The sequence below is a fragment of the Limanda limanda genome, chromosome 21, assembly GCF_963576545.1.
Source record: "Limanda limanda chromosome 21, fLimLim1.1, whole genome shotgun sequence".
Taxonomy (NCBI): domain Eukaryota; kingdom Metazoa; phylum Chordata; class Actinopteri; order Pleuronectiformes; family Pleuronectidae; genus Limanda; species Limanda limanda.
The window spans coordinates 6,203,676-6,274,772 of record NC_083656.1 but is presented as its reverse complement, the minus strand read 5'-3'; the positions used below and the strand labels follow the sequence as shown (position 1 = coordinate 6,274,772).

The 71,097-nt window shown below is 43.0% G+C and overlaps 4 protein-coding genes across 4 annotated transcripts; 3 read left to right on the top strand and 1 right to left on the bottom strand.

Annotated features, from left to right (window-relative positions):
* Positions 1-3,891: 3,891 nt before the first annotated feature.
* Positions 3,892-12,430, bottom strand: LOC133027884 (G protein-activated inward rectifier potassium channel 1-like). Its single transcript, XM_061095031.1, has 3 exons — positions 11,762-12,430; positions 4,903-5,119; positions 3,892-4,559 (listed from the first exon to the last, which is right to left on the bottom strand). The coding sequence occupies exons 1-3, from the start codon at positions 12,428-12,430 to the stop codon at positions 3,892-3,894; spliced, it is 1,554 nt and encodes a 517-aa protein (XP_060951014.1).
* A 2,897-nt stretch (positions 12,431-15,327) lies between these two features.
* Positions 15,328-22,629, top strand: znf281b (zinc finger protein 281b). Its single transcript, XM_061094985.1, has 7 exons — positions 15,328-15,394; positions 17,426-17,950; positions 18,135-18,248; positions 18,454-18,577; positions 19,401-19,484; positions 19,622-19,740; positions 20,020-22,629. The coding sequence occupies exons 2-7, from the start codon at positions 17,498-17,500 to the stop codon at positions 21,628-21,630; spliced, it is 2,505 nt and encodes an 834-aa protein (XP_060950968.1). The 5' UTR covers positions 15,328-15,394; positions 17,426-17,497; the 3' UTR covers positions 21,631-22,629.
* Positions 22,630-29,409: 6,780 nt separating this feature from the next.
* muc13b (mucin 13b, cell surface associated) lies at positions 29,410-35,120 on the top strand. The gene is made up of 13 exons (XM_061095405.1): positions 29,410-29,464; positions 30,014-30,032; positions 30,601-30,938; positions 31,109-31,231; positions 31,463-31,572; positions 31,990-32,048; positions 32,192-32,361; positions 32,932-33,060; positions 33,164-33,209; positions 33,410-33,445; positions 34,041-34,130; positions 34,436-34,703; positions 34,926-35,120. The coding sequence occupies exons 1-13, from the start codon at positions 29,410-29,412 to the stop codon at positions 35,118-35,120; spliced, it is 1,638 nt and encodes a 545-aa protein (XP_060951388.1).
* Positions 35,121-37,768: 2,648 nt separating this feature from the next.
* Positions 37,769-70,536, top strand: lrp2b (low density lipoprotein receptor-related protein 2b). The gene is made up of 81 exons (XM_061095404.1): positions 37,769-37,835; positions 38,613-38,723; positions 38,868-38,990; positions 39,447-39,563; positions 39,676-39,786; positions 40,148-40,264; positions 40,850-40,966; positions 41,227-41,370; positions 41,827-41,943; positions 42,147-42,275; positions 42,520-42,689; positions 42,860-43,083; positions 43,240-43,446; positions 43,555-43,757; positions 43,838-43,978; positions 44,160-44,369; positions 44,498-44,690; positions 44,803-44,928; positions 45,056-45,186; positions 45,485-45,622; positions 45,882-46,160; positions 46,255-46,494; positions 46,611-46,733; positions 46,846-46,962; positions 47,253-47,630; positions 47,962-48,207; positions 48,346-48,554; positions 48,640-48,824; positions 48,910-49,138; positions 49,393-49,570; positions 49,746-49,874; positions 50,031-50,197; positions 50,286-50,429; positions 50,649-50,758; positions 50,919-51,096; positions 51,234-51,447; positions 52,084-52,320; positions 52,420-52,611; positions 52,767-53,239; positions 53,410-53,857; positions 53,975-54,140; positions 54,229-54,387; positions 54,476-54,765; positions 55,064-55,267; positions 55,360-55,602; positions 55,932-56,057; positions 56,162-56,281; positions 56,671-56,802; positions 56,994-57,195; positions 57,280-57,575; positions 57,784-58,300; positions 58,408-58,563; positions 58,726-58,896; positions 58,983-59,206; positions 59,290-59,467; positions 60,183-60,379; positions 60,484-60,729; positions 61,135-61,263; positions 61,450-61,569; positions 62,207-62,323; positions 62,427-62,543; positions 63,181-63,318; positions 63,544-63,666; positions 64,667-64,795; positions 65,425-65,556; positions 65,739-65,864; positions 66,206-66,349; positions 66,441-66,606; positions 66,772-66,900; positions 67,160-67,380; positions 67,546-67,728; positions 67,875-67,994; positions 68,220-68,307; positions 68,388-68,452; positions 68,546-68,744; positions 68,988-69,057; positions 69,143-69,268; positions 69,390-69,479; positions 69,836-69,943; positions 70,023-70,076; positions 70,504-70,536. The coding sequence occupies exons 1-81, from the start codon at positions 37,769-37,771 to the stop codon at positions 70,534-70,536; spliced, it is 13,926 nt and encodes a 4,641-aa protein (XP_060951387.1).
* The last annotated feature ends 561 nt before the right edge of the window (positions 70,537-71,097 follow it).

Genomic DNA, 71,097 nt, shown 5'->3' with positions numbered 1-71,097 from the left:
CAGTCTTTTTTTTGCAAAATATTCACAGTTTACATAAAGAGAATATATTTAAACTAAAATATTATTTTTTAACCGTTTAGTTTGCAAAATACACTCATAACATTTACCTCCACTGTTAGGATTATGGAGTAGATTTACACAGCAGCTGAAATCATTTGAACTTTGTCAAATGAAAGAGAAAGACAAACTTGTATTATTCAGGTTTATCTCAAACAATTCTTTTAAAAAACATGGCTCTTGATGAACAGATTTCAAAGGGAGAATGTTTATTATTAAATTGAGTCACCAGAACTGATTCTTCCAGTCCTCAGTCCGAAATTTTTGCCGAGAGAGCTTTTGAACTGATTAAAGGTGAGTCATGGAAAAGAAAAAGGAAAGCGAAGCAATTGAGATTCTGCAGAGGAAACACTATTTACCTCGGCTGCCCAAGGCGAGCCTGTGGGAGCCAGAGGGCTGACGTCCTGGAGAATGATGCTCTCAAAAGGAAATTTACAAATCTGGTTTGTTCTCTCAGGAACATTTGGACACTTTCTGTTTAATAAAATATCACCTGGTGGTGGAAGATCTTCTCTTCAACGTTTTAACCCATAACAGATTTGTGGTAGCAGTCCTACATCTGGTATTTATGTGTCTGATTTTGCTCCTGCTTGACTTTCGAAGGAGAGAAAGTGTCCATTGTGCAGCGAGGGAGGAAAACTCCCACTCCAACTTGTTCGATGGTCTCTTCATCTGTGAAAGAAACTATTTTCACTGATATTGTCTCATAGATACAGATTTATTCACAGCTGGCTGTTTCTGTAAATGACTGCATTGGAGTCAACAGGTCAGAATTCAGCAGCACTCAATCTCCACGTCCTAGATGGTTTCTAATTCCACGGGTTTGTCCATCTCACAGAGCTAATGGCACCGTGCTTCAGAGCAGCAACAATTGTTATTCTCATTGACTATGGATGAGCATCTGGTTCATATGGATGTGCGATGTGATCGCTCATCTCCTTCCTGAGAGCGTCTCGCTGTGTTTCTCTATGCACACGGATAAACACGCAGATACACAGAGTCACGCCCCACACCCACAGCTGCCTCCGCACGAAGGCAACTTTGTACACGACAACGGATTCGGCTTTGGTGATCGTGAGCATAAACACAAGCAACTGGAAAATGGACTTGTGAAGAGGCTGCTTACTCAGAGTTACAAACAGTCAGAACTTTTCATGGAGGCTGCTTTAACTGGATGAAAAATACTAATTCAACAATATCACTGGATGCTGGAGTATCTGATCGGCATGTTATAATATAGATATATAGCGATTTTCATGGGATACAGCTGCTTGTGTTCTTTGCTTGGAAGCAACATTTTCATTATGAAATGACAATTTGCATCTGCAGGGTGAATAAACTAGAAAAATTAGGCCTTGGATATGTTCTCTATGCAGTAGTGGAAAGAAACTACGCACATTTAATTTAGTACTTGAGGTGCAAGTACTTAAATTCACATTTTGCCCTTTGTACCTGATTTGACAGCCTCTATAGTAGGCAGTTATTTTGCAGATTATGATTCTGTTCACAAAACTTAGAAAGTATAATACAACACATTCTAGCTAAAACCTTCTCTACCTGCTGCATCAATTCAAAAATGTAATATCAACCGAATGACATATTCAATCTTCAAGTACATTTTCCTTACAATTTGTATTTAGTACAAAGTAAAAGAACCAATGACGTACTAAAAACATTCTATCAGCAATAACCTTCCAAATGCTACTTAAGTTTAAGTATTATCGGCAAAATAACTCCTCCATCTTTGATCTAATTTTGTATGTTTCAGTTGAAAGCACTTTTTGGTTTGGTTGGTCATTTGTCATATCAAGGTTTTACAGGCTCACAAGCGTTGTGTGTTTTTCCTCTCTTTTATTTTAGATCTAATGACCTCCATTTGACCAAGGAAGCACCAATCAGGTGATAATCAGACTAAACCATTTTCAAAGCACCATCTAATGACAGATGATCGGAACAAGCAAACCTGATTTTCCTTTGCAGTTGAATCCATCATTTTACAAGATAACGTCTGCATGAAAAGTGGCCTGTGATTTATTCTTCTTCCCTTCATTTGTGAGTTAATTTTATCCAAAGCAAGAGCCAGATCATTATGTACTGTCAACTAGTAATATAATCTAATTTCTGCTGTTTCTCAGATTCATTCTCAGATGCATAATATCTAAATATTTTCCATTACAATCCATCTCTTCAGTGCAACTCAAATTATTTCCCTTGAGGAGAAAGTTTGATTTCAAGTGAGCAGAGGAAGGAATAAATACATTGATAAATTAATACATATATATTTTTTACTGTTCTTTTACTCCATAATATTGCCCTCTTAAAATGTGCTTCTCTATTCACACTCACATTAAAGGTTTTAATTAAATCACCCATGTTGATTTAACCCTCCCAGGAGGAGACGCAGGAGGAGACGCAGGAGGAGACGCAGGAGGAGACGCAGGAGGAGACGCAGGACTTCCTGATGCAGAACGTTGGCTGCGATACATCTGGGTTTTAAAAATGTTTTAAACACAAGCAGCAATTACACAATTAACAGAAAACGTGGTGCAGAATGTAAAACAAAATCTGTACCCACAGACACGTTTGTGTTTTCAGAGAATTTAATTTCAGTTGCAATTATGAAGTTTAAACTCTAGCTTTATATTGGCAATAATAAGACATGTGTCCCCTGATGCCGGCGTCCCTGCATTCCCAAGTATTTGTTTTCCTTTTTAATAACTCAGTTCATGATGAAAGAAAGTCCAAAGTCCAAAGATTGAAAATAGTTAAAATTGTACATTAATAAACACACAAGTCAAATGTGCATTGAAATAAACAAATATACAGTACAAGTGATAAATAAATATGGTGCATCAACCTGAATTGTGTGTCAGAGATCTTTTATTTTCGTGCCTTTTCCAGGTTGATTGATTGGCACATACTGAACGCAGCTTACAGTGATAACGGCATCACTTCAAATTCTCAGTAATTTTATAAACAATGGTTTGTTTTCTTCAGACGGAGGTAGTCGACAGTGTTTCTAATTTATAGTAACCATCGATTTTGTACGTTAGCTAATAGTAGTGTAATGAGGCTAATTTTAGCTTCCTTGTGAGTTCCCTGTAAATAAGGGTATTAAGGGTAAAAGGGTAAAATATATTTGTTCTAGTGTTGCAGTGTGGAGTTGGTTCATGAAAAATTAGCAATCATCCTGTATTATTGTTCTCTTTTCAACTAATTTGGCTGCTTGGCTTACGTGCTAAGTTTGTTTTTCACACTGTATGTTTTCAATTTTAAGATTGTGCGAAAAATGTCAGGTATTTGGCAAACTTGACACCATCTATCTCACCATCTCCCTTTTAGCGCTTGTGGGGTTTGGTTCTACAAAAGGTTAAAAGAACTCCAGCTACAGTTCTATGTGCTCTGCTTAGGGAGAAATCCAAAGCTTGACAGGCCTTGTGGTTAAGCTAGTGGACAATCCCTGTGATTTACGGCTGCCACTTTGGTGCTTGATTATTTAAAAAGTTGCCGTTTGAGATAATAAGAAAATCTTCAATGCAAACCCCGTGAACAGAAATGAAAGAAACAAGCACATGAGCAGAAGTGTTAAGAGTCAGTAGGGGGCACAGATGGTGATCTATCAAAAATGACTCACAGTCTGAGCGGATGGATGGCTTATTGGTGTCGTCCTCCTGTTTGTGGAAATGGACAACTTGGTTAAACCTAAAATACCGGACCAAGGTTGCAGGGGAAAAAAATCAAATAATCATATCACAATAGTCTTTATATACAATGCCCTTCGAGCCTGATTCGATTTCAAAATGTCCTTCAAGTCTTATAGGAAGTCCACAGATGTTAGCGGTCAACGTTCATTCTGCGCAGCTTGGCGGGCAAGTTGTCCTCCGGCCGACCCCCGGTCATGGAGATCTGGACAGGTGCTGGAGCACTGATGGTGCTAATGGCTGCTGGCAGTCTGTGTTTCTCCAGCTCGACCTCCTCTGCGTTCCCGTCCAAGGACAGCAGCTGGACCTGCTCCTCCAGCTGTGCTTGCCTTGTGACCGGGATGGAGCTGGACCGCAGCCTCTGGATACTAAGCGGCAGGTCTCCCATGCTGGCGGCCTTCCCCCCTGGCAAGGCTGCCCCTGTCTTCACCCCCCTCCAGAAGGTCTCCTCCTTGGTGGAGCTCATGCGCTGCAGTTTGCTGGGCCGCCTCATGACTTGGTCCTCTACGTGGTCCGCATAGTCGGCTGACAGGAGCCTTTCCCTGCGGCCGCCGCGGCCGCCGTTACCCGGCAGAGGAGAAGAGGGGGTGGGCGCGGCGGACAGAGGGTTGGGTGACGTCACGGACGACTTCTCCTCCTGCTCTTTGACACTATAGGGGGGTGTAGGAACCTCGAAGGTGTTGTGGAACTCGGAGTAGTCGACTCGGAAGAAGCCCTCCTCCAGTGACATGACAGGAAGGAAGCGATGACCCCACAAGACTTCATCCTCCGTGTAAGATGTCCTCGCCTGGCAGGTCATACCTATGATGTAGAGAAAAGACATCAGAGAGATAAAGAAGGTTTGAAATACAGACAAGAAAATGACAAAAAAGGAGACATTATGAACAAAACTGTAGAGAGAGGGCTATTAAATGAAAAGGGACTGACAGCCAGACAGGGAGCAGATATTAAAGTATTAAATGCCTCTCAAGGATAAGAGAGGCAGAAATGTGGAGGGGAAATGGCAGACAGGGAGAAGAGCTTGTGCTCTTTAATATTTAAACACAATGAAATTAAATATTTGATATTACTTATTTGATATTACGGAAAAATGATCTATGCCACAGGCTGATTTATATGGAGAGATATTTTAATTAGTTCTAACCAGTGGTTTCCACGATGCCTTCGAGGATGACGACAATCTCAAACTGCTCGTTCATGAGGGAGCGCTGCGACAGATCGAAGAACGGGCTCTTGGTGTTGATCTCGTGGCAGATGGTGAGTGGCGACACCAGGAAGAGCTGGTCCGCCCCCGTGCCGAAACCCACGTCCAGCTCACACTGGTCCAACGGCAGGAACTCGCCCTCCGGGGTCTGCCGGGACTGGAAACACAAACACAACACACATTTACATATTGAGTCATGACCAATTAACTCAGGATATTACTCAAAATCCTTTCCTCCATGCTGGGGTTATAGTGGCAAATCATTAGAATCGCATTAGCAACTAAACACCATTTCATTTATAGCACTAAAATGTTTATAGCACTGAAATGCTGTTTATTAATTCCACATTGAAATTTAAAGTTTCATTTTTTAGGGATCACAAATTAAGATTGAAACGTTTATTTAAAAAGGTCAAGTTGCTCTAATTAGAGATTCATTTCAGACACTTAACAAAGTCAGGTATGTCACTGCACAGACTCTGGCTCGGAATGTGCAAGATGGCGACACTAATATATATATTTTAACTTAAATTCTGGATAGTGGGAGGAAGAAACGTGTCGTCCATCTTTATAAACAATCTGTGGCACAGACTGTGAGACAGACATGCTGGGTAAAATAAGGGCGTTCTCCCACCTCCCCCCACATGTATAATTTACGTCACTTCTGTGCGATCATTTACTGAGTACACCTTCCTGAACGTTAAAGTACTTACAAAACTCTGTAAGAGCCTGCGCCTCAGAAACAAGCATCATTAGATTACGGAGGAGAGACTGGCGCTCGCTCTAAAGAGACCGAGCGGAGAAAAGATTCACCTTAATCAAATAAAGTAGCTGTTAAATTAAAAGATGGAATTAGCGCGTGAGCTCAAGGAAGTGGAAAGTGGAAATTTAGAGCTTATAAAACCTCTTGTCCTGTCAATCCAAAGCCTCTTACTGCAGCTGATGTGTCAAGAATGATTTACAAGGGAACACGTGTTTGTTTCACCCAGACGGCAGAAACCAATAAAAAAGTCCAATCCAAGTGAATGAAAAGCCAAACAGTCAGAAGACATAAATTATAAATCCCTTTGGTCCCGGTAACATTTTGATATCCCTCTATGATTCAAATCAAATAGTTCTCCCTGTCACATCATGTTAACTTGTGTGCAGACGAGTCTCGCCGGCCCTTTGAGTGAGGAGCCGCTCGGTCCACACAGATGGCAAACAGACTGTCATTTGGATTCACAGAGACGTTGAGGACAGACGGGTGTGACATTTCACGGGAAGACGTCTGTGCCCACAGATCCCCGGCGCGCCTGGTTTGAGGGAGAAGTGTCACTCACGACGCCGCTTCACTGACGAGTGAGACCCATTTGAATTTGAAGGATAAAAAGCCTGTGTCGCAGGATGGAATTTTGTAAAAGCAAAGAAAAATAAACGTTTTAAAGGACAGAGAACTTATAAAAAGAAGGTTTAAATGTAGAGGACAAAGGCTTTAAAAAGCCACAACTTACCATAACTTGTTTTTCATTGTTATGACTCAACATTTACAGATAAATTATCTTTATTATGATTTTCTAAATGGTACTCCTTCAAATAGATATTTGATATATAGGCAATGTATTTTTACATTATAATACCAGTTTAATTTAATGTGATTGCCTTTTATTATTCTATTTTAACTTGTTCTCTTGTCTACACTGTTTTGACTATACGCTGCTGTAACAAGTCCATTTCTCTTTATGACAAAGGTTGTCATAAACAGCAGAAATCCAGTATTTTGTCATATTTTAATACAAGTATATAGTATATCTATATATATATAAGTACATATTCTTAAAATTTATTTTTCCATAATACAGGTGACCTCTGCTGCTCGAACCCCCCTCCCCTTGCTCCTATAAGTTGGATGACTAACATCAAATCATTTTTAAAAGCCTGTCACGTCTATATATTAATTTATTTATCTCACCCGATCGTTTTAAAAATTTACATTGTCATTAAGATGCATGTGGGCAGTTTCTCCCTTTTGTCAGCCATGCTCCTACAAGTCAATGAGAGTGGAATGGAAATAGAGTCACTTTTAAGCCTCTCAAGTTATAAAAAAGACATCAAAGCTGCTTGTTTTCCAGATGCACGGCTTCATTGATAGGATATGGAGAGAGTGCTTAATTCACCAAGCCACCTGAGATTCGGGTTGAGTGAAAGCAGGGCCAGGTGTGAGGGAGATGCAAAGAAACAAACAGTGACAGCGGATGTTACACATGTGCGTCCTTGTGTGTTTGTCTTTAATGCAACGGTGTGTGTGTGTGTGCATGTGTGTGTGTCCTGCTGGAGCCTTCGAACTTCAAGCCGGACATTAAACATAATGGCGTCACAGATGTCACATTTCAGCTCCCATTCCTGATCCTGAGGCAGCACCATTACAGCCAATTCCTCCGTCGCTGTTTTGTCTCTTCTCCTTCTCCTCTCTGTTTGTCCTTCAGAATCAGACGGCGGCAGATGTGGCGAGCCACGGTGACACGTCTGCTTTCCCGTCTTGCTAAACACTCGCATCCATGCCTGTCTGTCCGCGCCTACCACTCGCCCGTATCACTTATCTCCCGCTGTGGCCCAACCTGCTGCGCCGATGCTTCTGTTGACACTGATGAGCAACCGCCCAGCTGTCACTCCTCTCCCTGTCTTTGTGTTTCCGATTAGTTTAACCACACTGCTGCTGCTGCTGCTTACTTCCCCTCACGTCTTTAACTCGTCTTTCCTAGTGAGCACGAAGGTTCCTCCGCTGCAGCCAAACCAGATGCAAACACGTCTTTCTATTCTAAAATCATATCCTGCCAGCGGTGCAGGGGTCAGTGTGCCACTGCAATCTATTGGTTTATTAATGAAAGGTGCATTAATATTTATGGGAATTCAAGGTTAATCTTTTAAGTTAATATGCAATAGTGATGGAGAAAACACTGCAGTCTGACTGCACTAAAGTAAAATCTGAAGAACTCAAGCTTAAAAGTCCAGGTACTCCCTGTTCCTTTAACAGTGGGTCCATCACAATCAGGTTTGACAGTAAATGCCTTTCGTTTTTAAAATACCTCCGAGCACGTATAATTTACTGTTCTTGGGTTCCAGGAAGAAGTACTTAAAAAAACTTTCTCCATTACTTATCCTCAGAGTTAAGAGGAACAAGCCGTGATTGAAAATGTCAAACTGAAGGTACAACCTCTGGTGCACAAAGGTTTCCGTTTAGAATACAGCTGCCATTCCCATTGTGCATTTTTTGTGTACAACAAAAAAAGAAAATTAAAATTTTGCTTATGTCTGAGATGTGTGCTGCCCTCGGTGGAGGAGGAAACACTGAAGATGACACTTTAGGAAACTGACGACACAACCACAGCTTTAATCAATTCACTTCTGGGTACATTTTGGATTAATGCAACAGCTACGGCAGCGCAGCTTCTTCAGAAATGCCATTCAGTGTATTCCAATGTTGCAGTGTTTCCATATTAAGTAACCGTGAGGATAAGATGTGAGAACATGCTGAATCAGCACACATTGATGTAAATAGACATACATGTATATATGTCAACATAGGGGGTGGGGGGGTAGCAGTAGGGTAGTTGTATTGTGGCAGAAACTTGGACTATGGGCAGAAAAGGTCTCTGGTTCGTCTCTGGTTCGACTCCACGGAGAAACAACAAAAAAACGAACCTGGATTGATCTGTCCAAAAATCCAAGAGGATTCTCCCTACCCTGTCTAGTGCCCCTGAGCAAGGCACCTTACTCCCCCAACCTCTGCTCCCCGGGCGCTGTACATGGCTGCCCACTGCTCTGTGTGTCCTGCACCAGATGGGTTAAAAGCAGAGGTTAAATTTCCCTCCTTGCATGAGTGTGCTTGTGCATGTCTGTGCATGTCTTTGGGACAAATAAATGTATCTTAATCTTAATCTTAAGTGTTGGAGTTTTGTTGGTTTCATAAAATAGTCATTTTGGAATATATGACTGATATTCATGGGGACCAGGTGGTCGTCCACTAAGAAGGGGGTTGGTGGTTTGATCCCAGGCTCCTCTACTTTGCCTGCCACAGTGTCCTTGGGCAAGACACTGAACCCCAAATGGCCCCTGATGGCTGAGAAATGCTTTGCAACATAAAATCGCTGAATGTTGCAGCGCTATGTGAATCGTGGCTTGTATGGTCTCAGTGGTTGATAAGACTAGAAAAGCTATAAAATAAATACATCTACCATTCGCCCTAATGATGCGATTCAATGGAAACAAACTGCCAATGGCCTTTTATCACCGTCTCCTATGATTGAAAATAACAAACTAAAAACAATGGCTCTAAAATCAGTATTTAAATTGCATATTACATAACAGAGCATCTATTCCATGTAGTTACAGCTGCATTCCTGCATAAGAAAATCATATTATAAAGTCATTATTTTAAATTCTGATCAACAACCTGAGCATCTCAACAGTTTCCAGGCCCCATATGAATTTACGACCCATGCTCACCCCCGAGTATCCCTGACAGTTGATGGCAGGTACCGAGCCACGCTGCGTTTACACAGCTCCAGGACAGGATTTACTGCAGCACGCCTCATTTCTCCAGTCGGCGTGGTGGGCCTACCCATGTGACAGTGACCTTGAGCTGAGCGTTACCTGAACACAAGCCATGGCTTTGTTTCAGAGAGCAGGTACAGTATACGGGGCGATGCTGTTTAGTCAATTTACGCTACAATTCCACACAGTGCAGTGTGACGCCTCCGTGGCATAGTTTATGGGCTCTACAACCTCACTCTAATATTCATCAAAACACACTGCACCTCTTCAGCAGTGGTGTCCTGCACACTGCGACTGACAAGTATGACAAGTCTCCGCCTCTGTTTCCAGATATTGTTCCGCCACAAGCATCAGGAGCAGCGCTGGATCCGAGTGAAAGAAAAGTGAAATGAAAGTTTTGCTTGTTTACCGTCTGTCCTCTGTGTGATGATTGATGGCATTTGAGCGCGATGCTCTTTAGCAGCCAATTAGGAGAGTCCTGGATGTCTGACCTTCCACTTACACGTGGATAGCTGTGGCTTCAAATCTAATTTAACGATCATTTAAAGGATCATCATTTACTGGCAGAAACCCCAGATCAGGTTCATCACGTAAATCTAATCATCGGATCTCTGGAGGAGAGCCAGAGACTGTCGCAGGGAAAAAATAAGAAAAACAGATGGGTGGGAGCACTTCACACAACAAATGTATGTCGAGCTCTAATTGTGTTACACTCGCGACGTTTTTTAATTTAAGACTGAATAATGCAGTGTAGCCATGAAGGTTCTGCAGCACTTGTTGCAGCACGTTCCTTTTGAATCATGGCAATCAAAACCCATTAGGGGTTAATTTCAGCTCAAAGTAGTCGTGATGTGTCACCCAGAGCATAAATAAAATGATCACAGAAAAAAATCTTAATTGGTAGATCTGAATGTGCTATAGAAAACGGTAACATCCGTGAAATCGGCAAATCTGACAGTCAGACGTGACAGCGAGCCCAATGTGTGGACGTCCAGCTGCTTTCATTCATCTTGAATTAATGGGATTACCGCAGCAGAAGTTACAAACAACTAGGAGAGTGTTAAAAGGCCTGATTGAAACTATTATCCTGTGTGAAGTGGATGATATTGCATCGGTGCCTTGCAATTAGCTCAACACATTTTCCTTTTTGCCTCTCTGGGCTATTAATTGAAAAGCAAATAAAGGTGATGAAATTAAATGAAAATCCTCCCAGAGCGAGGATGAAACACTAACAATAAAACCTTATTTAGTGGCTTTTAATGGGCTCAAGTGAGGGGCTTTTATTCTGCTCTCTCTAAGGGTTTCTACCCAAATCAGGAGAAAAATAAGAGTCTGGACAGAAGGTGATTCTTTGAAAGATGCTGTGTGGATAGATTCAGCAAATGGAGCGTTTAGTGTGAGCTGCACTAACGGTGGTACTCACTTACTGGGAGCTTTCTGGTGACTCTCCCTTGTGCTTCAAGGAGGGAACTGTCACTCGAGATCATCACGCCACTTCTCGGAGACGACAAAAGCACGACTAACTCTCCCTGTCACAACAGAGCACCACTGTCCTTCATGCATCTACCGGTGTTTGGACTGGAGAGAGCTGGATCCCATGAATATGAGACATTTGGTGCAGAAATACAAGACGTGGATTAACGTCTGGCGGCTATAGTCTAATAGAGCTCTACAGGGCCTCGGATTTTGTGGTATTTTTGTCTTTAGGTAAGAGTCTTCACCTCATTGTGGCCCACTGAGTATTGGAATGGGTTCAATATATGTACTTGTTAACCTGCTCAATAAGTGCAGAGCTTCCCTCTTCTTACTGTCCCCCAGGGGACAATTAAGCTGATCTGAAGACTGCCAAGGCTGAACTTAAATATACAGCCCAGTGACACTTTGAGATGACCCTCGGAGATGAAGAGGCGAGGAGGGGAGACACTGATCATTTAAAAATCCAACAATAATAAAGACTAATATGCTGCAGGGGGGTAAATGGAAATGGTTACTCGTAAAAACCCATAACCTCATGTGCAAATCATATAGGGACCCTGAGGGAGTGCAATCAATTCCGGAGATGAATGGAAATTCAATGCATGACTTGGAAAGCAATAATGAGAACTTTCAGGACATATTAAATGACTGTTAATTAGACGGTGACAGGAACGGTGGCGTTTCAGGAGTTGGAGCCAGAGGAGGATGCTCACTGCGCCAAAGTGCGCCCACATGTCCTGTGCGTCTTTTGGAGACATTACGACACTGACTACATGACCATGTATCCTACCTTGATGAGTTTGCACCTGATCTGTGCGGACACCATGTGGCTGTTCCGCAGGTTCCCCACTCGGAACATGAGGCACAACTTCCCGTCCCGCTGCGAGATCACCGACCTCTGGCTGAACATCAGGGTCTCCGCGCGCTTCTTGGGCTGAGACATCTTGATGAACATGCATCCGATGAGGAATGCGTCCACGATGGAGCCCAGCAGCGACTGGAAGAGGAAGAGGATGATGCCCTCAGGACACTTCTCCGTGATGTAACGGTACCCGTAGCCGATGGTCGCCTCCGTCTCGATGAAGAAGAGGAACGCGGAGGGAAAGTTGTACACGTTGGCGACGCACGGCGTGTAGGAGTCGTCGTGGCCGCCGAGGGTCAGGTCCCCTCGGATGAGGGCGATCACCCACCACATGGAAGCCATGACCAGCCACGCCACCGTGTAGGTGAGGATGAAGATGAGCAGGTTCCAGCGCCACTTGAGGTCCACCAGCGTGGTGAAGAGGTCGGAGATGTACCTGCTGGTCTCGCCTCCAAGGTTACCGTGCTGCACGTTGCAGCGGCCGTTCTTCTCCACGAACCGCTGCCTCTTCTTCTTCACCTGGGCAGAGAAGGGCATGCCCTGGTTGGTGTTCACCACCTGGTAGTCCTCCCCAAATTTCCTCCGTATGGCCGACATGGTTCCAGTCCCCTTGTTGGTGCCAGGCGGTCGCTACTTGTGCAGGATAGGGCTCTTTACGCAGCGCGCGTCCTGCGTCCCGTTAGGTGGAGACGCGCTCCTCTCCCGCATGATTCAGTCACACTTTTGGACTCAGCTTGGGACAAAAGAGAGAGAAAACCCAGTGGAAAGCAAGTGTGAAACAAAAGCTGTATTCACACGGAAAAGGTTGCGTCCTCGGTGGATCCACTGAGGTGCTGCTGCTCAATGAGCCGCTGGATGTGGACACCAGGCTTCAGTGCGCACTTGTGCCAAAAGGAACATGCTCTGGTGGGAGTGACTGCAAATTAAAGACTGTGGAGGAACTGCAGCATGGGGGGGGGGGCACATCTCTCTTTCACAGGGGCGGATGTGTGGCTACAGTTTTATTGTATGTACCCAATCAGGTGATAGCATCAATCCGAGCAAACAATGTGACGGTGATATCAACCGAAAACCGTCTTTTATTTAATTATTTTTCATATTAATTTGATATGTGTTTCCTGTGGCTCTATTATTTCCATCTTGAGAGAAACAGTGAACCATTGAAATTACAAAAAATGTTATTCTAAGAACACTACTTGAGGTCATTGGTGGATTTTTAGTTCCCCCTGGTGGTACTTCAGTGGAACTAAACTTGACTCGACTAAGACTAGATCATTAGTTTAGTTTATCTAAGGATCCCCATTATAAACACATGCCTGTAAAGAGTAAATAAATATAGAAAGTGCAGCCCTCCTAAACATTGTTATATAATAAAGCAACTTAAACAGACTCGATCAAGTAGTCAACTTTCCTGGAACAGAAAATGAAACAAAGGAACATACATGCAGACTAAGTCCATGCACAAGAGATCAGAAAAATAAAAGAGGAACAAACCAGGAATAAATGTAATAGTGAATAACAGTTACAGCTGTTGTATTGCTTAGTCAGCTTATTAAAAGTTATAAAAGAGATGGATGAAGTCATTAGGGCAGAGAGTGCACTTGACCCGTATACGCCAGGGAGTTTGCAGAAGTTGGCTCCTGCAGCTGGTTGCATTATACGACCAGAGGCTGCAACTCATGTGCTGTGACCAGGCTCAGACGCCCCATGTATCACGTGAGCCATACCGGTCGGGTAGTTTGTGGTAATTACACTCGGTAGTAACATTAATAGGCACAGAGACATGTTTTGTACTATCAGATCAAACTGTTTTCTTAATTGAATGAGAAATACTGTGAATCCACAGACACACACACACACACTAAACACCCTGTGATGTTAGACAGATACAAATGAAATGCACCAAAAATATATAAGTCAAAGCAAACATATCAGCTAATTTGTCACCTTGCACTGTTAAATGAGCACTTTATTGCTTTAAAGTCCCCTAAATCAAGATTGTCACCCATGTCATCTCAATATTCCGTCTCAGTGATTGAACTGATATACTTGGCAATCAAGCTGGAGCTGAAAATCATGTTTATTTATCCACTTCATGATTTATGTGTTTTGCACCACGACTGTTTGAACTGTTTGACGCCGTGCCCAGGAAACAATGTTAAACTGAACTGCAGTAAAAAAGTAAAAACCCAGACCCTGTTTTTATCTTCTCCTGATCAGGTTTATATCAAATATGAAATGGAAAATGCATCAGTGGCAGAAGAAAAAGCCTTTACAGGTCATTATGAGAACAAAATATACTCAACTACAAATGTGGTGCCTCAACATTATATAAGAAGAGGGCACTCGTTTTTCATCACACACGGACAGAACCTTTTCTACTCGGTGTAAATAATAACCGCAATTATCTCTGCAGTAATAACCGTCAGAAAGTCGGTACTTCATGCCTGCTGTATTTACATATTAAGAAATATAGCCTCAACAGCATGGGGTCATTGATATGAGAGTTGATATTGTTGTCGTGCAAATTATCTGATGGAATGTGTAAATTATCAAATTATCTCAAATCAGTTCCCAGTGAAGCTTGTGGAGGCCTCATGGTCGGGAGCTCCAGGGCAAGGATGGTTTCAACTGATACACATATTAGTATTGGTAACACACAGATTTTTCTTTCATCCACGTCATGACTGAATTTCTACTTTAATAGTATATAGAATTTCAATTTTTAATTATATTTTTTTATATTTACTTACTTTACCCTTGTGCTGCTGTTTCGAATTTCCTCTATGCAGGATCAACAAAGGTTCATCTTATCTTATCTTATCTTATTTGATCTTTGAACAATGTGCATCCGTTAGTAAAATAAGTACTTCTCATCAAACTGAGGAAAAGTACTTACTATCACTACTACTGCTATTTTACTATTTATACAATATTATGTTACAGCCTTGACGATAATTGGCATTTCCTTTTACTTACAGCCAAACAATCCATGGTCTCATCTGTGACCTTAATGCTTCATTGTGGAAATTGATTATGTGGAGAGCAATAAACTGAATGATTGCAGTCGGTGGGTAATAAAGTGAAACATGGACGAAAAACACACAATCCATGCAATCTTATAAGGGGGGATGCGACGGTGTGTTACGTATTGTTTGTGTTAAATCATCTTCCTCCTGTGTGTGTGTGTCTGTGTGGTTGTGTTTGTGTGTATTCACCGTCCAGTGACCCTCTCTCTCTCTCTCTCCCTCCCTCCCTCCCTCCCTCTCTCTCTCTCTCTCTCTCTCTCTCCCTCCCTCCCTCCCTCCCTCCCTCCCTCCCTCCTTCCCTCCCTCCCTCCCTCCCTCCCTCCCTCCCTCCCTCCCTCCCTCTCAAACCTCTGCAGCCTTCGCCTTGTCTCCTCTCACGACCCGTCGTCCGCTGCACCCACAATTCCCCGCGCCGGGACAAGATGGAAGAAAGCAGCGGCCGCCGGAGAACAATGTTTTGGCAATAAAACCCCGAAGCGGCGACCACGGAGACGACGCGGCCACGTTCGAACCCCCCTGCGGTCATGTGTAGGTGAGTGGGGCACCGGGGGGACCTCTTACCCGGGACGGGAAGGGGTCTTTGTCGAGATTTCACCCGGCGGAGGCGTCTGGCTCCGGGGGAGAGACAGCATCATTGTTTCTGTTGCATGGGCCGTAATGCGGGTTTTCGGTCGGGAGGGCTAGCTAGCAAGCTAACGAGCTAACTAGCTGGCAAGCTAACGAGCTAACTAGCTAGCTAGCTCGTGGCAGCAGCTTGATTGTTATAAACAACCTTCGACGTGGACACTTTAATTCGCAGCTCGGATCGCGGCCACCGGGTCGACACGGGTGCGGGTCCCCGGGGAGAGTGTGGCTAGTCCCCGACCCGCTGGTGAGCATTACCCGGGTGTAATCGAGGCTAAAGTTAGCTATCAATAAATAGAGCGCCAGCAGACAGATTTGATTTCACAAGCCTCATCAAAGCTCTGGATCCGGAGAATGAGCTCTTCCCCCGGCCGACCCGACCCCCAGCAACCCGCCTGTTTCCCCGCTTCTATTATTATCTCTTCTCGCTGTTTATATCAGGTTCCACAGCGACTCCACTCCGCTGCAGCGCCGTTTAAACAGCCAAGAAAATTGCATCAAAATCGTGGATGTGCGTTAGCTAGCCCGATAGCAACATTGGGTAACATGCTAACCGCTGCGTTACATTGATCCCCAATGGATGAAATTATGACTTTTTAATACCACAAAACGTGACTTATTCCCCTTCCAGTGACTTAAAGTGTCGCTGTGTCTGTGTCCAGAACGAGAGGTTGTGGTTTCCGGGAGGATTTAATCGCTTTGTTTTGATTGAGGGACGCGAGGGCTCTGGGTTGATTGTGTCTCATTGTGGCTAGGCGGCTAGCGTAGCCATGCTAACTGTTATGCATCACAAAAGCCCCCGTCCGCTTTCTGCAGGATTCGGGGTCTCGCAGCCAAACGGTCTCCAGACTAAACAATAAATCCCCCCCTTCCTCCTGGCTCGCACCTCCATGCTCGTCCGGCTCCATCAGCCTCATCCCCGGCCCGAACTCCCCGGAACCTCTCGCTGGATTTGACCTAAATATCGTTTGTTTTAGGCGACGTGTATTGAACCGATTAATTTGTCCAATATCGGAGCTAATGTCTCCCCAGCTTCTGCCTCCACGCTGGGGCTTATTACCCGAGTATTGTTGTTGTTGTTTGGTTTGAATCAAAAGTGCCAAAACAAAAAGGATCTCGAAAAAGCCAATTAAGCTAAAACACAGATTATTTTTTTTATTATTATGGCTGTAATCCAAGTCACATGTGGAACAGTAGAACAATGTGATGTGTGGATTAAATATCACAGACGCAGATAAGAACAGCTCTACTTTGTTGTTGTGGGTGATTTAAGTTCAGCGATCCACATTTTTTTATTGTTTAGTAACTCGGTCAAACCTCACAACATGACATCTGTAATGTGTGTTTCTTTAGAGCTTTAAACCCATATTTAGATGTATTGGGACCTTCCTTCTAATCTGATATTCTAGGGATGTTACAGATACAAATATTCGTATTTTCACATTGAAGCACTGGTGACTGATCTCAGAATTGAATAGAATAACATGAATATGTGAGGGATCGAGAAACACATTGTCATAGTGTAAGGTTTGGCATGTTACTATAAAAAATGTGAAACGTATAAGTGTCCTTACTTGAATAAAACATTTTTTGAATACGCTCAGTAATACTTCAGCACTTTATTTCAGTTTCACTTTTCTCCTGACATTGTACTAGTATATATTTTGTGTAAAACACTTACAAAGGTTCCCAGTTACCTAACTAGTGCTTGCGTTAGGTAAAGCCTAATAAATCCAATAAAGTAATTAATGGTTGACTAAAGGGAAACTCAGAGAACATAGTGGTGCACCCAGAGCACTGAGGGCTATGTAGCAGTGACTTAATTTACTTAATAGATGAGATGTTATAATTCACACAACATTTGAAAGTTACTTTGGATTGTATTCATCTGTGTAATCATCAATACTTGATGTGACTCTTTCTATTCCCTCTCTTTCAGGACATTCCCCTCCTGCATTCCTCTTTAGACACATTGCCCTCCTTCTCCCCTGCACAACGCAAAAGCACGATCATGAGTATTATTCAGGACAAATTAGCCAATGAGTTTTTGCGGAACGGTGGCATGGACCCAAATTTTTCACCAGGTATGCTTATGTTCAGCCACCTGCCACCTGTCACCAGCTTTACACGGCTGGCCTCCCAGTCCGTCATGGGCGAGCTTTCCCAGGAGATGATCCTGAAAAAAGAACGGGACTCGCCACCGGAACACCAGGGCGCCAATGCTATAAACACCGGGGGCTTCCTCCACAGCATGGGCATTAAGCAGGAGCGGCTAAATGAGCTGGATTACCGCATGCCCCTCTATGGCGGGGGTGGAGGAGTGGGGATGAACTGTGTTGGAGGGGGCGCGGGGAAGAGTGGCAACGACATGCAGGACATGTCTTTCGGAAACCACCACCAAAATCACCAGAACATGCTCCTGCATGACCTCAGTCTCAGCAACGTCCGTAGCCTGACTGAACCGGTAAGAAGACATCATGTTTCTATATAATGTTGTGAGTCATGCTGCATTCTTTCTGCTTAGTTTCCCTCTAACTGCCATAGCAGGAATTAAATGTACAGACTTGAGTTGTATACCTGCAGTGTACCAGAAGCCCCTATCTGCCATCTACAGACTGTGGTATACATACTCTATTATATGTCCTTAGATTCCTGGAAGACCGGGTAAAGAGCCAAAAGAGTCCTCAGGTAGAAGAGGGCGGAGGAGCAATGGGGACGGGCAGGGAGGCAAAGCCCGACGGAAACGTAACGATGCTTCGAAGGTTAATCTCCTTTCTATTCTGTTTTTGTCTTCTGCTTAACTACGCCAGAAAAATATTTTGTTTTGCTTAAAAACATCTGCACACCACAAGATTGGTCTGATACCTTCATTGCTTTCAGCCTTTAAATGTCTTTGAACTATGCTGAGGGAAAGTCAACAGCATTTACATGTAACTCTCTGACTCATGGTTTCTTTCCTCCTTGTAGGCCATGATGTTGGATCCAGATGGAGCCTGCCTGTCCCCCAACTCAAAACCACATATCTGCGAGCACTGTAATGCTGCCTTCCGCAGTTCCTACCACTTGCGCAGACATGTGCTCATACATACAGGTGAGAGACTTTCGCTGCTTTTGAAAGCTTTACTCTTCTCTTCAGATTTTCACCGCTGGAAATATAATGCTCCCTTTGCTGATCAGAGCTTTTTATTTATGTAAGCTGCACACACATGTTGAATCAGAAGCAGAACAGATGCAGTTATAGGAGACTGTTTCTGCTTCTTTCCCCTTTATGATTCCCCTAATGTTCAGTCAAACTAATGCAGCTGACACATTTTTGACAGAGGAAATACAAAAAAGGGTTTAACCTTTTAAAACAACACCCTCAAAACAGTATCAGGCAACGATTGAACTGCCTGGGAATGTTAAAAACCAGACACTCACTGCAGTCAGGTATGACTCGATGATTACTCATGTATTTCTGGACGTCTTAGTCATGCTCCTTTCTGGAAGTTACTCACATGGTTCTTTGAATTCAAACTCATAAATTGTTTAAAGGGAAAATTCCACTTTTTACAACTTCAGTTTATTTTTGTGTAGTTCTCTTGTTTTTCCTTATATGAATTAAGAATAACTTTATTTTGCAGTGTATTTGTATATGATAATTTAGACATAGAAACATTTTTATTATATAAAGCTCAGTGCTATTCTAAATCATCAATGCACTCAAAGTATATACAATCTATTGGTTTTTTTTGTGCTTCTAGTTTGTAGACTGTTAAGTATGTGAGCGTCTTATGTTTATTTTGATGTGTTCTTTTGCACAAGGTGTTTGACCTGGCATTTGAAATTCTACCTTCTCGTCATGGCGACTATACCATGACGAGCTGTGCATATACTAATTTGGTGAGCGGATGGTTGTACTCTTGATCGCACAGGTGAGAGGCCTTTCCGGTGCAGCCAGTGTAACATGAGCTTCATTCAGAAGTACCTCCTCCAGCGGCATGAGAAGATCCACAGTGGTGAGTTTCTGTTTGTGGAAACATCCTTCACTAAGTGGTGTTGGAAGCCATCAATGCCTTCTTTTGTTTGCAGTTTGTCAGTTCATAGAAACTTAACTGGGCTGGTGTACTAACACCGTCTTTGCCCTCTTTTACAGGAGAGAAGCCTTTCAGCTGTGACCAGTGTAACATGCGCTTTATCCAGAAGTACCACATGGAGCGGCACAAAAGGACACACAGTGGCGAGAAGCCATATCGCTGCGAAACCTGCCAACAAGTAGGCAACTTGTATTTTTTAAATCAAGTAGCTTATAACTGTTTACCCTTAAGAAATTTCCCTGTTGACTTTGTATATGATTTTAATGAAATCCATCAAGTCCTGTCTCGGAGGGATGATTGTGTCAGAAGAGGCCAGGGTATATAATGTTCTAATTAAGTGGTCATATAAAAGAGCTACTTAATCTCTGCAGAACTGTTCCTGTTGTTGAAGATAAAAAGCAAAACTGCGAAACTAAGCTTATACTTCTCTTTGTCTGTTTTCCTTCTGCCCACTTAGTTTTTCTCTAGAACAGACCGGTTACTGAAGCACAAACGGACTTGTGGAGAAGCCATAAAGAAGGGCCTGGACCCAAGCATGCTGGATCTCAGCGACGCGGAGCTAGGCCACGGCAGCTATTCACTCACTCAGGGAAACTCTACCACCTCCGGACGCAAGAGGGGCAAGTCCAAAAATGGTGAGGGCGGTGAGCGCAAGAGGAAGAAGAATGCTTCAGCGACAGCAGCCTCATCCTCTGGGGGTATGGCCCGAGACATGGGCCTTCAGGACTTCGGCATGGAGCACCCCTCAGGTTCTGGCCCCGCCATGCAGGGCCGCACTCCCAAACTGGTCTTTAAAAAAGCTGGCCGCAAAGGCCTTGACAAGGGCCTCCTCTCTCTGGATGACAGTACTGATGGACAAAAACTGTTGGGCCAGAAACATGACTCCATGGATCATTTGGAGGATTCTGGCCTTGACAATATGGGTCTACTGCAGGGCAACAAGCAGGGGCCCACCACCAGCAGCAACTACGATGATGCAATGCAGTTTGTGAAAAAGCGGCGCTACCTCCATGCAGTTAACAATGACTATGGAGCCAGCTCTCTTCACATGGCAAACCAAGGCAATAGTGTAATCCAGGGTTCCATGGGGCATGAGCCCACGCTGGCCATGCTGGACTCGTCGCCTATGGATCTCAAGCATGATAAATCGGGCATTCCAGATGAGGTACTGCAAAGCCTGCTAGACCATTATAGCCATAAGCCAGAGGGGACACACCACCATGACGTGACTTTCGACTTGTCAGATGTTCCACACCACGTTGACCTCCAACCAGCAGCCCCTGTTACCCCCGAGCTGGACGATGACTCGCCTAATGGTGGTGATAAAACGGCAGTGATGAGCGAGTACTCGAAATTTCTCCTGCAAGCCCTGGAGCGTACCAGCCATAGTGGGCCCTTCCCCAGTCTTGGTCCAACGGGGCCTTTCCCTCTCATGTCCAGCAGCTCCAGTCCCACGGGGCCCCTGTTCTCTGACAAACACGTCTACACCACATCCACACTGGATTGTGGCTACCCGCCTTCTGTCTCTTCCCCAGTGCCCATCGTTGCCCCGTCATCCGTCTCTTCCTCGTCCTCCTCCAAGTCCCACTATGGCATGCTCGTCGGCTCGCCCTCCCAGGCAGGTTACCACCTCGGCTTGGAACCTACCAGCCACCAGCAGCTGACCCCATCTCAGGAGCTGACCGAGCAGTTGGAGAAGCAGCACTCCCCCGGCAACTTCAACTTACCTCCCCAGGACCTGACTGCCACAGCAGACGGTTCCAAGGGGCAGCAATCCAAGGCTGGAGGAAACGCTCCAACCAACGGCTCCAGCTACCCAGACCTGTCCTCTCTGAACCCCCCTAAAGAAACCATGTACCAGATTGAGAACTTTGCCCAGGCCTTTGGTTCCCAGTTCAAGTCAGGGCGGCGGACCCCTCTGGGCTACGGCAGTGATCCTGGGGCAGAGGTCGATCATCAAATACGGACTCCAGTGTCAGAATTCTCAGGGTATACCAGTTTGTTAGCTGACGTCAGTGAGCCAGTGAGTACAGGATCAAAAACCCAGACAAGCCAAAGTTTCAGATAAGGGTCAAACAAGGTGAATCCAGTTGGGGGCCGTTCTGTTACTGTCCATACGGCCCCTATACCCTTCCTAATTTTGTTCTTGTAGCAAAGTTTTGTTTTTTAAACACTGCCATTAAATGTTAATACAAAATGACCAGGGAGGGTCTTCCATGGCCTCAAATGCAATTTTTTAAAATATGCTCATTTTATTATGTATTTAGTCGCTTAATTTCTGAGTAGTGTTTTTTGACATGAACGTACCGTAGATTTAAATGTAATTTAAAACATTTAGAGGGTAGCTATGACATTGCTTGATTTGTTATTTTTCTTTCTTCTTCTTTCCTGAACCCTTGTGTTTTACCAATCATCAAACCATTCATTGTAAAGTAATAATGAATAATGTTGATACGTTCAATAATAATAATTGTGGCAGGGAAAGGCCCAGAATTCAAATGGCAAAAAAGTATATATTGTCTGTTACAAGAAACCTTTTAACTCAGGAAAATAGGCAAAATTGTGTAATAAGACTTTGTATTATGAGATGCAATTAGCACAGTTTTTACAGGTGTACTTTGAGACTACAAAGCTTTGATTTTGTTTTTGCGTTGTTGTTTTTTATTTTTGAAACTCCTCAGAACAACAAATTACAAGACCCGATCATGTTTGGTTTCTACTGCGCGTAGCTTTGTGGAGATTATGGTACTGTTGTGTCAATGTGAAGACATCCGAGGTAATACAAATTGATGTTGATGCACATAACCGACCGTGGTTTCCTTGGCACGCACCGTCGTCAGGTGACGAAGTCTGTCTGACCATGCACTCCTCTAGTCGTGCCCACCAGCGACCACTAGAAAAGACAGCAGAGACACAAAAACAAAAAACCACTCATCGCCGTCATGGCTGCCTCAGAATGCAATGAACGCCGATCCGTGATCTTTTATCATGCTGTTGCTGAAGTGATTTTCTTTTTTTTATTTGTCTTTAAAAAAAAAAGAAAATTCACCATTTTTCTGCTCCACTCCTTGCTGTTCCTTTTTTTTGTGTCAATGAAATCAAACAAGCACTTTTAAAAAACAAAACAAATCATCATTGGAAACAACAACAACCCATTCAATTGGCATATGTGATACGTGAGTATTATGCTAATGATTTAATATTATTTTAAGAGGAGAAAACTGTGAATGGGGGTTGGGAGGGAGGGAGGGAGGGAGACTGGGTGGGAGGAGGGGGGGGGGCTGGATTATTGTCTAATGGGTTTTGATAGGGGTTGACTAGGCATGACGACGGGCATTTAAGTGTATTTTGTTGCTTTTTTCAGGGGTTGAAGAGAGGGAGGGCTCGGGGAGGGATTATTTTTCTTCTTACGGTTTGTCGGGTGATGTAAAAAGATGAATTTTTTTGCCATAATTTTGTTATACAATATTTTGAGAGTACCTCTTTGTATTTAAGTGTTTTGAGAGACAGGCTGACATGCTGGAACCCTAATATCTTTATCCCAAACCCTTTTATTTATTCTCCACTAGCCACAACAGAACTTAGTAGCAGGTATTTTATTTTTTGCATGTAATCACCGGACCTACACCCTTAACCCCCCCACATTCCCGTTTTATTTTATTTTTTATTCCCCCCCCCCACCCCACAGCTTTAGTATTTGCAAGAAACTGCTTCAATAAAGCAGCTCAGAAACTGAAAAGTTAAGTTATACCCACCTCCCCTCCCCAAAATGCAGCCCTGCACTCACAAGAATAAACAATGGCCTTCTTTGTCTTCCGCGGCTCGAGCCATTCTATCCTGGCAGCCAGGGTTGATATTTAATTTAGTTGATTTCCTGTGAGCCCCCATAACCCCACCCCACCTTTTCCTATGTCTGTGAGCTCCACAGCCAAGAGACTTTGAAGCTGCTCAGATCACAGGGAACAAAGACTGACCAGCCACGTCACTCCAAACACACTATGCTTTTTAATGGAGAGAGAAAAGAAAAAAAAGACAATAAGATTGACCTAAATATACCTCATATCACTAAGGCGTAAGAAAGCAGGGACACGCGTTTCATGTATGTAGTGGAAATATTTGTAGTATAGGTTCGACATATTGTATAATCATTTAACACTGCCTGTGTTTACAATTATTGAGTAAAATGACTCAAAATGCAAATGTATTTTTTTTTTCTGTACAAACATCCACGCCAAGCAGTGTTGCATTCTAGATGCCTCATAGAACATTCATTTTTCTCATGTTATATCCCTTATTTTTGTTACTTGCCATAATGTGTTTTGATATGATCTCTAGAAGGATATTGTTTACAAAAATGTACAAAAACACTAAAAATGTGTGTTCTCAAATCTTTTTGTTTATTTTATTTTTTTTATTGAGTTTTTCTCCAGTATGCATGATAAAGACATTTTTGTATGGCTTTTTTTCTGTCACCTCAATACCAAATTTTGTAGCAGAAGCCTCCCCATTCCTTTGTCTTATCTGTTCTAGACCCCTTGTGATATGATTTCCCAGGCTGTACCTGTTATTGAGATGATGAACGGATTAGAGAAGCCAATAAAACTTTTTGTTACAAAAAATGAGTGTGGTTTTTTATTTTTATTTTTGATCCCTGTAAGTTTGCCTTTTCAGTAATGGCTGAAAGATGCCCAGGTAGAAATCTGTGTTTGAGTTACATGATAGTGATCTGAAAGGAATGGTTGCAGGCGTGAGTAGATATAGTCAAATCTGACAGGTTGTGCGTGTGTGTGTATATATACATACATAAATCAGGCCTTTTTATATTGTGATTGCAACTTCATAAAGCTGTTGTCATAAAGTTATTTATACCTGATAAATGATTTGTTGATGTTAGTAAGCTGTAATTTGATTGGTTACAAAATAGATGCATGATCATAAATTATTTTCTCGATCTCGATGTTGACTTTATGGTGTCTATCGTCCAATAGGATGCAGAGTTACCCGTATTCATGATGTCATTTTCTGATTTGTGTGGCTTCCTCATGATGTCACTTGTATATATGACAGAATTCATTTAAATTTATAATTTCTGATCAATATGAGCCTTCGATTGAATCTCAAACTCGTATTATTTGCTTTTTTTCCTCCAGGCTATATTTGTGTTGACCTGGACCTAATAATCTAGAGATACCCCCTCCCAATTATATAACATCTGAATTAGTAATTTGCCTCAAACAATTTCCCCCTATAAATTGTATTTATGTACATGACTTGTACAGGACGCGAAATAGAGCCGCTTACTTTTGCATTTCTTTGACGGTGTAGCCCTTTATACTGTTGCATCGTGTCACTATATGAATACATGTTTACCCTGAGGTTAAAGCAACACCAGATTCTGCCAGAATCCAGCAGCACCAGATCCAGACGAGGTCGGGGCAGCACAGTAGAAAATACAGTTTACTGTGCACTCAATCTTACAGTGGCTGCACTTTGTTCCCACTGTGAGTCAATCCACTTTACAGTCTGTCATGTGACCTGTCCACTGAGAAGATGTTTTATATCCCAATGGGGTCCATCGACATGTGATTTAAAAAGTGCCCGCTGCCAGAGGAGGGAGCTGTTTTCCACCCAGTAGCTCAGGATCTCCTGACAGATACTCACAAGTGGCCCAGTTGATGGCCGCTGGGATGCAGTGTCAGTGAGAGTCCTCTGTTTTCACTGCCACTTCCTGATGGTTGACGGCTGATGGCCATAAAAAAACCACCTGTTTCCATGACACTTTAAGAGGGGCTAAAGTGGCGCATGGTTTTCGTGGCAATTGTCTCTTATACGGAGTCAATAACCATGTTTCAGTAGCCTCAAATTAAAAGGAGCTAAGTGCTTTCCCTCGGACTTCACCCGAACGTCACTGTCAGATAAGATGTAATCAGCCTATAAACCTGAACCTTTTCCGGGAGCTTCAGTCCCCCGACCTAAGTTTCGTTTATTCGTTTATTTATCACAATCAAAATGTTATATGACTTTTTAAAATCTGGGCATGACAATATAAAAGCCAGTATGGTAAAACTATTCACAGCAAGCAATCCATGTTAGAAAACCCAAGGTCAATGATTTGTCTTGAGCCCTGTTTTAAGTGTTGTTGTAAACTCTCTGTAATGGAGGTGGGAGATTGGAATCAAGCGATCACCTCTGGCTGACGCCCAGCAGTCACTGACAGTCACTCTGACACACACTGTTTAAGTGGTGGTGGCGCAAGATCATACATTTAACTGTAAAAGGTCAATAAACTTGACACTAGACACTGGAATGGCTGTAGATCCAGATTTTTATTTGAATCTAAACCAAACAGCATCAGCCCTCTAAGCATGCTATATTTTACCATTTAGATCCACAAATAATTCAATGAGAAATCAAGGAAAAAGTTAAAAACAGCCTGTTTAGCAATGTTAAGGAAAGAGAATCATCCCCTGAAGGATTCCAGTGGTGGAAAAATGGCCCTAAAGCCAAGTTTGCTGTATGTTGACATGTCAAACCTTCCAAAAAAATGGACATCAAATGATGCTGACCATTGAAATCGATGCAAAAATCATGATGCTGCTGCACTGCATTTAATAGGATGTAAATACTGTATATAGTCTCTGTTTCAGCACCCCAAACTTCCAGTATCCCGGGTTTGTAACTAATATGTCTTAAATTCACCAGACTCGCTTTTACGCTTCTCGGACCCTCTTAAAACTCAAGTTAGAGTCAATGATTAAGCCCAGATAAGTATGAATTATAGTTTATTTATAATAATGACAATCTCTCCCTGACCTCAGCCGTTATCAGATTTTGTAGAGAGGGAGAATGTCGAAACTTTGACATTGGATGTAAAATACAAAAGAGAAAATCTGGGCTTTTGCAGGACTGTTCAATAATGACCCAGTTTATCAAAGACAATACTAAATATTGATCATATAATTTGGTTTTCTGTGTTACTTGAGTAGCTCTTACGTAACTGCCTAACGCAGAGCGACATTCTGCTGTATGTCAATCAACGACAAAGTGTTGGCATACAAATGAACGGAGACAGAGAAGTGAAGCAGGCAGGGAACGAGGGGCCACTATGGAAATCATGCAGTCATAGATCTGGAGTGACATGTGTCAGTGCCCCTCCACCCACTTCCCGAACCTAACATCATGAGTCTAATCGCAAACTGTCACTATCGGGAACAGCCGGCTGGGTGGGGCTGAGGATGGCAATAAATGTTAAGTGACTGTTGGACTTAAAGAGTTGGCAAAACGACACAGAGGCAGTTAACGCTTTTTTAGATCACACCTCTGTTGACACTCCTCATAGCAACATGTCCATAAAACCTGCCAGTTAGCAATGTAGCTGAGCTATCTCTGCTTGCAGGAAGAGAACATTGATTGACCTTAGTAACAAATGTAATAAAACAATAATCCAGTTCTAAAATGTGATTTAAAAAAAAAAATTGTATTATAGTTTGGTTGCTGAACAAGCGCATGTGAATACGTGTATTTATGGATGTTTTTAGAAGCATTCAATCAGGGGAAGCACAGTTGTTAGTGGTCACTTTAAGGCTGGCTCTGTTTATCACACATTTTGACATCCTATTTTGCTTACCTCAAACAAACAGGTTTAATTTGATGAAAAACATAGACTATTAAGTCTTCTTCAGAGACAAACCAGGAGGAGCAGACAGAATTCAAACTCGTCTATGGAGAACAGTTCATAAAAACCTCAGCCCAAAACCTAATGCACACAAACAATAAAGAGTGACAGCATATTGCATAGGATCCATTAATGAGAAGGGTTAATTCTGGAGCCTTAGCCCAGCCAATACAAACAGCCCATTCCAAACAGGCAGGTTTACAATGGGCAAAGCACCAGCTGATAATGATCATTATATAACAATATCATCTAATCTTCCATAAAGGAAGATTTCTGACTTTTCTACTTGTGTCTTTAAATATCGAAAAATTGGAAAAATTCTGTAAATTCAAATATATTTTTCCCAAGTCTGTCGAATATGGACCACAAGAAGATGAAATGTATGTGTCTCTAACCTTTTAGGACTTTTACTGATGTGAACTAAACATTTAAAATAAATCATTTGGTCCAATGTTAGAAAAAGGGCAGCAGGCTCCAATCCAGGGTTTGTTTGAACACATTTTTCCCTCATTACCAAACCTGTGTTTCCTGTGTTACTTCACCTTCAGTTAAAATATACCTGGTTTTATTGTTTGAGTAATTTTTCCATCTGTACCCACGATGACGCTGAAACTGTGTCGCAAGAGTTGAGCCGTATGATTTTCATGTGGTGGTGGAGAGGATTAGCTTAGTTGTCATTAAACGTTGAAAATTCTTTTTCGAAGTGAGTTCACAGTTCTGTTTTAAAAGTGACACCTTGATATTCCACATTTCCAAAAATTCACTCTTTCGTTCCTTCCCCTTCTCTTTAGCTGTTTAACTGTTTACACGCAGATTGTATCGGGTCACCTCTTAAGACGTCTTCAAATCAAAGGTCACCTTTTCCTTCATCCCACCCTGTTTTATTGGCAGCCTTTCTCACGATAACACTGTTGTCAGCGGGCTGAGCAACTTTCTGAAGCACCGTTTCCAGACTTTTTGTCCACAGGTCTTTAGTGTTGTGTTGACACCGTCGTTTTGTGACGAATGCTGGAACTGCCATAAATTCATTAAAAGATTGTCAGGGAATGTCGTCTATGCCCCTCGTTTTCATGCCTCCCTTCATCAGTAACCTATAACGTCTGAGGCTGAGACGTTCGTGAGACACAGGGCTGTTTATCCAACAGCCTGAACAGTGTTGTTAAAGACAAACAATGAGGCAGGATTTTAAGCACATTTAAATTACACTTGACACATTTTCCGATATACAGAAAGCCAGTGTGATGGGTTTTATATTGTACAAAGGTAATAACATCTGTCAGGAAACTATTTGCACTGCACTGGTATCTCTCCAACTGTCAGGTGGTGGAAAGAACACAGTTTGGACTTGAGGTGACCTTTGCTCTTGATATGGTTTGACCCGGGAACATTACAAGTCCAGAACATTGCCTACGTATTTATGTATTCTTATCTTAGCAGACGCCATAGTTCTTCTTCTTCTTCTTCTCCTCTCCTGTGTGTGTGTGTGTGTGTGTTGGTTTTAGACCAAGTGTGCTTTCAGGGACAATGGCTTCCAACTCAAATTATACAAAGAGTCTCTCTCTCTCTCTCTCTACATTTATATGAAGAAATCAACAATAAAACAATTTCAGGACGGGATCATAGTCCACAGTATTGTTATTGGAGGTTATGACGAAACATCATTTTTGTGCTGAAATGACCTGTCACAAATTAAAGTATTATTATTCAACCACATACTTTGTTTGTGTTCATGCCTTTCTCAGATGTAGTTTTTTTCTCAATCAGGGGCAAAAATGGGCCACAATTCACACAGAGGGGCCAATTACATGTCCAACATCCATGGACACCCCCCATTGTTTAGCTGATTATATTTTCACCCACTTTCACTCTAATTTCCGTGACAAATATTCTGGTCATTGGGAAAAACATACCAAGGTAGACAGATACGGGTTATTAACAAGTGATCAATAGATGAATATCATAGAATCAAGGAAACTGGGCGCCGGACTCGTCTGTTCTGGTAAGGAACTGCACCTTGGCACAGAGTCCCACCCTCAGAGGAGTGGCAAATGATTAAAACTGTCGGTGGAGGACATGAAAGCCCTCATCGTTTCAGGTTGTTGAACACCCAAGCCTCTTGCACGCACAACCCTCACTGGCTTTCTTTTTTTGAGGGGAATTTTACTTTTTCCAATGGCTGGAAAATACAACTTGTTTTTGGTTCTGTGGTTCGTCGTGGCCTGTCTTGGTAAGTTACCCAATATTTTAAAACTTTAATCCTCCTTAAAGTTTAACTACGTTTATATATTTCTGACAGATGGGGTGAGGCTCAGATGATCATGAATATGTGTATAAGTCATAAAGTCGTCTCTATAATTGAAGGAGAATTATCGAACAAATCCAATATTTTTAAAGGTTTAAATGAAATTTAAAGATGCCAGTGATGAAAAACCTCTTGTACAAGCCTTTCATCTGTCTCCCTTATTATAATGGTATATTATCATATATTATTATATATATTTGCTCTTGGTCAAGACAAATCCAGGCTTTGGTGTCCAATGCTTTTTGCCTGTTAGAAGTTTTCTAACAAGTTTGGTCCCTTCTTTTTACCGCCTTTCTTTTTGTTAATTTCCAAACTTGTTCAAAATCCACACATTCAATATTCAACAGTAACAATAAACGCATTTGTCCTCATAGCGATTGTTGGTGCACACACAAACAAATTTAAACATTTAACTAGTGTGTAAATGCAGACGATCTGACCTTACCTGATGACCCTCTTATCCTGCCTTCCTAGTGAAAGATATTCCAACCAAGTTAGTCTCCAGATCTAAAGGAGATATTCTATACTGGTTAATGCAACTGAAATTGGCAAGTTTGAAATTAGCTTTGAACAAAGAACTTGTTTTTTGGGGGGTACATATAAATTGACCTAATTTTAATTAAATACCTTATTTTCCCCTTGTTCTGTATCTTCATTAAATGTGAGAAAATAAAATAGACATACATGTAACAATGTATATTCTATTTATGTATGTATAGGTATATGTATATTGTGTTAAGTAAGAGGCTCTGAAGGGATTCATGGTTGCCAGATGTGGAGACCAGTTAAACAGACAAGATGGATGGTGTAGAAGAGTGGATTTCTTTGTTATTGATTTTTGATTGTGCCTATTTCATCCGCAGCAAATGATCCTGTTACAAATTCAAGGGCAGAACCGGAAGATTCTGTAACTTCAACGACTGAAACAGTGACAACACCAACTACAGTTGATGTAACTTCAACGCCTGTAGAAGGTCCAACAACAACTACAGGTGCTGTAACTTCGACGCCTGTAGTAGGTCCAACACCAACTACAGTTGATGTAACTTCAACGCCTGTAGAAGGTCCAACAACAACTACAGGTGCTGTAACTTTGACGCCTGTAACAGTGCCAACAACAACTACAGGTGCTGTAACTTCAACGCCTGTAGTAGGTCCAACAACAATTACAGGTGCTGTAACTTCAACGCCTGTAACAGTGCCAACAACAACTACAGGTGCTGTAACTTCAACGCCTGTAGTAGGTCCAACAACAACTACAGGTGCTGTAACTTCAACGCCTGTAACAGTGACAACAACAACTGCTGGTGCTGTAAATCCAACGACTGGAACAGAGACAGCACCAACTGCAACAGCACCAGGTTCAACGTCAGTAGCTCCAACAACAGCACCAGGTTTGGTTGGTTTATCTTACGATGGTTCAGACTTCAACACAAACACTAGTTGCGTCAGCTAAAGATAAAGCCTACAGATAAAAACACCAGTATCCTATCTGACCCTTTTCTCTGGACCCCAGCTTTCACGCACAATGCTTATTGTGTGTGTTTGTGTTTTCCTTTGACTTTTAAGATCCTTGTCAACCGAACCCATGCGGCCGGGGAAGCACCTGTGCAGTCCGTTTCAATCAAACCTTTGTCTGCTTGTGCTTGCCGGGTGATCACTACAATGATGGTAGCAAAGTTTGTGTGAAAGGTAAGTAAGTGGTTGCAAACCACAACCAGGAAGTTGTCAATCTGTGCGAAAGAGACTGAATAAAAACATATATAGCAATTAGTTTAGTTTTCTTCCTGACAGTGGAGCTGTTCAGGGCATCTTGGACCGAAGCTGCATCTCTTAACAATGGAATGTGGAACTGTTGTTTTAAATATACGGTTATTACATGAAAACGTGCACATGTTTCATACATGTTTTTTTCTGTTTCAGCCAAAGTTTTCCCTGGACAACTTTCCCTGCCGAAATTAACCTATAATGAAAAAATGGAAAACAAGCAATCACCAGAATTTAAAGAAGCTGCACAAAATATTACTACTACGGTAATCAATCGGTTATCTCCTATTTTCATGTTGCTTTGCTGATATTTTCAAAAGCTAGGGCTGGGAACACAATGTGTGCCTGTCGCTTGTATGTTTTTATTCCCTTTATCACCTTGCTCACCATGCATTGTTGAGTTATTTTGTACATACACACATTCGTCATTGACTGAGATACATGTACATACAGCACACGCACAGTATGCACCCACCCTCTGATGCTTTTTATTTATTTAAGTCCATCTTCAAACCAACATCTGATTGTGGCTTATTGGGATCATGTGGTGCAGTAGTCATGTGAGCCAGTACAGAATGCCAGCTGTATGGTGAAAAAAATACATAAAGAGTACATTGAATTTATTTAAGTGGCTGTGCATTCCCGGTAAGACCTAAAAAATGTATTTCCTTTCTTCCACACAGCTTACACCTTTATATAACATAACTGATGGGTTCTCTGATGTTACAGTGCTCTCACTCCAGTAAGTCTCACAATGACAATGCTATTTACCAATGGTTTTGTCCATCTATCTGGAAACATACTTCTTACAGTACATTTAACAGTATATTGCGCCTAATAATTGCAGAATACAATCGTCAGTAAGCGGGATTTGTGTCCATGCAGGAAACTTGCACAGAGCAGAGTTGGATCAGTGAGAATGGAAGGGGTCACTGCATCAATAGAAATCATCTTCAGCGAGAGTTCTACCATCACAACAAGTGAGGTTACAAGTGTGATGGAAGAAGCTGCCGCTAACTGTTCGAATTGCCTACTGGGAGGTGCAACTTTCAACGGTAAGTTAATTACATGAATCTAATATGTACGTCTGATCGTTATCTAGCTTGATTTTGAGATTTACCCAAAATTATTCAAACAAGATTTATGTGTTTGCAAGTAGTGCACACCCGGAAAGGTTTGAACAGTTTGGATTCATTCTGTCCTACATGGAAGCCGTGTATTCACAGATTTGACGGTTGCCTTGTGAAACGCAAAACTATCTGTTGCTTTAATGTTCAACAACTAACCTCTGTTGGTCCCGTGGCCTGTTGGATAGTGCTGTTCAGTGCTCAGCCGTAACATGAGGAGGTGAATTGACATGTTTTCCTGCTCTGCAGTTATTCAGCCATTGCTTTGCATAAACTGTGGAAAAAATAGATTTCGACACACTGTTTTAGAAATACTAATCGGATTTGTTTCAGGGTAAGAAATGCACTTAATGGGATTTCTCAACTGTGATCACAGCATGCTGTACATTTCTATCCTCGCTTCATATCATGGTGTTATTTCTTATTTTTGTGTATTTTTGTACTCACTTGAGTAAGGTGTGCTGAGGAAGAATCTTTTTGTGTTTCCTCTCAATAAAGAGACCGATAACTGCGCTGCTAAACCCTGTGATGAGGTGACTACCACTTGCTCTTCAGGAAATGGAACCTTTGTTTGTAGCTGTAAGGAAACCTACATCAACACGACTTTCAGCGACAGACTGTGCATCGGTAAGGACATTGAGTGAGAGAGAGAGAGAGAGAGAGAGAGAGAGAGAGAGAGAGATAGAGAGAGAGAGAGAGTAATCTAATCTACTCATCTCTATATTTGCAGCTTGTCCCAGTGGGCAGGAAGCAGTGAATTCAAGCTCTTGTAAACCGTAAGTTCTAAAAATGACATTACACATTCTTAAAATGTCACACTTTCCATCTACCAGCATATTTTTCTCCATCTCTCTATTCCTACCTACCTTCCTACCTACCTACCTACCTTCCTACCCACCTTTCTTCCCACCTACCTACCTACCCATATCTATGTTTGCATAGATGCATAAAATAAACCATTCTTCTTGTCTTTCAGATGCAAACCTGGTTTTTCTGGTTTGAACTGCCTTGACAAAGTTGAACCAGTTGAACCAGTATACGGTATGTATTATATTATGTATTATATATATAGACAGTGAGGGCAAAAACAACAACCATAACAATTACATAACATTTACAAGGTACAATAATCCGCTTAAATTCAATGAAGTTCAACACTATTAGAAAAATCTGATGTTTCAATAATCTTGCTTACAAATATGCAAAACAACATAACCTGCTTGTCATGCTTGTCACACATCTGAACACAATAGCCCCCTGAGGACATCATGATGATGGGGAAGTATCAACGTTTTTCTGTGGACCACAGACTGTGCCCTTTTTTACCTTTTCAGACCTTTTACATGAGCGAAAACCATAAGAACACACGAGTTGAGCGAAAAACTGTGAAATATCATATGTCTCCTTTAAGCTCACTTCTCTCTTACTCCCCACCACCAGTTTTTGTTTCTCCTGACAAGTGTCTGCCTACAGGTCCAATTCACTCAAGACACTTAATGTGGAGTCACATTATTTTTTGTGATACCTGCGGACATTTGCATGATTCATGGTTCCTGTCCTATATTTCCACGACCTGTCATAACTGTCCATTGTCACTGTGTTTTATTAGACTGGAAGCAGACACTGATTATTGTTGGCTCCGTGCTCGGGGGCCTGCTGCTCATCACACTCATCCTTCTAATCATACTGGCAGTGAGGTGAGGATCTTATCTGTACACTCACTCACCCCCCTTACTTAATTTATGCCTCCGTCATGCCCTCGTCTCACTCACGTTACACATTAACCTTTATTTAACCGGGTTAATTATAAATCCTTTTTTAACGCTGACATGGTAGCAAGGCATTTTCGATGTGTCACTTTATTTCATACATTAACACATTTTGTGAATAATTGGACTTGAGGAAAAACCTAGTTAACAAATGGTAAATACAGACTAAAAGACATTAATGTGTTAACAATAATAGTAGACAGTGATATATGCCCTTTTTTAAATCTTGGTAGATCCTCCAAGAAGAGCAGCAAGAAAAGCAAACATGAAGACATCGGGAAACCCTATGTCAGTCACTTTACTGCCAAGGCACCACTGGCTAACGGTAACGGCAGCTACGCTAACAGCCAGATACCCTCATATCATGGGTCAGGCTATGAAGGTGCTGGGGTGCCCAAGATCCCACGTGCAACAGCCAACAACAACTGGGAACGCAGGTCCAATATGGAGATGACTCCTAGCAACAGCCGGCAAAACCTGGTCCCTATGGGCAGTAACTCGGTGAGCATGGCGATGTGGGAGGGTAGTTAGGGTAAAGTATAAAAGGTTTGTAGCACTTTCCTTGCAGGATGGAGAGAGAGAACCAAATAAAACCACATTTAAATTCACTAGATCCAGATTTTTATTTGGATCTGCACCAAATTGCAATAAAAGAAGACCAAGGTTATACTGTACACGCTTGATTTTACAATTCACTCATAAGAATATTGTTCTTTTCATTAGCGGCTCTACGACGACGATGATGACATGAACTCATACACTCGACCCGAGAGCAACCACTATGCATCTGCACCTGCACGTCCACAGAGCAACCTGTACGCCCAGAGTCGACCTCAGAGCAACCCGTACGCCCAGAGTCGACCTCAGAGCAACCCGTACGCTGCGAAGCAGGGCCAGAACAATCCTTACTACCAGTAAAACAATGACAAATGGTAGAAGGGATGACGAACCCAACAGGTTCATGACATTAACCCAGATCGAGACCTTCTTCTGACCAATCATAAGCTGTCATGAGTCATTCCTCTCTTTCATCGATTAATCTTCAAAGAAAATTTGGGGTGTGAGAAATGCCATCGATCTTTTTAAAGGTTTCTCAATATTATTAACTATGAGTCAATTAAACTATTTCTTATTTAACATCACCATAACTGAAATGGCATTGGGAAAAGAAATGGATACTTTTAAATTAGGAGCTGTATATGAGCAGCTAATATCTCCTGTCGCCAATGAGTTTACAAATAATTGTTTTGTATTTTTGTGGGTTTGTAATGAGTCTAGTTTATGTGCAAATGTTATTTTATGAGACAAGTTTTCTTTTGTTCTAATAAAACTTTTGAGTTCTTCCTTTAAATCCGACCTTCACATATTTCAACATAATTTGTGTAAAATGTTTACGACATTGAAATAGATTTATGTTCTATTTTATATATAACTGTGAGTATGTTTTGTTTATGTTTAACATATTCATGACTGAGTGATATCAAGCTATTAAAATAGCAATAATATGAATTAAAAAGCCAAATTTAGAAATATTTTATCAAGTAATATATAACCTTTTACTTTGTAAATCATTATATCCTTACGATATTTCATTTCATTTAACCATAAGATGATTTTTAAAAGTATCTAAACCACAAATGGTGTTCATGGATTTAACACTACTTTGAAATAAAGGGATTTCCACTTCTTTTGTTGTCTCACACATTCTTTACCTGAAGAAAAAGGAACGAGTCATTTTGCCGGTTTTATTTTACGTGTTAATGGTTAACAGTAATATTAAAATGAAAAAATGATTCCTGATTATATATGGATATATTTGATTTACACAAATGGTAGGTAATGCATGAAGGTAAATTCAATACTCAAAAGTGCTGCTGTTCCCAAGACTGTCTTTTTTGGTTCTACCGCTAGAGGGAGCCAAAGTCTAACACTTTTGCAAATGAATCAAGGCTGACAATTAGTACACAGTACAATAATACACTCCATAAGGGTTTGTGCGTCCACAGGATTTAGGAACCTTAAGGTGGATAAATGAGTTGGGTTGAATTTTGAATTCATTCAGGGTGTCATGTCAAAGAAACGACTCAAACACTTTTTTTCATTTCAATTAAGGTCAATTAAAATAATAATTCTCGATCTGCACTTTAACAAACGTCATTCCCTCATTAACACACAACAACAGAAACACGGAGGCCGGTTGGTTTACTTATTTTACTGACACAAACAATATAACATTTGGGTCTAACCAATATATAAAGCATTCTTAGAATACATGAGAAGAAACAGAAACCAAAACAGTATCTAATAAAAAGTATGATCATTATTTACACAGAATTTCTATAGATTCTCTACTTTTGCAAAACTGTCTCTCTAATACAACAACCAGCAAAATCCATGAGTTCAAGGGACAAATGTTCTGTGCTGCAGGAATTTAACATTTGATCTGATGAGCCGTTGCTGTGGCCCCCGACAGAGCAGATCCATATATTAACTGTCTTAGCTTAATTTTAGTTTTGTGAGGAGTTCCAGACTTTTCTAGAGGCCTTCACTCGTCCAGCAAATTGCCACCAGCAGTTATTGATAGCGTTTTTGCCTAATTCTTTCAGTAACAACCGCGACCATTTCTTGATCTTTGCTGCAAAGTAATATGCTCTCGTTTCTTCTGCACAATAAACCGATTAAGCAACGTTTGCGTTTTAAGGTCACACATTGTAAACGCACAATAAAGAAGCCAGCAGAGGCTGCAAGTCATTTAATTAGTGTCAATATGACATTATAATGTGGCGCTGATTTGATAATAAAGTCTTACTCACACTTCCCATAATGCAAATTTTTTTATTGCATTCAAAACTTATTGCTTTTATAAAGATACCTATGTGGCTGACTAATATTGTCCATTGCACCCTTCCCTGTGTACAGCTACAAAGGTAATATATTTATCACAGGTTAATATGGTTACAATTCATTAAATATGTGCCACACACACCCTTGTACCATATTTGAGATGTAAAGATTTGTATATCCCGCTATACTATACGTTATATATAACTATAAAATCATCAGTTATAATTTGTGTTCTTGTGAAAATCCAATGAAGGGCTGGTGAAAAACCCTCATGATCACATTTGATTAGGAATTCAGATAATAAAGTAAATACATCATGTCATTTGTGTTAAAATGAACCTTTATTTTGTACGTGGATGCAAAATCAAATAAAAGGTACTAAAGTCTGTTTTATCCCGGTTTCAACCAAAGACATTGTTAACTACTTGCCTCACTGTTACACAAAAATGAGAGGTTACTTTTTCTTGCTGATGTAGACAACATACCAACAAGAACAAGTTAATCTTAGATGAAGTTTATGTAAAAGCAGAAAGCCATAAAAAGCCAAATTACTCCCATGTCACATTGTTGGTCTGCTGTTTCCTCCGGGTCATACGTCTCAGTCCCAGTCCTCCTCCTGCTGGTCTGGATTAAGGATGCAGATTTAGATTGAGAGGACACACTTTATATTAAATTTACTCCTGAACGCAAGAGAAGTGAGGAGTACGGTTGATTATTGAATGATGGCCTTTGAAGGTCTTCATCTTTTGTCTTTTCTACTGCTGTCCCAAGGAATCCACCTTTCTCAAGGTACGTGTTGATCTTGAATACAATACATTTTCTAATGTCCAATCTGTTGGGATGCAAATGGAAAATATTATAAGTAGAAGATTATAATTTGCGGGACTTGATATTTGCCAATTTTATCGAAATGAGTTTAAATGGATTTAACCTTTGATCGTTACTTTGATTAATTTTGGCTGCTCAGAAACGTTTCAGAGATTTACTCTCAAAAGAGTTGTAACAAGTCTGATAAAACAAAATCTTAGAATTATTGACTATTTTGATTTCTTTTGACTTTGTAATCGATTCACTGATATGTGATGTAAAGGTATTGTGTACAAGGTAACCCTCTGCCTCATAAACTATCTTCGCATAGTGATGAATATCCTGAAATAATACCATTGGTATATAACATTACTTTGTAGTCTTCTCAAAGTTTTCATGTTGTGGTAAGAATTACATTTTTTTATTGGGTCCTAACTGTCCACAATTATCTGTCTCATATGATTGCCTGAATTCTCTCAGGTCAAAGGGTGGACTCTTCTTTCAAGGTGAAGAATTAACTACCCTTTAAAGGCCAAATCACATGTTTTGAGGTTTAAAAAGCTGCATCTGTCATAAAGATAGTAACTCATTTGTCAAGGAAACAGTAAAATAAACTTACTTTTCACCCAAGGGACATTATACATTTGAAAGTGCAATGCAGCCTAAAGCGTGTCCGATGATGTTGAACCAGGACAAGATCACATTGCACCAATTAAAACATAAATGGTGACTTTTTGCCGCTGTGTGTGATTTGTGCAGGAAGCTGTGGAAGCGCTGAGTTTCAGTGCAGCAGTGGACAGTGTATAAACGTAGCCTGGAGGTGTGATGGAACCAAGGACTGCACAGACGACTCGGATGAGCTAAACTGTCGTGAGTATTACAACCAGTCGCTGAAAACACGCACAGTGGCCACCAAGCAAATCCATTATAAGAATCCAGTGTTTCAGGGATTTTGGATATCCACCAGAATATGTGACCGATAAAGGGTCAACTTTTCAATTGTTCTGTTGGCAGCGAGTCCGTCGTGCACCTCACAGCAATTCAAATGTGTGACAAGTGGTGAATGCATTTCATTGGGATTCGTCTGCGATGGAGAGGAGGACTGCAGCGATGGCTCGGACGAACAAAGAAGCTGTGGTACGCTGATTGATTGATGCTGACTGTTAACATACCTGTGATATAAAAAAATTATCCTGATGATTAGCTCTGTGCATACATGAGCACAAGCTTACAGGCGACCATAGAGAAGAGTTCATCCACTAGGTGGCCACATCATCTCAGTTTGAAACTGATGCTATTTGATATTCATTGAGTTCAAATTAAACTATATTTACAGGCCTGTAATCAAATGTTAACAAAGAAATAAGAAAAAATGGGGCCAAACTTAATGAGCTCCGTCCTTTTCGTGGGTTTTTCTGTTTTTATTTCCTGGTTTGTTTTTGTTCATTGCTTTCCATTTCAGAACGACAAACAAATGAACCTATATTAGAGAATGGAGAATCTGGCCTTTACACATTCTGTTAACTGAAAGTATAATTTTCCTGCATCATAGTATTTTCCTTATCAAACCCCATTCATATTCTCTTGGTATAGGGGGAAAGACCTGCAGCTCGAACCAGTTCACATGCCAGGAGGGCCAGTGTATCCCAGTTAGCTACAGATGTGACCACGTGAAGGACTGTGTAGACAACTCTGACGAGAACAGCTGCAGTAAGACTTCTACTGGGAACTGAACACACTGTACCTTACATACTGGACGTGTTTCCATATTTTGTTTAATAAGATATTATGTTGGTATTGAAATATGTTTGTTTTTGTGCAGACTACCCTCCTTGCACTGAGAAGACTTGTGCTAACGGGGCCTGTTATAACAACTCTCAGCACTGCAACGGACTGCAGGACTGTCGAGACGGTTCTGATGAATTCAACTGCAGTGAGTTGAGCGTGATGGATCTGGAGCTGATAAAAAAATGATCGAATCTGCATCATTTCCCATCCCAAACGAAAATGTTATAGTTTATGAAATTACGGTTGAGATCTACAGATTCCCCTGTAGACATTACATGAAGATAATTTACTATAGACTCATTTGGAAGTTTATTAGTCAGGCCATGTTCAAAGTAATGCAGCGTAATTTCATTTCAAGTTGTGGGCCATGTTCTGTTCAGGGTTATCCAAGCTATTTGTACAAATTGAGGCTGCTTTAGTTTACTTAGTGAGAACCAGTTTGATTTCCAGTGGGTTTCAGCAATTGACAGATTGTTTGTAAATGTCTTGACTCTGTTGGTTTTCAGCGACTCAGCACTGCCCCATCCACCAGTATCAGTGTTCAAATGGCTACTGTATTCCAATGTCCTTTGTATGTGACCACTGGGACGACTGTGGGGACAACAGTGATGAACAAGACTGTGGTAAGGATAACAATGACCCGACAGACAATGTACAGGCCTGTTTGATGTCTACAGTTAACAATCAATTGAAATAAATGTGCAACAACCCAGAAGACAGTGTGAACTGATCAAGTGTCAGTGTTGAACTGATGAAGTTTCATTGCGAAAAGCCCAAACTGATATCCCAACATTGTAGTTAGTATTAATAATGCTAAACTGGAAGTTACTTTTCTGTTGATATATGTATAATTTGCTAAACAGTTGGATTTGAGATTCACAAACTTTGTGGAAATATACATTTTCCTCTTCAAAAGGGGCTTTCAAATGAATCAGTAAACGTTGTCACTTTAAAGGTTCAGTGTGTAGAATGTAGTGACATCTAGTGGTGAAGTTGCATGTTGCATGTCTCCGTAGAGAGGACCCCCTCCTGGTGTAAACAAATAGTATGTAAATAAAAAAATTAATTTGTACAATTTAGATGAAGCACACCAGTGAAAACATCACCAGGACTTTTTACATTTAATTTCTGCCAATTCACCTAAATCTTACTGGATTGAAGGAGAAGGGCAAGAATTAAACGTGAATAAATGTTACTTTGTTCATCAGCGTATCCAAGCTGCAGCGGCAACGAGTTCACGTGTTCCAGCGGTCGCTGTATTCCTCAGAAGTGGGTGTGCGACAAGTTCAACGACTGTGGGGACTACAGTGATGAGAAAGGATGTGGTGAGAGAACTTTTCCTTATGGGTGGACTATTACCTTGAACAAGAACATTTGATACAACATGAAGATTATTTTGCAACATTGCACAAATGAAAAATGTATTGAAAATAGAAACAAATACACATCAACAAAATACTTGGAGCAGTTTGAATTGTTTCTTATCCCCTCCTCAAAGGCTAGAAACTTTTTTTAGCATCAATTAAAAAGTGGCCCTTGGAAATTTTTCCTAAATCATAATAACGAGTGTTTCTGGGGTTTTCAGACAGCAACTCTCGGGACTGTTACCCTGGTGAGTGGGGATGCCCGGGCTCTACAGCATGTATACCAGTGGGCAAAGTGTGTGACGGCAAACCCGACTGTCCCGGAGGAACAGACGAGAACAACTCCACCGCACAGCAAACCTGCAGTAAGTCACACAGTACTTCTTCACATAATACTGCTGCTATATCTGACTACTTTCATTTCTCTTTAGCCTTGACGCTGACAGTAACAAAGTCCTGATCAGAGGAAACCAGCAGGACTGAAATTTAAATGAGCTGAATTAACTGTTGCTGTAAAAAGAGAGTCGAACGTAGGCTGCCTCACATGTGCCTCACTTTGATAGGACTATAAATGCAGGAGCACGAGTTTAGACGTTATGGCCGTATAATACCCATGTTTGTTGGAAGTCAGCTGTTCGGACAGTATTTATAAGCTTTCCCTTCCTTATCGCCGCTCTCACACCTGACTTAACACGATCATTTACTGGTGGCTGTGATGCCGGTCATGTGGTTCCGATAATGTTCTGCCATGATAATGATCACAGTAGAAACCTGAAGTGATCTGACCTCAATTTAACTAGGATGTCCATTTTCACATACAGGCCTGGATCGCTGCTCCACCTTGAGCTGTGAGTTCTTCTGCCACCCATCTCCTGAGGGAGGCGCCTGCTACTGCCCCGATGGTTTCGTTGTAGCCAATGACAGTCGTTCCTGTGTCGGTATGTTTCTTTTTCATATTTATCTACAGTTGCTGAGTCGTTGATCGCAGTCGATTCTCAGGTACCTAGAGCTCACGCAGTTTTGGAAAAGGTTCTTAAACATTGAATGTTTTCCCTCGCTAAAGAAACAAAAATCCCCATCTTTATTTAATGTCCAAATAACTGTTTGATATTCTCACCCTACGCCTGTTTTTATTGCCCAGACTATAACGACTGTCAGATCTGGGGGATCTGTGACCAGCTTTGTGAGGATCGTCCTGGGACACATCACTGTAGCTGCGCTGGTGGATACTTCCTGGAGCAGGGTCATATCTGCAAAGCCAATATATCAGGTACAGAGTCGTAGTTTTATACAATATCTTTGTGCTACTGCTATCAATGGAGTAAAGATAGTACGTGACATATTTAAGAAGACACTACCATGTAATCGCTGATGTGTTGTACAAGCGCACAAAAGCATTTACTGAAAGATACATTTTTCTCATGTTTAACAATAACACAAGTGGGTTTTCTGTGTGTTCATGTACCTTTCTAAAAATGAATTCACTGCTGAAGTCTAGTGTGTGTGTTTTCCAGCTGGACTACCACAGCTCATTTTCACAAACGGGGGAGACGTGATGATGGCAGATATCCACGGACGCCTCGTCAGAACTCTGGTGCCGTCTCAGGGCAAAGGTTATGCTGTGGGCGTGGCCTACCATTCGCGCAGTGACATCATTTTCTGGAGTGATACATATACCAAAAAGGTCAGACTGGATCATTGTCGGAGCATGTCTTCTTTACCCTTTGTCATGTCTTCTTTGTATGGTTGCAAACATTCACCACTGAAATTAAGCAGTTATAAGTTGTATTCTCGACAATAAATGCCTTATTGAAGCGATACCGAGACTCATTCCAAACTCCATCTTTCTTTTAGGTGTATTCTACTAACTATAATGGGGGAAACATCAAGGAGATTCTGACTGTCTCGGTCCACAATGTCCAAAACCTTGCTGTGGACTGGATCAACTTCAAACTCTATGTCTTAGAGGCCATGGTGGAGCGTATCGACATGTGTGACTACGATGGAGACAATCGGGTCACACTGGTGGCTGAAAACCTGCATACGCCTCATGGACTCGCCCTGGACCCCACAGTGGGGTGGGTTTAGAAGCTTTTAGTCCTGATATCAGTATGAATCAGCTTAGCAATTCTACAAGATGTCAAATGAATCCGATTGATGAATTCATTATTATTGTCAGAGATTTTTACTGGCATTATGTAGCATCCTTTCATGTCTGTACTTTGTGTCTGCAGCTACATGTTCTTCACAGACATGGGCACCAGCACTGAGCAGGTGAAGCTGGAACGTGCCTTCATGGATGGCAGTAATCGCTTGGAGCTGGTGAAGATTAGACTCGGCACTCCGACAGGAATTACTCTGGATATCGTCAATCGGAGGGTCTACTGGTCTGACAGCCACTTTGACACCGTGGAGACTGTCACCTACAGTGGGCTGGACAGGTAAAGGTTGAAGATTTGCCCTTATCTGGGAAATAACTTGACATTGCATCCATTGCATGTAATGTTGTCTTCTCCTCGATGGCCATTCTTTGGTGTTGCTGTTTCCAGGAAAATTGTCCTTAATGGTGGAACCCAGGCTCCGCATCCTTTTGGAATTGCTGTGTTTGAAGACCACGTGTTCTTCACTGACTGGACCAAGATGGGTGTGGTGAGAGCCAACCGGTTCAACGGCAGCAACCCTTCACTTCTTTATCGTACCGCGCAGAAGCCGGGTCATGTTGTTGTCTCACACCCTGTCCTGCAACCTGTTGGTGAGGAAGTGCACCTCTCACCTTAAAGGTCTTTCTTCTTCACTGTTCACTGGAATGACCACACGTGTTGTGTCTTGCAGTGATGAACCCATGTGGCAAACACAACGGCGGCTGTCAGCACATTTGTGTCTTGAGTCACCGCTCCGACAATGACGGCCTTGGCTTCCGCTGCAAGTGTCGCCACGGTTACGACCTTCAGCCAGACCGTCGGTCCTGCTTTAGTACGGTTTCTTTTGATTTAAACAATAATGTACATTGTTATATAATGTCTTTCCTTCTCAAATATGATCTCAACTCAACAACTTATTTACAAGAAACAGTAAAACATGCAGGGGACGTAATTATAGTCACATTTAGAGAGTCTGATTCCCTGCCAGTAACCACTGCCCCTCCTTTAAACAGAGTTGAAGGACTACTTGCTGGTTGCCACCTCTCTTGCGGTGCGGGGAATCCCACTGAACATTTCCCTCCAGGAGGACGTCACCCTGCCCATCCACGGCCTTGGGAGTTCCTTCTCTGGCTCTGCTGTCGAGTTTGACGGCAAGGAGGGGGCAATTTTCTACAACGACAGGTCCAAAGGACTTGTCTATAAGTCAAACCTCAATGGCACGGGTGAGTTTTTGCGGCATATGTGTAATGAAACACCAATGCTTAAACAACACAATGCTAAAAGCTACACGTTTTTATCATCATCCTTTAAGTCACATCTCACTGTGCTGATTTCCTTTGTGCATTGTCAGCCCAACAGATTTTGACAGGCTACAGAGTGGGAGTAATTGATGCCATGGCTTATGACTGGACCTCCAATGTTTTGTTTTGGACCACAAGCTCTTACAAGACGGTGGTGGCCTTCAATGTCAAAGACAAGTCCAGACGAGACATTGTGACGGGCCTGAGGAACCCAAAGGGAATCGCAGTGCATCCTAGTGCTGGGTGAGGGCTCAAAGTTATCAGGCGTATATACAATTCAATCTTTTAATGGTTGCACATAAGTACATTGAAATAAATAAATCCGCCTCCAACGTGTCCCCTCACATGTTAACAGCTACTTGTTCTGGTCTGACTGGTACCGTCCAGCGGTCATCATGAGGGGCTACACTGACGGCAGCAATGCTGTTCCTCTGGTCAACACCACACTGGGATGGCCATACGGGCTCGCTGTGGACTACGTGTAAGATTCAGAGTGAAACATTAATTGATTCCTGCAAACGATTAAAAGCAAGAATTATTATAATGAGTTTTGATTGGACCCTCCGTTTAAATGAACTAATGAATTGCTTGTGACTGGTCTTCGACAGGATGGACAGGGTGTACTGGGTGGATTCCCTCTTGTACCAGATTGGTCACATTGGCATCCAAGGCTATGACAGACAGGTGTTTACCAATATCGGCCAGATCACTCAACCCTTCTCTCTCACTATTTACTCAGGTGGGTTCCTCACTCTCTCCTCATCTGCTGCTGCTTTTGTCAAAGTAAAATCTAAAATCCCTCTCTCATCTCTCTTTGTTGTTAGGATAATAATTTCTGTCGTTCTTCTTCTTTTAACATTAGATTTCATTCTTGTGCATATTCAACACAGCGGGACACTAATGAAATTAATATTCCATTCATTGTGCACTTTCTAAAATGACTTTACTACAGCTCAAGTTCACTTATTATATTTTGTGAATGCGTATTATTTTCTCAGTGCCTTTACCACTGTCTTCTCCATCTATTTTCAACATAGATTACCTGTACGTGTCTGACACACGGACCAGAGGAATATTCGAGATGAGGAAGAGGGATGGAGGAGGAAACATCATGATCAGACAAGGAGTCACTGGGATATTGAATGTTAAGGCCTACACAGCCGACCTTCACAGCAGTAAGTCCACACACTGGAGTCCAATACTCCCTTCCTATAGTAACTGAGGTTAAGTAAAGGCCAGAATTGTGAAAGGTTAGATAACTGAGAAACATGAACTGGATCAAGATGATGTGACTGCGGTAAGCCGGGAGAGTATTAACAAAAACGATCATATCCATATTGCATGTGTCAAACAATGACTGCAGGTCCAGGGCCTTAGTTGAACAGGTAGATATCATTATCTATAAAAACCCACTGACCCTCATCCTCCCGACAGCGTTAACCAGCCGGTGCAATGTGGTGGCCAACGGGCTGTGCAGCCACTTCTGTTTCCCGACCCCCTCCTTCAGTCGAGTGTGCGGCTGTCCATATGGCATGAAACTCCAGGCCAACCAGAGGGACTGCATCAAGGACGATTCCGTCATCCCACCTGACAACATCTGTGGGGACAACGCCTTCGAGTGTGATGAAGGACGTTGCCGGCCCAACTCCTACCGCTGTGATGGGAACGTCGACTGCATAGATAAGAGTGATGAGGCCAACTGCACAGATACAGGTGGATGTCTCATAAAAGCGTATGAGGATTAGGAGAATTATTGAGTAAAGACAAGTATTTTAATCCAAGTACCTTCCTCTTATTTCTTTACCAGGAGCGACCTGCTCTCCACAAGCGTTCACCTGCGACAATAAGCACTGCATCCTGACCGGTTGGCGTTGTGACGGCATGGATGACTGCGGCGATGGTTCTGATGAGAATAGCTGTCCCACTCATCTTCCTACCAGCTGTACGGCCGACTTCTTTACCTGCGAAAACAGCAGGTGTATTTCTAAACAGTGGCTGTGTGACGGCGACAACGACTGTGGCGACGGCTCTGATGAACGGAACTGCAGTAAGCCTGTGGCCATCAGCCCATTATCATTTCAGTCTTTTTGAGATTGCGCTTCATGTAATTCCAGACATTTTTTAAAATATATTAAAAAAGGCTGTTATATCTGTGACTGGCAGATTCAACCATCACTACATGCCCCCCCACTTACTTCCTGTGTCCCGACCACCGCTGTATCCACAACTCCTACGTCTGCGATGGGGACCAGGACTGCCTTGATGGATCTGATGAGAAAAACTGTGGTATGGACATCAATATAACTTCACAGTTTATGTTGATCGTTTATGTATAACAGAGATAACTTTGTGTTTACTTATCTTTTCCCTCTTCTTTTTCACTCTTCTTCACTTTCAGAGTTTTCCTGTGCCTCCTATGAGTTTGCCTGTGCCAGTGGGGACCAGTGTGTCAATACGGGATATCAGTGTGATGGGGTGTTTGACTGCAGGGACCATTCTGACGAGCGAGACTGTCGTAAGCTGACAACACAGACTTTGAATATATATTTTAAAAAACGATTATGAAAATTGTGTTTTTAGTGATGTAATTATGATTGATTGCACCACTTGGTGTTCTGATTTATGTCCATTATTACTAACAATTACCTTTTATCTTCATTTTGGTTTGTAATGTGATTAATAATGTGAATCAATGCAATGGAAAACATATTACACCACTTTCTTGTTTTTCTGTTTCTGTTTCTGTAAATCACTGAAATGTTTCACTGCAGTTTCAGTCATTTTTAATGTCTTTGGACCCGACAGCCACTCGAGGACCAGGCCTCTGCCACAGTGATGAGTTCCAGTGCCAGGCCGATGGGCTCTGCGTACCGGGCGAGTGGGAGTGTGACGGCCATCCCGACTGTGAGGACGGTTCAGACGAACACAACTCCTGCGCACCTACCACTTGCGGATCCAACAACTTCCAGTGCAACAACAAAATGTGCATCCCGACAAGTTGGCTGTGCGATGGTGACAATGACTGTCGGGACATGAGCGATGAACAGAACTGCCCTACCCCTCCTTTCAGTTGTCCGTCCGGACAGTGGCAGTGCCCCACTGACCTGGCGTGCATAGACCTGGACAAGGTGTGCAACGGACAGAGGGACTGTCCCAACGGAGCAGACGAGTCACCAATCTGCAGTGAGTTTTCTGTCTTGCATTATCATGAGATATGTCTTTCAATCACTTCAACATAATCACAAAGTACATTCTTAAACACAAAAACTAAAAAACTTCATGAAGATCGGCATAAAATGTGGCATAAAAATATAAAAAAATGGTTGCAGAGGTACAAAATGACCTCAAAGAGACAAAAACACCAAAATGTGCAGAAACTGACAGGAAAAATATGCATTATTACAAAAAATAATGGCCTTGACACTTAATTGACAGAAATTAAATCAAAGCAAAAGTCGCCAACAATAAATGGAGTTCGTTTCTCACTAACTCAATGATATGTTCTTTCATGAAGACCAAGATGATTGTGTGCTGAACAACGGTGGCTGCAGTCATGACTGTGTCCAAGGACCTTTTGGGGCTCAGTGCACCTGTCCTCCAGGACTTCAACTCAACGACTCTAAGACCTGTGAGGACATCAACGAATGTCTGATCCCCGGTTTCTGCAGCCAGCAGTGCTACAATGAGAGAGGGAGCTTCCGGTGCTACTGCTCGGATGGTTACCTCCTTGAGCCCGATGGACGCACCTGCAAAGCTGCCGGTAAACAGCAAGCGTCACAATTCAATAAATGCAGCATATACAGGAATTTAAAAGAAGTTATAACATATTAAGATACTAATACAGTTATATGCTAAATGCAAACACAGCAGTAAGATATGTTCTGTATTCTGCCTTTAGACCAGATAGCAGCTGTACTCCTGGTTGCTAAGCGTAGCCAGATAATCGCCAACCGCATCTATATGAGACCACCCCTGATGCATCCAGTGATCAGCGGTTCGAGCATAGTGACCGTAGACTTTGATCGCGTGACCTCCAAAATCTACTGGGCAGATGCTTCACAGAAGAAGATATGGCGTTCCAACCAGAATGGCACCGACAGACAGGAAGTAAGAGAAATTATCACACAGATGTATTTGATTAAAACTGTGATACTCGTATCATGGCCGGGATTAAATATGTCTTTTTTTCTAGGTATTCTCCACTGGTTTAATGGTGCCAGAGAGTATAGCTGTGGACTGGGTGGGTCGGAACCTTTATTGGACCGACTCTGTCATGGAGAACATTGAGGTGTCCACTCTGGATGGTCGCTTCCGCAAAGTCCTCCTCAATAAGAACGTCACCAGCCCCCGGGGACTAGTTCTGGACCCTCGCAACTAGTAAAACATGACTTTGAACCCTCAGATTAATTTATGAAATGGTGTCTTTCAACCCTCTTGAGTATTAAACTCTCCTTCCTCCCAGCACCAGCCTGATGTTCTGGTCAGACTGGGGCCAGAATCCCAGGATCGAGCGGGCCGACATGGATGGATCCATGAGACGAGTCATCGTCAGCACGAAGCTCTACTGGCCCAACGGCCTGGCCCTGGACTACACCACACGCAGGGTCTACTTTGCAGACGCCTACCTCAAATACATTGACTACTGTGACTATGATGGCAACAACCGCCAACAGGTCCTGGCAAGTGACCTGGTGGGTTCAGTTCAATTACGTTATTTAGGAAGGTGACAAATCATTAATCAAAATTAAATGATAAATCAAAGTCATGAAAAAAAATGTAAAAGACATGTAAAGCTTTACATTTTTCCTTCAACCTCGGTTGGTTAATAAAGTAAAACTGCAGCAAGACCAGTTGGCAGAGGCATCGAACTGTGAGGCAGAAATTGAGATTTGAATCAAGTCGTAAAAAGTCCCTCCCCCCTCTGCATCCCCCCCCCTCACTCCAGGTTCTCCAGCACCCGCACGGCATGACCATCTTCGAGGACAGCATCTACTGGTCCGAGCGCTACACCAGCAAAGTGCTGAGGACCAACAAGTTCCACGGTGGCAACATCACCACTCTGATGAACAATATCTACCAACCCATGGGCATCGTGATGGACCATCCCAACAAACAACCCAATGGTAATTTTCAATCAAACAGCAAATCTAATTGACTTACTTATATTTTTTTTCATTGTATTTAAATGTTGTGTTACTCCTAAATAAAACGAACTCTTAATTGTGATCTGTACCTAATCATACACAGATAAAAATCAAAAAGTCAAAATTGAAGGTGACATTGTGGTTTTGTATTCAGCCATCAACCCATGCAGAGAACACATGTGCACTCAGCTGTGCCTGCTGTCGGCCCTGAGACCCAGGTACTACACCTGCCACTGTCAGTCGGGCTGGAAGCTGGAAGCTGATCGACGCACATGTATCAAAGGTAAGTGTCTGTGCTGTATATTATGGAGACGTCTGAATGGAGACGTCTGAATGAATGATTTCCTGTAATAAGTCTGTTATAGCCTCTAAACAGCTTGAGATCCCTTTGTGTGAGAATTGTCTTCCTCTCAACTTGTGTTGTCCTTTTCTGCTCTAGATGACGCTCCTTTCTTGATGGTGGTGAGAGACTCTGTGATTTTTGGGATCCCTCTGGACCCCGCTGACCCCTCAAACAATGCAATGGCCCCGGTGTCAGGCATCAGCCAGGGGCGGGACATCGACTTTGACGACCAGGAGCAATTTGTCTACTGGGTGCAGGGCACTGTAAGTGGAGGGCTTAAATTAAAACACTGGATTCTGGAGCTTTGAGGATGGCTTTGATTAACTGTGTCCGATTTTGCTCTGATATCAGGGTTCTATATGGAGAGTGAAAACCAGTGGTACCAACAGGTCGGAGTTTGCTCCAGCTGCATTCATGGGCTCACCCTCTGGTCTGGCTTTTGATTGGATAAGCCGAATAATGTATTACACCAATCCCACTGTTAAAACCATCGAGGTAAGCACTTTCTGAGACGAGACTAGAGCCCTTTGTTGCAGATCCTATCCTCAAATGTAAAGGTTGGACTGAATAAAAAATGTTGTATTTATCTATTATGTTTATTTAAATGTGCATGTTATATTTTATTCAATTTCGATTCCCACTTTCTCTCTCTTAATTTCTGTTTCTCTTTTTTCATTGTGCAAGTTTATAAATAAAGCTTAATAATTTACTTAGGTAATCCGTGTCGATGGGAACCAACACTATAGAAAGACCCTCATCACCTCCACTGGCAAACCTGAGGGAGTGGGAGAACCCATTGGAATAGCTCTGGATCCAGCCCGGGGGTAAAGCATCTGTCCACTGAGAGAAGAAACTATAACAACCTATTCGTTGTCTTATTTCAATTAACTAGCATGGACGAAAAGACTTCTCTATTTTTCAATCGTGTAAATGATGATGTTCTGTTGTTTATCGTATTTACACTCTCCAAACTTGTCCCTGTAGGAAATTGTTTTGGACAGACAAGGGGTCGGACAGTGGCGTTCCCCCTAAGGTTGGCAGCTCGGACATGGACGGAGGAAACCCCAGGAACCTCTACACGGGCAACATGGCGAACATAGGATTCATCGCTGCTGACGTCTCTGTCAGAAAACTGTACTGGGGTGTATCAGGCTCTGGGGTGGTGTGTACACATACTGGATGTTTTAGTGTTAGCTGTGTTTTTTTGTTGATGTCATGTCATCTTCAGTCTAAATATTTAGTCTTGTTTTTGCATATTTACCATGGTTACATTCAGCAACCTCTTTTCTCTTTGCCCAGATCGAAAGTGGCACCATGGACGGAGTGACCCGGGTGACGGTGGTCAGTGGTCTGTCCCATCCCTGGGGGCTGACGGTCTACCAGAACCACCTCTACTACACAGACCTGGACTTCGAGGTCATTGAGAGGGTAGACAAGGACACCGGTGCCAACATGGTGGTGATGAGGAGTGGCATGTCCGGTCTGCGTGCTCTCAAAGTGCACGCCAGAGACGGTAGGTGGATCTACAGATATTTTTTTCAGTCGTTGTTGTCTGTCCTTGAGATTTTCATCCTTCATGCTGTTTATTATGCAACAGGTAATTAGTGCCAGACTGCCTGTGAGGGAGTGAGTAGGAGCTTAGTGTCCTCTTCAAGGACACCACACAACAGGGCGACTCATGTTTCATCTTTTAAGTGTAGCTTTTATGTTCATATGGCCTTTACAGTCCTCATAGATCTTTCTAAAAAATTGAAGATTACTTTACTTTAATCAAAATTAGAAAGAAGCTTCCATTCTTGAAGATTCGGAGATTTCCCTGTCTTCTAAATTAATTGATAAGACATTGGTAATTAAAGAAACTCATACCTTTAAATCCCCTTCACACATGATTATTCAAAGTAAATTGACAACAGATAAATGCTAAGATAGTAATGATAAGCATAATAAACTCTAAATTTTAGGGAGAGAGACAAATCTATTGTTGCAGCAAACGTTGCAGAAAATAAATCCAATTTTGCTGAGTTTAGATAATAGAGGATTTTCTCCCCACGTAACATAAAAATGATAAGAACAGGATTAGGATAAAGTCAGATATGATGTGTTTCAGCGCTATTACCCCGTCCAACTTTGTCTTTTATTCTCCACTCAGATTCAGCAGGGACCACCAATGCCTGCAGTTCCAGCAACGGGGGCTGTCCTCACCTCTGTCTGCCCAAACCAGACAATCAGAAGACCTGTGCCTGCACCACAGGCTTTATCCCCTCTCAAGATGGCTCCCGCTGCGAACAGTTTGAATCCTTCGCCATTGTTTCCAACCCCAAGTTCATCCGTGGCTTCCACATCAACAGCTCAGACCACTCGGAGGCTATGGTTCCTGTCGGTGGAAGTATGTTGATTCCACCTTATTATCCTGCTTCCTGCATATTGTACAGTCTGTTAATACAAAATTATCAGTTACTGCAACAAGCAATCTCCTCTTTCGCAGCTTCCTACTCCCTTAAGGATAAACTGGACCTCCATATTGAATCTGGCTCTATTTTCTGGACTGAAAACTCCACCTCCACCTCGTACAGAGGGATCTTTAAAGCAAAAACTGATGGAGGCGGATACAGCAGTGTCATCAACTCAGGCATTGGAAAAAGAGGCATTCAGGGCCTCGCCATAGATTGGATTGCAGGTATGAGGCCACTCATCCATCCAACCATCCCTTTATTTCTACATTATCTTTAGAATGGGGCATTAGGAGCAAAAAAACATATTTGACCCAGTCAGTCACTATAGCTGCTGATATTAACATTCTCTTCATTCCCTCTTGGCCTTTCACTTCTTCAGGTAACCTATACTTCACCAACGCCTTTGACAGCGAGACCTTCCTGGAGGTACTTGCCATCAACACCACCTTCAGAAAGATTCTTCTCAAGTCCTCCCTGGATCAACCCCGTGACCTGGCCGTCAGCCCCAAGCTCCGCTACCTCTTCTGGGCAGATGGCGGCCAAACACCTAAAATTGAGCGAGCTCTGCTGGATGGCACCAACCGCACGGTGCTGGCCTCAGAGAGCCTGGCTTCACCTCGCGGCCTCACCGTTGATTACACGAGCAACTTCCTCTATTGGACGGATGATGTTCTTGATATGATCTCCCGCATGGACACAGACGGGACACAGAGGCAGATTGTCAGGTACGGGAGTCGTTATCCATCTCCCACAGGCTTGGCTATATTTGGAGACCACATGCTGTGGGTGGATAAGAAGCTGGGGAAGCTCTTCCAGGCCAGTAAGGACCCAGCCAACACCGACCAGCCGGAGGTAAGATTCAAATTAGCCTAAAAAAAAGTATTGTAAGTAATGATGTAGGATATAACAAGAGCAACACACTGAGCATTAAGAGTCAATTCAGGACAAATTAACAATGTTGTTGTTAATGTTCTATTCCTGTGTTCCTGACTAAATAACATTATTATTTGCATTGTAACCAGGTCATACGAGACAGTCTTGATGGGCTGATGGACGTCGCCATATTTGATGCTCATGTCCAGCCCACATCTGCCAACCAGGTCGACTTTAACCCGTGTCGAGAAGATAACGGACGTTGCCAGCAGCTCTGCTTCGCCCTCCCAGGCCAGGAGAAACCCAAATGTGGCTGCGCACATGGGTCGCTCCTGACTAACGGGGTAACATGTGGTTATGGCCTGGACGAGTTTCTCATTTTCACCACTGACTACACACTGAGTAGCCTGAGGTTAGACCCTGCGGACCACAGCACTCCCTATCCAGCGGTGAACTCAGGCTACAACACGATGGCGCTGGATTATGACTTCAAGGAGAAGCGGATTTTCTTCACCCAGTATATGGGGATCGGGCGAAGCAGGATTGGCTACATCACTACAACATCCATCACCAGCCCACCTGTCTTTATAGCTACAAGTGAGTTCAGCATTGATTTTCACTGTATTTACATTGTTCTCTCTCACTCTGTTTTAGATCCACATTTATTTGCATCTCTAATTATTACTGTATCCTCACCTCTGTGTTATATTGCAGATTTGGATGATCCAGAGGGACTGGCCTATGACTGGGTCAACAAGCGTCTCTACTTTACTGACTACTATTCACGTAATGTCCAGTCCATTGGAGTGAACGGGATGAATCGCTCCATCATCGCCCATGCAAATCGTCCCAGAGGCATTGTTGTCGACCCCTGCTATGGGTAAAAGCAACCGATCACTATATCACAAGCAAATATCCAGAGACTGGTTAAGTAGCATCATTAAAGTATGGGCTCTCTTTCTGCCTAGTTACCTCTACTGGACTGACTGGGGCGTCCCAGCGAAGATCGAGAGGGCCACACTGGGTGGAAACTTCCGTACGGATATCATCAACAGCAGCCTGACTTCACCCAATGGCCTGTCTCTGGATTACAAAGAAAGGATGCTCTACTGGGCTGATTCTTCATTGTATGTCCAGTCTTTTATAAATACTTTGCTGCAGCAGAATCCATACAGCTCAGATTTAACTTCTTTCCTCCCTTTGTCCTTCCCACAGAGACAAGATAGAGCGGTCTACTCTAACTGGTCAGAATCGACAAGTGATCATGCAGGGCGTCCAATACCCGTACGCCATGACTGTCTTCCAGCAGGACATTTTCTGGACTGACTGGACTGAGAGAGGCGTCTTCAGGGCTGGAAAGGAAGATGGCTCTGGATTTACAGTGCTGGCCCAAGACCTGCAGTACCGGCCAAACGACATCCATGTTTATAGTGCATCCAAGCAAGAGAGCTGCTCTAGCTCCTGTCTGCAGTTCAACGGAGGCTGCAGCCATGTCTGTGTTCCTGGTAAGAGACAACCTGGGTGGTAGGAAACCAGGAAAATATATCGCTCACTAGAGGCTAATTTATGCTCAACTTAAGATACGTAAAGCCTTCTGTCTGTACTCTGCATTCAATGTAAATATAAATATCTTTTGAAGTACATACATAAAGGCAGCATTAATACGTTTTCAGACATCAGTGACTGTAGAGAACTCTGACCATCCTAAACAATAAAAAGACACATAAAGATCTACAAAATATAAAGCTATCTATGTTCCATGAATTTCTCCTGAATTATTCAATTCCCTCACCTCTCCTGCAGGTCCCCTGGGTCCAGAGTGCCAGTGTCCTCATCAGGGAAACTGGTACCTCGCAAACAACGGAAAAGACTGTATCAAAGACAACGGGAAACGCTGTCAGCCAGAGCAGTTCACCTGCCTCAACGGGGACTGCATCTCATCTCGATGGAAGTGCGACGGCTTCAACGACTGCCACGATAACTCGGACGAGTTGCAGAGAGTGTGTGGTAAGAAAGGAAGTTCGATCTAACCCTTGAACAGCACGGCAGCGTTGATTGGACGGATAGATGTAGCCTGTCTGTCGTTTCCTCCTGTGCAGCTTTCCACACCTGCTCAGCAACGGACTTCACCTGCGACAATGGCCGCTGTCTGCCGCTCAGCTACGCCTGTGACTACACAGACGACTGTGGGGACAACAGTGATGAGAGGGGCTGCCCTTTCCCCACATGCAACCCCACCACCGAGTTCACCTGTGGCAACGGACGCTGCATCAGCGCAGCATTTGTCTGTGACGGTAGCAACGACTGCAGGGACAATGCCACCTCTGACGAGATCAACTGCCGTGAGTAGTGAATAGGCCGATCATGGGATCGATTCACTCACTGAGGAATCGGTTATAGTAGAATTTTAGATATTTTTCTGTTACAACAGCAAGATTGGAATACAGGTTTTGAAGTCATTCTGCTCTGAAGCCACCTCATGCATGAATAACCATCTTTCCTTCCTCAGTAACTTGAGTTGAAGCAAAGCATTTCTCAAAACCAGATAGTTGAATATTACGGTTGCACTTGGCACCTTCCACCCGTGACTCTATGTTACTAAATAACAGGCATATAAACTGTATCTTTATATCTGACCCGGACCCCTGTTGTCCTCCCCGGCCCTCCTCAGCTGACAGAACGTGTCCTGCTGGTCAGGTGAAGTGTGACTCAACCAACATCTGCCTTTACCCTGAAAGTCTGTGTGACGGCTACAACGACTGCGGAGACAACAGCGATGAGAATCCTCTGTTCTGTGGTAAGTTGAACACCCAGGATAGGTTTTGCTGCCGTGAGAAGCTCATGCTTTACCAACGTGAGTCTAAATCTACGAAACATCACGCGTGTGTTACTCGACTACAGCGGGTCGCACCTGCTCTCCTGACCAGTTCCGCTGCGATGCAGGGAAGTGTATCCCTCAGACTTGGGTGTGTGACTATACCAGAGACTGTGTTGATGGGACAGATGAACCTCCAGGTTGTGGTGAGTTCAAAATTCATTCAAAGAACATATTCTTCATCTTGGTAGTTTGACAGGACTCATTTGCTTTTGTCTCTCTTGTCACTATTAGTTTTATTTTCTTATTTCTATTGTGTTTTTTGTATATGTACGAAGTAGGTTGGTTAAAGTATTTAATAGCAGCTATTTATCCATTTTTAATCTGATGTTTAGTGCTCAATATTTCAAGAACATACAATAAACATAAATCTAAATCAAAAGTATTTAACAGTGTCGTAGCGAATTTTAAATGCAGGAATCAAACCAGTGTAAAGTTATATTTTCCAGCTTTTTGGTACAATGTGAATATTCTATGATTAGAGTCGATCACTTAATGCCTCTGTAAAATTGCCTGTTTGTCTGCTCCTGTGCAGAGGGCCAGATCATGACATGCAACCCCGGCCAGTTCACTTGTACCGATGGAAACTGCATCCCCGAGTCAATGGTCTGTGATGGCAACAGTGACTGTTGGGACAACAGTGATGAGGCTTTTGAACTTCAATGTGGTGAGATCGAATTTAGACAATCATTTGTGAGGGCATGGTTGGTTATCTGTGTATTTTGTATGATTTGTTAGAAGCTAGGTTAGAAATTTGAGTAAATCATTTGAGTTTTTTAAATGTGGGTTATGGTTTGACGCATATAAATCCTCTATTCCCCAAAGACCCTTCTCATTCTCTGTCTCTGTCCCCTGCAGGACAACGTACCTGCAGTTCCGACCAGTTCACCTGCCCAACCTGGCATCCCGGCCACCCCCGCTGTGTGCCCTTAAGCTTTCTGTGTGATGGGGAGAAAGATTGTGCCAATGCGGCGGACGAGCTCCAGAACTGCCCCAATCGAACCTGCCACCTGAACGAGTTTGCCTGCACCAATGGACTTTGCATCTTTCTTCCCTTCCAGTAAGTAGGAATTTTGTGTGAGTTGATGAGATCATAGATAAATAAATAAATTAATTAATTAATATATTTTCTCCTCCTCTCCAGCTGTGACCGTGTGAACGACTGCGGGGACGGTAGCGATGAGTTGGGCTGTACTTACGACACATGCAAGACCAATCAGTTCACCTGTGGCAACGGAGCGTGCATCTCCGCCTCCTTCACCTGCGACGGCGAGAACGACTGTACCGACGGCTCCGATGAAGAGGACAGCTTGTGCATCACGCCACAGCCCACCTGTGCTCCCCAACACTACATGTGCAAGTCAGGCGAGTGCATCGACAACAGCAAGGTGTGCAACGGACAGAAGGACTGCCAGGACAACAGCGACGAAAAAGGCTGTGGTGAGAGAAATAGAAAGTTATTATTAATGTAAATGAATGGGAGTGAAGTGGAAGAACAACATCTCTCAAAAACAAACAGGTTTCTTTCTAAACCAGAATAGGCATCTGAATCGTTTAAATGAGTTTAAATCTGCGATAATCCTGTACACTCATACTTCATTAGTCATGAATCTGTATCAATCTGCACTTCTTTCTTCGTTCTTATCAGGAGTCAACGAGTGCAGAAACCCTTCAGTCCACCAGTGTGCCCAGGTCTGCACCGACACCGTCACCGGTTACTTCTGCTCTTGCAACCCCGGCTTCCAACTCATGCCCGACGGCAAAGCGTGCGAGGACCTCAACGAGTGTCTCAGTACACCGGCCGTCTGCAGCCAGATCTGTGAGAACTCTGCTGGCTCGTACCACTGCAAATGTGCCCCAGGGTACATCCGAGAGGCAGATGGTCGCACCTGTCGCCAGAACAGCGGCGTTGCCCCGTACCTGTTGTACAGTAATCGCTACTACATCCGCAATATGACCACGGATGGGTCACAACTGAGCATAGTCCTGCAGGGGCTGTCGAATGCGGTGGCATTAGATTTCGATCACTCTGAGAAGAGGCTTTATTGGCTGGATGCAGGGATAGGAAAGATTGAGAGGATCCGATTTGACGGGACCGACAGGGAGACAGTGACGGACGACGACGTTAGAGGAGCCGAGGGCATCGCGCTGGACTGGGTGGGCAGGTGTGTGAAGTGGGAGAAACTAAAATGTTAAAGATTGTTCTTGTTGTATACAATGACTGAAACAATGCTTCAGGGATGTTGATGGAAACGTTCTCTGTCTCCTGCAGGAAGTTGTACTGGGTGGATGCTTATTACGGCTCACTTCATGTAATGGAGCTGGATGGGCGTTACCGAAAGAGGCTGCTTGAAGGGTCGTTCACGGATGGAAATTCCACTTACACGATCAGCCGACCTCGGGCTGTAGCCGTCAACCCTAAATATGGGTACGAACACACACATTCACACTCAGACACAAAAATAGCTCTTTCGATTTTTAGAGTTGATGTTTAGTATCGCTTTAACTTCTTGTCGTCATACTACGTAATCCCACATTGTCCATGCTGTTCCAGGGAAGCACAGTAAATATCATGGCCTTTGTTTCTCAGGTGGCTGTACTGGACCGATTGGGGTGACGAAGCTTATATCGGCAGAGTTGGCATGGACGGAAGCAACATCAGCGCCATCATCACTACCAAGCTGGAGTGGCCCAACGCGCTGACCATCGACTACACCACCAACAAGATCTTCTTTGCTGATTCACACCTTAACTTCCTGGAGTGAGTCCATGTTGAATATAGATTTGAATATCTGGAGCTTGAATTTCTCCACCGTGCACCAACCACTCACTGTGTCCCCCCTTCAGCTTTGCAGATATGGACGGCCAGAACCGGCACCGGGCCTTTGGCGGTACTCTTCCTCACGTCTTTGCCGTTTCCCTGTTTGAGGACTGGGTCTACTGGACTGACCGGAACACACACACGGTGGAGAAGGCCCACAAGTACACCGGCGAGCAGCGCACAGTCATGGGGAACAACACACACCGACCCTACGACATCCATGTCTACCACCCCTACAGGCAGCCTCGAAGTATGACAATTACAACTGTGCATGTTTATATTCCTAAAGTTTTTATTGGTGGTCACTTTATTTTTACTTATTTCACTTCCCAGGTGAGAACCCCTGCTCCTCCCATTACCTGACCTGCAGTCATCTGTGTCTGATCGCACCCGGTGGGCAACAAGCTTCCTGCCAGTGTCCCGATCACTTCATCGGCCTCATGGTGGGCTTCAAGATCCAGTGTGTCGCCGACTGCAGCAGCACCCAGTTCCGCTGCGGAGACAATGAGAGGTGGACCATGATATAGATTTTAATATAAATGCAAATATCGGTTGCAATAGTAGAAGGAAATCAAAAAGGTTTCTCATTCACTCGATTACATGTGTCCGATTGAAACCCGATTTCTGGCGTTGTCGGGTTTCAATCGAAGATCCATTTCATGTAACTCCACAAATCTAGATTTATTGTGTCCGACTGAAGTCGGATAACCACCCCCAGATAAGTAGATCGGATTTGGCTGTATATCGGACAACGCGCGCATGTAACTCTGGAAGCTAGAAAACAACTGGAGATGACGTCTTTGCGCATGCTTGAGATCCTGCCCCCCTCCCTCCCTCCCTGGCCGTGACCCGGAAATGCGCCGTTTCGCATTCGCAGTACTCCTAGAGTAAACATGCACAACATCATGTAGAGGGACGTAGCTTCACCTTGCTCTCCGTTCGTCATCTTTCTCGCATGCTGAGTTGGAGGCTGTTGTTGTTTTTTGTTGGTAGTGGTGACGAGGTCAAGCGGAAATGGCTGTATCACCACTAGCTGTAATGAAAACAGCGCCACCTATCGTAGCGGGGTATGAAATGCTTTTCGGACAAGAGTCGGATTTCTCAGTGCCATGTACCCTGAGATAGAGCAGTTAACCCCCCATGGATAGAGAAACCAGGCTTCAGCCGAAATCGGGTTTATGCCATCATGTAAACATAGTAAGTGTTGCTTATTTTGTTCTTTTTAGGTGTGTGCCCATATGGTGGAAGTGCGATGGCCAGTCTGATTGTGGTGATGGCTCAGATGAACCTCAGACCTGCACCCCCCGTGTCTGCCCTATTGGCCAATTCCAGTGTCAAGACGGAAACTGCACCTACCCCGGGTTCATCTGCGACGGGCACCCGGACTGCCCCGACAGCTCAGACGAGGACGCTGCTCTCTGCAGTAAGATGATGATTCACGCAGACCTCAAAATTCAAAGTATATAATGCGTTGGCCTCGTGAGGAGAAGCCATCAACACTGGTGAAGCCTCAGTCTTTCTCTGTAGGTGACCATCGGTGCCAGGAAAACCAGTTCCAGTGTAAAAACAAGAAGTGCATCCCTGTGTCCTGGCACTGTGATGGAGTGGATGACTGTTCGGACGGCAGCGACGAGGATGCGGAGACTTGTGCCCAGAAAACCTGTGGACCGGGAGAGTTCCAGTGTGCCAACGGGCGCTGCCTGCCGTCGATCTACGTGTGCGACGCCCAGGACGACTGCGGAGACGGATCCGATGAACCGTATGAAACATGCAGTAAGTCGGATGCTAGGGTTTCGGCCGTTATAGCCAATTTTACCTGATGATTCCTCTGGAGTTTGGAGAGAGGAGTGATGTTTTCGACAAAAATAGGAAAAGGCGCCTAAACTGATGATGCCAGTGAACAGAGCCAAATTCAGACAGTTTAGATTAATCTGTTTTTCAATGATACATCATCTGTGTAAACTCTAGGAAACATACTTTTAGTCTTTTCTAAACTGTAGTGGCACAAGCTATTTATCTTATCCACTCTCATCTGTCTTCCTTCGGCTCATTGTCTTCTCTTGCTCTTCCTCATAAATCATGTTTTTGAAACATTTTGTTTTTATTCTGTCATCTTCTGTGTCTGACTCACCGGTCGCACCTCTGTCCTCACGTCTCTGCGTCTGTTCTTCCACTCAGGGGGTCCAGACTACAAGTGTGACCCAGACACTGAGTTCTCCTGCAAGACCAACTACCGCTGCATTCCTCAGTGGGCCCGCTGCGACGGCACCAACGACTGCATCGACAACAGCGATGAGCAGGGCTGCGGTCAGTGGTGGCAGATTGTTTATGTTGGGACAAAGACTCCACTACAGGAGATATATGATGCTGTTTCAGTTTTACTTTCCTCTTGTGTGTTATAGAGTTAAAAAAAGCCCAAAGTCCTCTCCCTCTCAGAAAACACTGATCCCGAAGCTCCTGAAACAAACTTTTCTGACCTTGTCTCTCTAACAGCGGAGGTGACCTGTGATCCTCTGGGAGATTTCCGGTGTGACAACCACCGCTGTGTTCCCGTCCGCTGGCAGTGCGACGGCAGCGATGACTGTGGTGACGCCTCAGACGAGAGGAACTGCCGTGAGTGGGACGTTTTCACCCTAACACCTCGATCCTAACAAACACAGACGTCCACCTGAGTTACAAAACTAATTTCATCAGGTTTCCTTTGTAATTTTGAGTTGAAAAAAAAACAAATATTGTTGTGTTTGTTAATGTCAATGTGGTAAATCTTAATTGGGCATGGGATACAAGCTAAGGCTTGATCACCCTTTAGCTGGCCACCTTTGATGAGAGTGTTTAGTGATTGAAGGCCGAAACACCCACTGATTCGAAGGCACACTACTGAAGATGTGTCCCAAAATTGACATCTTAACCCAGTCTAAGAAATAAAGCTCACATGCCACTCTGTCAACATCATGGCAAATCTCATGTGAGTGCATACCATCTATTGGCACAATGGACAGTTTTAACATCTCGTCCAGTGTTTTATGATTCCAATCTGACCCTTTAAGAAGTCGTGCTTTTACTTAACACTGTATTCTGAAAAGTTCCCCGACTTCAGGTCATGTCTTTGTGAGTTAGAGAGAGTGTGTGTTTGTGTGTGTGTGTGTGTGTGTGGGTGTGTGTGTGTGTGTGTGTGTGATGGAGTTGTAAACAGTAACACCGCATCCTGATCTCACTCTGAAGACACATGTGTCTCTGTGACTGTCCACAGAGCCAAGGCCCTGCTCTGAAAGCGAGTTCCGATGTGACGACGCACAGTGCGTCCCTGGAAACTGGGTGTGTGACCATGACAACGACTGCGGGGACAACTCGGACGAACGGGACTGTGGTGAGCGTGATGCAGCACTCAAGTAAACAGCGTGTTGTCATAAACAACACACACCGTACACACACACACACACACCTATGTTTACGTCCTGGCTCTCTTCCAGACCTGCAGACCTGTCGTCCAGGTTTATTCCAGTGTGACTCGGGTCACTGTGTCCCCGCTGTGCTGCAGTGCGACGGCCGGGCTGACTGTCAGGACCTGTCGGATGAGACCAGCTGTCGTGAGTAAACAACATGGAAACTAATGGCCGCAGCATTATAGTGCTCTTCTAATGAGCTTCTGTGCATGTCCACATGTCCAGAGTCTTGAATTGTTTAAGGGGGAACTCTGGATGTCTTATTTGTGCTGAAGTATAGCACAAGCACCTAGAAAGCAAACAGTATTACCTGATCATCTTATCTAGATATCAACCTGAAACCACATTCACAGTTTGTTAAACAAGTCACTGAATATTACATTTCATTTAGCTGACGCTTCTATCCAAAGCGACTTACAATAAGTGCATTCAACCCCGAGGGTACAAACCAAGCACAACAAGAATCAAGACAGTACAATTTCTTCGAAATAAAGCAAAACTACAAAGTGCTATAAGTAAGTGCCATTTTAGTGCTACCAAAGTGTTAGTTTCAAAAAGTGGTTAGTTTTTTTTAATTTTTTTTATTCAAGGTACAGTCGGAAGAGGTGTGTTTTTAGTTTTCGGCGGAAGATGTGTAAACTTTCAGATGTCCGGATGTCGAGTGGGAGCTCATTCCACCATTTAGGAGCTATAGGACAGCAAATAGTCGTGATTTTGATGAGTGTTTAGCAGAATAAAAGTTGACTTAAGTAATTAACCACATTTCCCCTCCCCCCGACAGCTACTCGTTTCCCAGGGGGCCGTTGGTGTCCCCTGAGCCAGTTCCAGTGTGCCAACAGTCTGTGTGTGAACCAGGGCTGGGTGTGTGACGGCCTGGACGACTGCGGTGACCGCTCTGACGAACAGCTGACTTTGTGCTGTGAGATTCAGTTTGTTTAACTTTATACGTCAAAGTCCTGTGGAAAGTTGGTATTTGTATTATTTTTGTATTTCATCCATTGATCCATTCAACCACGATACAGTTCCAACACTTATCCTAACTAATTAATTTAATATTGGGATTGAGACATTTATAGAAAAGTGATTACAAACTTTCTTTGAGATTAGTCTCAACCCAGAATTGTGTTTGTGTTTGTCTGACCAGTGAACATCACCTGTGAGATGCCGTCCAGGTTCCGCTGTGCCAACGGCTATTGTATCTACTCCGGCCGGATGTGCAACCAGAAGGACGACTGCGGAGACGGCAGCGATGAAAATGAAGAAATCTGTACGACTTCCTCATAAACTCCATCACAGCCTGTAGTCAGGACTGCTCTCATTGTGATGTTGCTCCTGTGCCAGTATATCTTCATTCATCAAATGAATTTCCTAAATACGCTTTGCTGTTTCAAAGACTTTATCACTGAGGCGTTCAAAGGTTGTCAAGTCAAAAAGCGCATTAGCTGTTTCCAAATTAAACAGCTTAACAATAATGTTCAAGTCCAGAAACTTATCAGAATTTATCACAACTTTACTAGACATACATATTAGAACATACAAGGAATTTCTGTCCAGCTCTCAGTAAACTTTAAGAGGTGATTGGGTTCTAATGCACGGCTTAACAAAGCAAACAATCCAAAACATAAAGTAGGTAAATCAGGAAAAGAAGTGGAAGACAAACTACAACTAAAGGAAAGAAGCAGAAACGAAGACACAAGCACACACACACACACTACAATGTATATAGTGTGTAGTACATTGTGCCACTATTTACGTTAGATCAGGTTTTGTGTTTATGTTTTCTTCCTTCTCAAACAGAACATAATCAGATTTGTAATAAGTTGAGATACAACACGTGCTCCGGTAATCATCAGTTTCTGGGCTCACCGGGGGATTAGTCCGAACAACGCTAAAGCCTCACTGAGGGACAGTGACACGGGAAACTCCCAAATGGCATCAGTGTCAATCAGGGATGAGGAAATAGTCTGTCGTATGGAATTGTTATACAATCAGCTTAAACATCAATCAGCAAATTATTTTGAGAGGAGATTATACAGGTAAATTCAGAGCAGAGGTGGAAATTCAAATCCATTTGTTTTCTAAGCAGGAGACAGTAAAGACAGAGTGGAGACGCCTTCAGGTCGTTGTCATTCACACTTTCTCTTTTATTGTTTATTTGATTAGACAAAGCTCTTAACTCAATCTTAGATAAGTGTTTCCACATTACACCCACTCAACCCTTCCTGCATTTCTGTGTTGATGACTCTTTGTAATTGTGTCCCTCTCAGGCCGTGAGCCCACGCGTGCCCCCTGCACGCTGGAAGAGTTTAAATGCACCAATGGAAACTGTGTGGCTCTGCAGTACGTGTGTGACCACAACGACAACTGTGGCGACCGCACTGATGAGCTGGGCTGCAGTAAGTAGCAACAAAAACAAATTCAACTCTCAATATTGTGTATTTAACCTCTAACCCTTAATATTGTTGAAACCCTGAAATGTAACCGTACAGATATTCCCTTATCATTCAAAAATATAGATTACTGCATTTAACAAATGCAAGTTGCATTCACCAAAAACAAAGTAATGTGTTTGTTTAATGGCAAGAAAAAGATTTCCCCATTTGCTTCTTGTATTTTGTATTTAACTCCTCAGTTCATCTTTGTCTGGATTGTGACCTGATTATGACTCAACATCTCATAATTATGAGTCAGGATCTTTTCATTATCATAATTATTATGAACTTTGCATTTTGAGATCATTTGAATGGATGTGATTGCAAGAATCTTTTATCCAAAGCTCAGATTTACAAGATCGTGTTTATTTTCGGAAGCATTTTGCTTGTAATGCCACTTTGTATGTAGACGGAAATATATTTGTTAGAAGTTTTACTTCTGGTTTTATGAAGACACACTGAAGCAAATCTTTTGGAACAGATTATAAGATGATGCTCAGCGGGTATATTATTCTGTCCATGTAAACACAGTAAACACGTCTTAAATCTGGCTCCAGACAGAAGTGGTTTTGAAATGTGTCGTCTGGCTTCAGATTTTGGTCTTGATCGCAACTGTGAGGAGAAACTGTGCCAGCACGAGTGCACCAACCTGAACGGCACCGGCTTCATCTGTTCCTGCCGACCTGGTTACAGAGTGGACCCGGACAGCACCTACACCTGCCTGGGTACACACACACACACACACACACACACACACACACACACACACACACACACACACACACACACACACACACACACACACACATATTCCAGCTAAAGATCCATCGGGCAAAACTGTGGAACCACCTCAGTCAGATCTGCAGAGGAGGACAGACATAACCAGAAGTTTTCTTTTCCCTCACAGACATCAATGAGTGTGAGGTGTTTGGCACGTGCCCTCAGGTCTGTAAGAACACTAAAGGTGGCTACGACTGTGAGTGTGCACCTGGATACAGGAGAGTGGGCAACGGCAACATGTGCGAGGCAGAAGGTGAGAAAAATGCTAACTGAGTCTAAGTAGACAGCTGTATATCTAGACTATGAGATAATGGCTTTATCACTTGATCTATAAGGTCAGTAAACATTTTCCTAAGGAGTTTATGTTTTAAATCTCTGGTTTCAAGTCACTACAGCATGTGTGATGTTCATTTGGTAAATGATGGTCCCACTTAGTGTCAAATAGAAATTAAAGCCTGATATACATGGAGACTGTTTACTTCTGATTTCAAATGACCAAGGACAAAATGTCAAACTCAAAGCTTTGAAACAGCAACTCACAAACCAGTGGGTTGTGCCTTATATATACTATATATATACGTCTGTTCCATTCAGGAGCAACTCCCCTGCTGCTTCTACCGGAGAACATTCGTATCCGGAGGTTCAACCTGCAGACGGAGGCCTACCATGACTTCCTCCGAGAAGAAGAGCGCATCATGGCTCTGGACTACGACTGGGACCACAACAACACTGGACTCAGTGAGACACACACACACAGGCCCTTGCTTTGAAACACACCTGTAATGAATCATGAATCTTGTTTGGTGACGTTGTGGTGGTGTTTCCTCAGGTGTTGTTTACTTCACGGTGGCCAGTAAGGACTCGGTGGCCGGAGCCATCAGGAGAGCGTACCTCCCTTCAGTGGACGACGGAGGAAACAACATCGTTGCTGCTGTCGACCTCGACATCAAATACATCACCAGACCAGATGGCATCGCCGTGGACTGGGTGGGCAGGTTCGTTTTGCACTGACACGACTGAAGTAGATTCACTTCTCTGGTTTTCTAGTTTCTCCGTTAAAAAACTATAATCACAGGGACAGCAGTACAGTGCACATCGTGTTTATACATCTGAAAAATAAAGCTTTTTAAGAGAGACGTGTGTATTTTTCCTCGTTATAGAAACCTGTACTGGGCAGATTCCAAGTTGAAGAGGTTAGAGGTCGCCATGTTGGATGGACGCTACAGGAAGCACCTTGTGAAAACTGAGCTCGGTCACCCATCGGCTGTGGCCGTCAACCCACGACTGGGGTAAGACCAGCGGGCTTCCACTCCTGACTTAAAGGAACAGTTTTACAGTTTGCTGTAATTCATGGATTGAATTTTTTACTCAATATGTGCAGATTGACATAATCCAATCTAATTTAATCTCTTGGAAATCCCTTGAAATCCCTTTCTCCTCCCGTGTAAATTCTACATTACATCAGAAGTAACTGAGCATCCACCTGCAATGATCCTCTACTTTCCGACAATCTACGACCCGACTGTAATCGCTGCTGTGTTTCCGCAGGACGTTGTACTGGGCAGACCGAGGGGAAGCCGCCAAGATCGAGTGTTGTTGGCTGGACGGTCAGGAGAGGAAGGTCCTGGTGGCGGACGGCCTGGGTTGGCCCACCGGCCTCTCAATCGACTACGCGAACGGCGACAGAATCTACTGGTCCGACTCCAAGGAAAGCCGCATCGAGTCGGTTCTGCCGTCCGGAGAGGAACGTAGAACGTCTGTTTACATAGGTGAGGCTTAGGAAGGACGTCAAAGAAGCCTGAGATGAGATGATGAAAGTGAGACTGGAAGTGATGCATATTCTGTTAAGAGGAGAAATATGTGAAATGGTAACATGGCTTCTTTTTCCGTGCGGGATTCTGCTCACCGAGCTTTTTCTGTTGACCCGCGTGTAGATGTGAGGAACCCGTTCAGTGTGAGTGTGTTCGAGGACCATGTTTACTGGAGCACGCAGGAGAAAGGCGAGGTCTTCCGACAGGACAAGTTTGGCCGCGGAGAGAAGACCAAGCTGCTCACTGCCGGACCCTGGCTGACCCAGGTCTCTGTGTACCAGCAGCAGAGATACAACTCCATAGGCAGTAAGCTGCACAGCACAGTATTTACACAAACTGCACTGAATTAGAATAATGTGCATATGGTGCTTTTCGATCATATGTCACACTGATTAAATCCTCTTTTTATCCGGATTATTAATTTGTCCATCTGTGTTTTCTTTGCTCAACAGTGAAGAACCCATGTAAGGGAACCTGCAGCCACTTGTGTTTGCTGCGACCGGGGGGTTACACGTGTGCCTGCCCCGAGGGAACCAGCTTCATCACCGGCAGCAACACCGAATGTGATTCTGGTAAACAAACAAACCAACAAACAAATAAACAAGTCATTCTTTTCTGAAATTGGTCAAAGGTTCAGTGTGGAGGATTTAGGGGCTTCTAGTGGTCCAATCTGGGATGCTGTAGAAAGATGGCAGAAGGGAACAATAGATCCCTTAAATCCTGCACCCTGTACCTGATGATACTTTTCTGCCACAGTAGAAATATTAAAAATTATTGGTTAATATCGAAACTTTCAGGATTTGACCCCCCACCCACCATGCCGCCGCCATGTCAGTGTCGAAATGGAGGCACCTGCTACTTTGATGACGACAAGGCTCTCTGCAAGTAAGAGTCTTTCCGACCTGTTCTACCAGAGGTTTAAAATGAAGACTTCACATTTACTGTAAGTGTTTTCTGATTGACAGATGTCCTCCAGACTGGAGTGGAGAATACTGTCAGACAAACATATACAACGTGGTCACATCCACACGTAGGTTTGATTTTTGTAGCCACAAATACAACAAATATTACATTTAGTCACTTATTAACTGATAAACTTGATCTTGTCGTTCCTCTGTCTCAGTTGGAATCGCCCTCGGAGTGACGGTCGTGATTGTGCTTCTGCTCGTTGCTCTGGTCTACGCTGGCAGGAAGAAATCCAACCTGCTGGAGAGCCTGAGAAGCAACTTGCCCTCCATGCCCAGTATGCCCAGTATGCCCAGTATGCCCAGCATGCCCTCCATGCCCAGTATGCCATCTATTCCCACGCTGGGGAACTTCAGGTGAGTTGGAGCTAGAAGAGAAAATAGACAATAGATGTTTATTCCAGCCAGGAACTGATCATTCTTTATTTCCTGACTCATCCACAGTTTTTTCTCAAGAACAAAATGAGACTAAAAGCTAATTTACCTGAACTTAATTGCTGAATTTCAGTGTAACTAGCTGTATATATTACACATGTAAACATATATGATATGTTACAATACAGCTCAAGGACGTGCTGTTTGTGTGTTGATGATTTTCAGGAACGGTGCAACTCGAAATGCAGCGCCAACGGAGGACAGTGACACCATGATGGATTCAACAGCCATTCAGGTCAAACCATTTCATCAACTGACAGTGATATACTCTTATCTTTAACGACTTATTGAAGTATTTACTTGTTGTTCTCTGACGACAGGTTCCTTCTATGTCCATGTTGGACACGGAGAGGAATAATTTTGAGAACCCGGCGTACGAAGCTGGAGAGGAAGTCGCCTCCAGCAGCTCAGCGCCGGTCTACTCCGCTCCGGGCGGGACAAACAAGGTCAATAAATAGAAGTTACTCTCGGCTGCATCTTGCTGCCTCGCTTTTATCACATCACTAAAGAAGAAGTTTCTTATCTGGACATATTCAGGTTTGTTGAGTCGTGTGTTTCCTTCCTCAGGAGAACATTGAAAATCCGTTGTTTATGGAAGAAGTTCATGTTGTGAACGAGCCGACGAGGACTGCAAGCGAACCTGCTGTTGACGGCAAGGTTCGTTGTTTCACACACATTCAATGTTTTCAGACGCCCATGTGCGGAGGTTTGATTTCCCCCTGCAGCGGCCACAGGTTCGATTCCGACCCAGCCATTTGCTGCGTGTCTTCCTCGCTCTCTCTCTCTCCCTCTTTCATGCTTAACTCGACCTTATCAAATAAAAAATATCTAAAGAAATCTCTTTCACAACTCACGGCTTTTGATTCTAAGACATCAAACCACAATGAAGAAAATGTAGAGGATATAAAGTCTTATCAGACAAAATCCCTGAAATTTTTCATTGTTGATGATTCTCCTTTAATCTGATATTAGTTTAAACTCTTGTGAATCGTTCTTCCTTGTGTCCACTTCAGGAGACGTTTGAGAACCCAGCATACGGCTCAGAGAACGAGGACATTGACGTCACATCTGCACGACCTGCAGCTTCAAGTGTACAGGTAACCATGGATACGTTACAAAACGTTATTACATACCCTGAATATTTAAAATATTCAATTCAAGGTCTGAAATTAGATATTTAATTTCTTCTTTTCTCCGCAGTTTGAATCCACTGGAGAAGACAGCTCTGTGTCTTTCAGAAATCCCATGTTCACGGTAAGCAAAGAGTTTTATTTACTGCTTATTAAATTATAAATGTATTATATTATCATTTTATTTATGTGTCGATCATACTTGTTTCTTGGGACTTTCATTTCTCAATCGCAGCTGTACAGTAAGGAAAGTACACAAATACAACACACAGAGTTATACATCCGTGACACAATAAAATAAGGTGCAGATTATAAACACAGTATATTTAAAACCCTTTGTACATGATGATTTCAGTCCAGTTCAGTGATTTCCTGGGTCTGTGGCTGAAGGTGCTCTTTAGTTTCTCCAGCGTTTTGCGCAGGACGTGTGTGAGGCCTTGTTCATGAGTGTCTGTAGTTTTCTGTCCTCTGCCTTGTCCCCCCCCACCCACAGACCAGGTCCATACTCGTCATCGCTGCTGTTTTTGTTAATCACTGTGATCTCCCAACAGGAACCAGGGTTCGCTCCTGACTATGACGTTTGACGAGACCCCAACATCAGAGACTGGTCCACGTTTCAAGACTAGAACCTCATTGTTGAAATAACTCGGTTCGACAAGCCACACATTTCAAACTCTGACAGAGCCGGAACAACTCAAGATTGTTTGTGAAAGTAATTCTTATTTTGTATCAAATTCAAACTTAACTTTGATTTCAGTGGAGTTATTTGTGTAAAAAATACCAATCGTAGCCATGATCCTAATGTGACTAATTTGAGAATCTTTTATTCCTCCGCCAAGTCCCAACAGCCCCCTCGTGAAATCACTGGATCAAGATTTTTATTTTCTATTTGGATCCGCACAAAAAAATAAATATCTGTCCCCTAAATATGCCTGATTCTTTTTCAACCAGATCTTTGAATTATTCTTTGAGAAAGTAAACAAAAACATGTCTTACTGCTTCTTCTTTGAGTCGTGTTCCACACCGAAGACTTAATTTCATGGAAATCAGTTGTGTGTTTTTTTGTGTAATCCTGCTGACAAACAAACAAACAAACAAACACAGATGAAAACTCAACCTCCTTGGCGAAGGTGATAAAGTGACTA

Bases quoted from the DNA above. Each gene is read 5' to 3' on its own strand.
- znf281b (XM_061094985.1), top strand. From the start codon at position 17,498: ATGAGTATTATTCAGGACAAATTAGCCAATGAGTTTTTGCGGAACGGT. The intron at 17,951-18,134 runs GTAAGAAGACAT...ATATGTCCTTAG, and splicing joins TCCGTAGCCTGACTGAACCG to ATTCCTGGAAGACCGGGTAA. The intron at 19,485-19,621 runs GTGAGTTTCTGT...CCTCTTTTACAG, and splicing joins GCATGAGAAGATCCACAGTG to GAGAGAAGCCTTTCAGCTGT.
- LOC133027884 (XM_061095031.1), bottom strand. From the start codon at position 12,430: ATGTCGGCCATACGGAGGAAATTTGGGGAGGACTACCAGGTGGTGAAC. The intron at 5,120-11,761 runs GTAGGATACATG...TTGTGTTTCCAG, and splicing joins TCAGGTGCAAACTCATCAAG to TCCCGGCAGACCCCGGAGGG. The intron at 4,560-4,902 runs GTTAGAACTAAT...TCTACATCATAG, and splicing joins AGGCATCGTGGAAACCACTG to GTATGACCTGCCAGGCGAGG.
- lrp2b (XM_061095404.1), top strand. From the start codon at position 37,769: ATGGCCTTTGAAGGTCTTCATCTTTTGTCTTTTCTACTGCTGTCCCAA. The intron at 56,058-56,161 runs GTAAGTTGAACA...ACTCGACTACAG, and splicing joins TGAGAATCCTCTGTTCTGTG to CGGGTCGCACCTGCTCTCCT. The intron at 69,058-69,142 runs GTCAAACCATTT...CTCTGACGACAG, and splicing joins TGGATTCAACAGCCATTCAG to GTTCCTTCTATGTCCATGTT.
- muc13b (XM_061095405.1), top strand. From the start codon at position 29,410: ATGGCTGGAAAATACAACTTGTTTTTGGTTCTGTGGTTCGTCGTGGCC. The intron at 32,362-32,931 runs GTAAGTTAATTA...CTCTCAATAAAG, and splicing joins GGGAGGTGCAACTTTCAACG to AGACCGATAACTGCGCTGCT. The intron at 33,061-33,163 runs GTAAGGACATTG...CTATATTTGCAG, and splicing joins CAGCGACAGACTGTGCATCG to CTTGTCCCAGTGGGCAGGAA.